The sequence below is a fragment of the Columba livia genome, chromosome 6 (genome assembly GCF_036013475.1).
Source record: "Columba livia isolate bColLiv1 breed racing homer chromosome 6, bColLiv1.pat.W.v2, whole genome shotgun sequence".
NCBI lineage: Eukaryota > Metazoa > Chordata > Aves > Columbiformes > Columbidae > Columba > Columba livia.
Window position 1 is genome coordinate 7,188,142 of NC_088607.1, and position 72,089 is coordinate 7,260,230.

A 72,089-nucleotide genomic window follows, 5' to 3' on the forward strand; every position below is an offset into this window, starting at 1 on the left:
ACCTGCTCTTAAATAACGAAATACCTAACACCTGGAAACATGTAATGCTGTCGAGAAGGAAGATCTAACACCTAGTGCTGCCTGGAATATCAGGCATCAGAGTTTCTCATTTGTAAACAATATTTTTCTTACAGGGCTTGCAGGTCTTAGGAAATCTCTGTCTCAAAGCTGCTGCAGGAAATGTTCAGACCTTCAGTGTGTGGGTGCACTCTGACTGGTGGCTCACTAACACAAATTACCTCCCTGTGTTAGAAATTTAGGCCTTGAAAAGCCATAGGCAGCATGGTTGGAAATGGCCCTTGCAGAAGCACGGTGTGAAAGATTGCATAAAGTATTCTCATGGGAATGAAGAGATGTGATATTTCAAATTTCATACAATAAAAATTGAGTTCAGTGTCTGATCTCTTTTTTTCTTAGCTGGCTATATTTGCTATCTAACTTGCTGTGTGGAAAAGATGACACTTTTCTTCTCCCCAATGATCTCATCTCTCTTCATTTATTTTTTTCTTGCAAACATCCCGCTGTAGTATTTACCTATTTAAAAATCTAGGCAGAATGCCAGTGCATGGCTGCATTTAAAAAGCAGCATTAAAAATAAAGCTTAATGATTTATTAAGCAGAAGGGAGGTGGATTTTCCTCTCTTCTAGTTCCTCAAATGTATGACAAATTGTAACACACACTTATAGAACAATTAAGACATCATTATTGAGAAGTGGAAGTCTAGCAGTAAAACTTCTTTGAATTTTGCATTTTAAATACACAGAGTTGAATCCTGAAAATCCTTTCTTTAGTAGAAATACTTGTGTGATAAAAGACTGTTCAATAAATGTCCCTTTATCGAAATGCATTTCCTAGATGATAGGGCAGATAAAATGATCAAGCCCATAAGTGTTTTATTTGCAAGAATAAAGTGAGTGTTGAATGAGGGTGGGTTTCCACAGCTGTACTAGCCAACAACTGCAGCCGGTCCTGACTAGGGGGGTGAAACTTGAAGCCAGAATATTCCAGCACGCAGGAGCTGGGTGCAGATAACGGGGGACACATTCCTTTTGGTTATGCCCCAATGCTCCTGCAGGCATCGTCAACCTCTGTAGGACTCGTTCTCCCATTTCTGCAATGAGATTAGTGTACATCACAGACAAAACTCAGGACCAAGACTCTAGTGACACCTTCTCTCTGTTTTTCACCCAGCTGGATTAGCAGGATAACAGTGGGGTTTTGGTACCTACCCTAAGAAGGTTTGGCATTTGACGCAGCTGTGGAAGCTCTTCTGGATTCCTGAAGCATAGTTGTCACATGGCAGTGAAGCACTGCTGTCATGCACTGCTTATTCTGGAGCGATGCAACTAAGTCTTGATAAGGAACCTCAAGTGTTGTCTTAAAATCAAGGTACAGTAACATATAAGTTTTTACTTGTCAAAGTCTGCTTACAATACTAAATGCTAGGGACCATGCCCTTCCCTTCAAATCACAAGCACCTTTTTTGTTGTGCTGCTCCTTTGGCTAAAGATATGTGTTTCAACCCTGTTTGTATATTATTTAAATCAGTAAGAAATTCTTATTCAGCCTCACAGATGAGGATCAGGGCATTATTGCTTAATAACTCACACAACTGAGAACATTGGCCCTAAGCGCTGAAGTGACGCAACTGGATGGTTGTTTTGCACAATCCCAGTATGTGCTTGCAGATGGCTTTGTGCAACAGTAGCTGTCCTAGGATGATAGACATGATATGTGTCTTATATAGCTATAAACATATGAGCAGAAGAAGGTATTAATGATCATAACCCATAATTATTAGCAAACTGCTAGATGCTCAGTCCTTTGGTTACAGTAAAGAACCTCTTAGAAAGGTGTAAAGCACAAGCATTATCACTGTTGCATAATGAAATAATTATGTAATGAATATGTAATTATGTAATGCATAAATCATGTTAATGATGCTGCCAAATGTTAACTGTATTAATCACTAGAGGGCAGATTATAATCCCTGCTGGGTACTTTCCTGCTCGCTGCCTGTGTCACGAGGAGGCAACACCTCCCGGTGCTTGTGGGCAGGTGGGGAGCTCAGCCCTTCCCACGGCACCAGCAGGGCGAGAGGGAGGACAGAGAAAGGCAGTCCGAGTTCAGCGAGTCTGGTGGAGGTTGCATCCTGCTGTTGAAACAAAGGGGAGCTGTGGACCACACTGACTTCCAGTAGGAATCTGGTTTATTGCTATTTCTGGAATAATACAAATGTGATTTTTTTTTTTTACCTTGTTTCAAGTTTATGGCAGAGTCAAAGCTGCAATCCAATAATAAGAGCATTTTTGATAGCATAGCTAATTGTATGCAAAAACGTTTGCAGGATTATGATTATTTTATAAACTCACTGGTATTTAATACCCATCATATCTCCCCCACTCCCTTTTTCTGTCTTTTCAGAGTTTATGCAAACATGTATATTCCTGTAAACTTTTCACGGTAGCAATTTATCAGAATCTGTATTTTAAGCTTACCCAGAGTCCGTACCCCACTTTCAAAACACTCAGGCTCAGTTTTGGTGTTAACATGAAGCCATCCTACCTATCTACATCCAGGACAATCATGGGGGATCTGCTGTGTGCTATTTACCTTAAACCAAAGGAGTTGAATGAATTTTGAGATCAAGACAGCTCTTGTCTTTTCCTCCAAACCACAGCATGCTGATAAAATCAATAGTGTTTCAATCCTTTGGATTTTTAAAGTAGGGAGAGACTAAATATAGACATGGAGGCCTCTCGCTCAACCTGCTGACCCTGAACCAAGTGACTGTAGGTTGCACTGACAAGAGCCCCATTGTCCTTTTCATTAATCAAACCCACCGAGCCAGGTAAATCTTTAAACAAGATGAATGGGCAGCATTTTTAAAAAGTAAAATAATTCACTAGGCTTTGGATGTGTTTCTCTTTAATTAGTTTGATGAGCACAAAGTCTGAAGCCTTGTCAGACACCCAGTATTAACTTCGGATGCTGACCTAGAAAAGAAGCATTGCAGAGGTAAGAGAATGGGTAGGTAAAACTGACTGAATAGGAGATCTTTTCTGTTAAAGCCTTTTGCCAGATGAAAAGAATCATTACCACAACGATACTTCTAATTACAGTGTCATTAGAGTACTACTGGAGGTTCCTATGGTGCATGAAGATCTCCCACTTTAAACAACTTGATCCAAAAGGGTAAAATACAGGTATTAACCCTTTCATGGGAAATAAAGCTGAATATTTAGGCAGGCTGAAATAATAGAGTTTGTTTTAAAGTCATGATATTTTTGAGGTTTCTGGAAAATTCTGGAGGGCTTTTTCTTTATTGTTTTTAAATTTGAGTAGCAAACAATACTGACCTGGCCACTGTGCATTCTTGCCAGAGGCCAAAGATGGAGAAATGATTGTGTGTGTCTCAAGATAGCCAAAAGGGAAAGAAAACGTGCTTTATTGTCTGTCTAATTGTTGTCTGACTGGAAAATGTGAGGTGAAGTTTCTGGCACTAACTTGTTGTCCAAACCACTGAAAACGATCCAAGAGCAGATAACGCACTGGGCTGCAGACATCAGCGTTGCTTGAGGTCACTTTCAACTCATGAAGTGTTGTTTAATCTATGAAGTGAAAAATACTTCCTTTTTTTTTGTTGTTTAATAATTTACAAGCTGCAGATGATGCTGTAGCATAACCACAAGGTGTTCTCTTTAGTTTGGAGGCCTGGACCATTCAACTCCTGGATCCGAAAGGGTCTAAAAATCACGGGCAGATCAGAGTGACAGATACCACAACAGCCAAATACCTAAAGGCAAAAGGAGAAAGGGCAGTTAGGAAGAAAGAGATAAACTTCCACAAAGGGAGAAAAAAATAATGGTATTCATATACCTCTGTATTTTGAAGGAATGTGTTTTTTTTGATGCTCAGCAGAATGCAGCATCACAATACAGCTCATGACAGTTTAAAGTGAGGATGTGGCTATAGAGGTTTTGTGAATCCCAGAAGCTTCTCTTTGATGACTAAGTAGTTATTAGCTCTTTTGAGACCGGGTGCCATTTGGATAATTGGTGAGTGGACTGTGACCTGAAGTACTGATAAACTGGAGGGAAATAATTCAAAATTCTTTTCAGTTTTACTCCGTACTGCTTTTGTTTCATGTTCACACAACTCCATCTAAAACATGAATCATTATTTTCATAAGAGAAATCATAATTGGCATAATTTGGAGGAAAAAAGCACTAACACTTGTTTAATATGGGTAGAATTCAATTAATAAAACACCAAACCACATACTGTGGCTGATTTGTTTCTAAAATATCCTCTCTTCTACTTTATTAGGCAAATGTATTGTCTGTTGTGGTCAGTATTTTTAAAAAAGCCAGCAGGGTTTATCCCTTCTGCCCTATTTTTTTTTTAATTTTTGCTGTTATCCACAATTTGAAAACAAAGGGCCCAGCCCTTTAGGCCTGAAACCAGCAGGAGTTCTGTCTAAAATCAGAAGTGGCTTCGTGTTTGGTCAGAGAGTTGTGCTGGTTTAAGTGACATTGCAACAGCGCCTGGCGTGTGCAGAAAAGAGGCATTTTCATAGAACATTAAAAGGAAAAAAAGCCTGGGAAATTTACTCCAGGCTCTAATGCGATGATGAAGAACATGTCCAGTTAGCAAAGGCAGCAGCGAGACTTGTCACCGCCATTGCTGAGAAGCTTTTCCAAGCATGCAGAGCTAACAGGACCCGTGTCTCATCTTGATAACGCGCTCGTGTTCTTGGTGGATTTCCCACGCATCATTTGCAACCCCACGAGCCTGGGTCTTCATATGGATGATCCCCATGCTCATTTTAGAGTAAACAACTGTATTGGTAAAGACGAAGGGCTTACAGAAGTCCCGCTAGCTCACCTCCTTTAGACTCGCACGAGAAGCTGAGCACACAAACCCAAAAGAGCAGTGATGACCATCAGGTCCCTGAGCAGCAGGAGGCTGTGCAGCTGCAAGAGAAGATGTTGCAATCAAAAATATCTAGGTGCAGCAAAAAACCCCCTGTGTTTTCACCATGAGAGACAGTGTCCAATACAACCCTACATTGCATAGCCCTGGGAACAGAGAGAACAGCTGGTTAGCGTGTGGAGTACTCTCTGAATTGGAAAGTCAGCCTGGGTCTAGCTTAGCTTCTGCCCTCCACTGCACCAAGACCTTGGGGATATATACATATTTTCAGCTGAGCCTCATGGTCCAACATACACCTTTGTAAAGGACCATAAGGTGAGAGGCTCAGGCCACATCACTTACATTGCACAGTAATGCACAGTATCAGACAATAGTTTAAGACCTTTTAGAATCAGTTTTTCTTTTTAAACTTGCAGTGGTGTCAAATTATTTTAAAGTACTTGAAAAGATTTTCATTTACCAACCACTCTGCCCTTTGAAAGCAGAGTAAATGGCTGTGGGCAGCCCTGGAAATACAGAATTCGTTTATCCCTATCTGATCCCTGCGCAGAATCCTGCTTGGCCCCCTCTGCTCCCCTCCCCTCCGTTCTCAGCTGATGGATGTTGATCCTGCCCTGGAATAAAACCACTGTCCTGGTGACTTAACGAGGTGCTGCTGCCCTTGGAAAAGGACGGGAAACCATAGGTGAGTACTTTAAGAAAAAAGCCTGATGAGCAGCACCCCGAGATAGCCTGAGCTGGCCTGGCCTGTTGTTGGCTTTACTTCTATATTTGTAAAGTACAATCACATTAAGGCATAAATTCACAGTTTATTTTAAAGATATTGTCCCTGGAAGAGTGCCTCGCCCTTAACTGCAGGCATAATAAAATGGCTTAGTTAATATCTCTTGAAAAATCTCTTTTTATCCATCTTTTAAAATCACTTAGAGCTGCAAATAATTTGTTCTGATATTTTTCTTATGCTCTCACCTGTGCTAGCCTTTAGTAAGCTGATTTCCAAGTACAGGAATTGTAACACTGCATTCTTCTTGAACCGCAAAATTACTTCAGTTATTACCTGTCCAGTCATTTGCTCATGTTTAGTTAGCAAGTGGAAAATATCTTACAACTTTCCTCAGATAATGTTCCTCTTATTCAACATATATGGGGCCCCTGTTGTATATAATCTTTCCACAAGATAAGAGTTTAATAAAGAACACTCATATTTTTTTCAATTTCTGTATGTTTATAACACCTATTTTGCGGATGCTTATAGATTTTTAGGTGATTTTACTTTAATTTTTAAATAAAAAAGGAGATACGAAACTTATTTCTGATATAATTAGAACTCAAAAATGTAAGTTTACTCACTGAAAACTTTATCTTGGAGTTCTTTTGCAATACAAGTTAATTAACTGGATTTAGATATTTGCAAGATGATATATTTAATGGGATTACTGCTCATATAATGTTCTCAGTGACTGATTTGGAATCTAAGCTTAGGGAACAGAATACTGAATTTCCAGCTCTTTGAGAGTTAATGTTGTGTTAAAGGAAAGTACAATTTGAACCTCATTGTTCATGAATAGCCAAGTTATTCTGGTGAAATGGAGCTGGTCCCTACAAGGGCCACACGAGGCAGATGCCCGGGCAGGAGCGCGCGGAGCCCGACATTCCTGCGACCGCTCGGGGGACAGATACACCCACACCTGAACTCCTGGCAAGTTCAAGGCAATTGCTTATCTCATCAAAACATAATGGCCCTTTATTCAGACCCTGTCTCCCAAGTGGGATCAATTAGATGCTTCGGTCTGCGGGCTTAAAAATAAACACTCATGTTTTCATTTATATTTGGAATGAAAATGAAGACATATGACCACCTCTTATTCTGCCTGCTCCTGTCATGCTTTGAAACTACTGTTAATTTATTCTTTCAAAATATTGATTGTCTTTCTAATAGAAAAAGGGGGAAAGTTAAATGATAACTTGCTCTGGAGAAAAATACAGTAGCCCTGACAAAGAATATTTCTGTGTGCCAATATATCCCACATTAGCGTCTATCTTCTTTTTAAGGCAAATATATTTCTGTGTGTCAATTTGGTTCGCTACAATGTTAGAGCTTCACTCCTAACACAGGATTTCTCTAATGAATATGATAATTTAAATCTTATGATCAGAGTACTACTTTTAAAAGAAATTTGAACATTTTTTGTTTAAATGCTATTAAGTGTTTCAATATTAGCTCAGTCAAATAACTATTAGATTGGAGAATTTATATTCTTACTTTAGCAGATGGCTGTGTAATTCTACAGTTCTTCTGTATTGTAATATTTTTTAAAAGTACTTTATAAGTAAAATGATAATTCGTGTTTAACCAGCAGAGATTTTAAAATTTAACCAGTGTTCAAAAGCTCCAGTAAGTTCAAATGTCTTAACATTTTTATTTGTGAGAGTAATTTTAATTTTAAGCTTTTCTAAAATGAAGTAAAAAATAATTAACTGGATAAGATAATTCAGCTCACAGTGGTTCACCAGTACACAGGCTGGAATGCAGATTAAAGTCCCATGAGGAGAAGGAGATACATACCCCCATGCATCTTCCCAAAATCAGAGCTAAAATACCAATTGAAAATACGCTGTTCTTGTTTTATAGAATATGTTTTGCTATTAACATAAGAACTTTGGTTTTGGATGCAATGATATACTCTGCTCAGAGGATTTATTGACATGAATGAGAAAGAGTGAATTTACATGTATGTGCAAAGTCAACAAAAAGTGAGCTGATAATCATGCCAAGGCAACCTTGAAGCATCGTGTTTTACATTATTGCTACATTACAAGTATTTAATTCTAAGTATTTTGGTATTTGAATAAACTGCTCTTATTAAGCTAAATTTAGATCTGCTCTGTTTATGAATGTATAAAAATATGCCTCTCTGTTTTTCATGATTTGTCTGTAGTCAAGACAACTGTGAAATGTGCCCTATAATATGAGGCAATCACTAAATGGACCACAATAGATTAATAGTTTACAGAAACCTCTTAAAATATTCTCAGCTTATGTGTTTGTGAAGAGTTTGTGATCTTAAAGTATGATATTCTGTGATTTACCAGTAAAGGAATTTGAATTGTGCCTTTATGTTCCTGCCCTGTAGCATGATGTTCTTATTTCTGGCCGGGGCTTTCACTGATGCAAACCCAGATACAGTTTTTCCTGGACCGAACATCAATGCCACTGTACGAGGGGGAATTCCAGAACTGAGAAAGAGATTTTTCTTGGTTCATCAGTTTATCCCATGCATTTTATCACTGCATGCATCATACAAAAAAAAAAGATTATGTAACAATTTTCTTCCAAGCGTCATAGTGACCTTGCGAGTTTACAAAGCCAGTTTTTTGTAACATAGGGATTTCATCTTCAGGTCTTTTCAAAGCAAAGCCTGTTGTGGAAATAACAAGCAGACATGTATGAGTGCACAGCAATATTGCATGTCAAGGAATGGAGTTTGCAGGGTCAGTGTGAAAGTAAACGGAAGATTTCGGGTAGGCTGGATTCAATGAATTAACTGCATTTGCCCAGGACTCCAGAACAAGCAGTTGTGGGGCCTTTTTTTTTTGCTCTCAATATGTGGAATTAGTGTTCTCTGGGATGAAGTTACAGCCATAGGCACAGATAGCAGGGAGATAACGAGCTAATGCTCGGATAAAGAAGGAGATTTGATGAAGGTATGTGAGTGAACTAGGCCAAGGATCGTACTTGTGATTTAATGGTGTTGATGCTGGTTGTGCTCAGGGAGTTTCTGTTGGCTGTGACTGAAGACAGTGGCTCGAGCGAAGTTATAATAGCAGAGGAAAACACATTACAAATAAGTCCCATTAATTTGAATAGTCTATTTTTAAAAATAAATATAAAATGACATTAGGCTGGAGGAACTTTGAAGAGACTGTGTACAAGATACACTCTATCAGAACACATAATTTGTCAGAATTGAAACACTTTGCAAAGTCAGGTGTTGCCAGAACCTCTGAAAATGTTTTGACAGTATCAAAATGCATCTTTCGGAATTAACTGATGATGTGGTTTTGGCTTTTCAATCCAACTTAATTTTTTTTTTCAGTTTTTTGTTCCATTGAAAGAGGGTTAGTTGAACTGAAGCCAAGTGTAACGAAACATCTGTGCCTAAATTAGTGTAATTTTTTTCCAGTTACAGAAAGAACAGTAGTTACAAGCTTATCTTGACAGATGTATTTTACAGCTATCTTCTATCTTATGTCTTCTATCCACAGATAAGTGGGAAAAATGTGTAGAGTTGTGCTATTGAAAAGGCAATATCTGAAAGCACCAAAAATATGTGTTGCTGTATTAATCAAAGAGTAATTTAATTCTATACTAATAACTACTTAGAAAACACAAAATGAAGCTAGAACATTTGTGAAATTATCATCCATTACAAATATTAATTGACAATCCACTCCAGGAATTAATTGATATGAGCATGGGACCTGGTAGCTATGGCAAATAGCGATGCTTTTCTCTGAGAAGAGGGATCATGCAGTGCTAGCGCAAGACAACAGCATTCTCAGGCTCCTCAGTGAGCGGTATGAATTGTTTTTCAAACGCATCATTTACCCTTGCAAAGAGCCCTTGGAGATCCTTGGATTGGCCCTGAGAGCAGTCAGGTATTCGCTGTCTCAATTTCAGCCCAAATATAATATGCAAATGGAGGAGAACATTGGGAATGCATTTGGCAGCCCTGGGCAACCAGCTTTTCCCAAAATGAGAGCCTGTGGAAAGCTGTTTTCATCTTACCGAGCCACCGGCCTTATGGACTTCAGCGCAAATAAGTTTCCGAATAATGAATCTGCAGTTCAGTTTCTGGCCAAGGTGAATGAGCACACGTTAACTCATTCAGAAAGGAGATGAAAAGCTCACATTCAGGATGCATTAATCTGAAAACAAGTGTACTTTTGTGTCTGGGGAGTATTATTTTCATTGCCGTCAATTTAGAACATAGATAGACTGTGATTCTAGCTTCACTATCAGGTTGCCCCGCAGTCTGAGACCCCTCCCCAGGCCACTCTATTTAATTTAGACTAATCTAAAGCTAAGCGAAACTTTGTATCCTCTCTGATTTCTCCCTATGATGGGGAACACTCTGATTTCCCCTTCCCCAGTGACCTGCTCGCAACGTCTGGGGAAACAGGGGAGGGAGGAAAGTGACCCCCAGGTAAGGGGAATTGGTATTTGTGTCAGCTGACAACCTATTAAGGGATGGAAAAAGTGTTCAACCACTTCTTCCCTGGCAGTTGTTCTCTTAGTTTGAATTTTCCTTCGTTTTTACACTTATTTTGAAAAAAGTCTTTGGTACATGAATTTTTCAACGCATTGCATATACCAACAGAGATAAATCTCCTGTGGAGTAGAATGAAATCTGGTTCTTAGCGCTACTCTTAGTTCTTGTGTTCCTACATTTGCAGTGAAATTTGATGTGGTAGGAATTGGGCCCTGGTTGTTTTTTTGTGTTTTGGTTTTATCTTGTTTTTCATGAAACAAATCAGTAGGCTGAAGGAAGGAATGGACAAAGCAGGTGTCTGATTCCCATAGGCAGATGCACAAAGGGCAATATCCATCCCTTGTTCTCAACCTTCCTTTGCAAGAATGTAAACCTGAGGGGGGAGAAGGGATGGATGTGTGTGTGTGGTATCTTGTGGACATGCACAGTACATGTGAGCCTTCGTGTTCACTGATAGTTTAGTGGAACGTTCAGTGAGCAGAGAATGGATGTGTCTTCTAGTTGTTGCAATGAGTTTGATGATGATAATGAATTTTTCCACATTTGCAATCTTTTTTCTTTAAAATTTTGCATTTACTACAGCTGTGCAGGTCCTTGTGAGATTTAGTGACATCGATATCAATGTAAGAATCTGTTTTGGGCAGCATCTGATGTCAAGAAGACTTTGGCAGCTTTGGTACATCTTCCTGCTCATATTTTGAAATGTACAGATTCATTCATACATGAGACCTCACAGAAGTCCCTCTGATAGACTCTTGCTATCATTTCTGATAATTTGGGTTAGTTTGCCTTTTTTTTAAATTATCTCTCTCTCTTTTTCCCCCCCACCCCCTAAACTGCCGTGATTACTTTCTATGGTTAACCTAAGTGGAGAAATAACTTTCTGCCCAGTGATAGTCTTCAACTGGCAAGTACTCAACAAGCCAGTCAACAGGTTCCCACACATAAACAAATTAAGTTGCCTTATTATTGAAAGAAGTAGTGAGATGCAACTGCCAGTGACTCTTAATCTTTTACACAGCAAAATGTAGGGTCTCTGCTCATAGATAAGAAGAAAAAAGGTCTGCAGTAGTACTAAGTTTAAATGTGTCAATCAGTAAATTTGAATCACTCTGTGAACAAACAATGACTAAACAAAAGTGGACAAGAAATGACAGCTAATCTGAGCAGTGCTTGGAAAATATCTTAAAACGCTAGTTAAAATGGACCAATTGGGAAATATTTATCAGGTCTTAAAAGGTACTGCTAAAGTATCAAAAATTTCCTGAAGTCTTTGACTTCACTGTTTCCATGAAAAAGGTGTTAGATGTGATGAAATTATTAAACTTATTAGTTCTAATTGACCTTGAATTTCCATTACCATACTCCCTCATAGTTGCAGCTGGAGTAGGTCAGAGTGATCATTTCAAATTGAACAGGTTTCATCAGATTAAACAGACCTAATGAGCACCAGATCACATCTGGAGGATGGAGGGTTCTGGTTTTTGGCAGTGCAAGGGGGATGTATATTAAGGGAAGAGGGGTCTTAAATTTGCCTCCTGAGCAATACTGGGCTCCAGGTGTTGTTGACCATTGTTTCATAGCAAGAGAAGTACCTGGGGTGCAAATATCTCGAGGCAGCTCAGATGCGAGTGGCACGTCGCTGCAGTCATCTTCTTCTGTCCCTTGTTCAGACGCATTACCGGAACACGGCAGAAACATAAGTATAACCTTCACATCGGGAATTTTCTTCTTCCCTTTGTCAGTTAGAGGACAAGTATAAATTTTATTGTCATGTCTAAAGTTACTGTGGGTCAGTCAGCAAACTGTCTTCATAGATGATTAATTCACCTGTATTCTCTATTGCATCTTGATCTAATGACAGAGATCATGGACAGACAATTAGGAAGAACCATGCTGCTAATCAAAATGAAAAGGACCTGATTATGTTTCTCATAAACAATTGTGTTTTAGGGATATAATGCAAAAAAGTCAGAAAAAACCAAAACAAACTAATTTTTGTCTTGTGGCTCACAAAACTTGCATGAAAAAGACTTTTATGTGTGTGAAACTGCCAAACTGGAGCCAGGGTCGGAACTCTCCAGGGGATGAATATTGAGCAGAAGAGAGAAATGAAACAGCCAAGCTACTACACTGAGAGACATATGTGCTGTACTTACACATTTACCATGTTCAAAAGACTTTCTGGTATATAGCTGCTCTCTTGAAAATTATCTACATGGTTGTCTGGAGTTATAACATATCTGCAGGATTCATTTTAGCCTGCCAGGTAAATTATATAGCATTGCAAAGAAGTTTATAAATTAGTATTTATCCTTTAGATGGAAACCACTTTGGAGGAGCTCTACTAGCCTAATGGGTAAATGACAAGCTGTTCAAAATCTGTTTGTATGTATATGCCCAGGACAGCAAAGCAGCCTTTCTGAAGTAAGGTGTATATTTTTTTAATCATTCATATTTCTTTTAATTAAAAAAAACCCAAGTCAAACTAAACCAATAAATTATCTTGAAACATCATCACATATAAAGCCAAGAAATTTGAAGTTATGACTGCCACTGATCCTAATCCATGCAGCCAGCAGACATTAGCCTAATCAACCACCTCACTGCTACCATCTCAATTATCTGAAATCTTTTATTTCAGTGAGTAACATGTGCTTGAGTTAATCAGGCATGCCACACTGGCAAATCCTCCTGCCTGTCCTCTCCACTCCTGTAGAAGTCGGCAGACAGACATCAAGCAATGCTCCTGGGGAAAGATTGGCTTCTTTGTGGCAGAAACTGTAAATAGTTCCTCCAACTTCAAAAGAATTAGCTGTGTTTCATAGCAGTATTTTTGCAGAGATTTTGGTCTTTTATCTTAGAATGGAGAGTTATGCATTTTGGTAAGAAATAACTAGGACTATTTAACTCTTCTCCCATTTCATTTTCCCAGGTGTATCTGTTTGATCCGTTTTTCATATTTAAGTATGTAGTGTGTGTTTTATGTTGAGGCAGAACTACATTATTAAAGGATGTTAGGATAAAACTAGCATCAGAAACGAAGGAGACAAATATACTTTAATTATCCTGTAAAGGGTATGAAGGGAATATCTACAAATACATGCAGGAATAAGGCTGTCTAAAAAGTGCATTAAGGTTTGATGATAACATTGCTGATATCAAAGGAAATTGCTCAAGTTTATGTTGGTGAACGCTGTATTTGATGCTTGTTTTGCAGACTCCAAAAGATGTCAGGATAGAGCTCTTGCACCTTGGTGCCTGTGGGAAACCCTCCAGACCCTGCAGATTCGGCAGCAGGTGCAAGCGGTGAGGACACCAGCTCCAGTCAGTGACCTCCCTCTTCATCCCTCCTGCTGTCCCCAGTGCTGTTCCATCAGGATTCTCCAGCTTGGCTTGAAAACTCTGTGAAATCCATCGTGTAACAGGCAAGGCTCTGGAGCAACTTCTGCAGAGTCCTACTGCTCTGAGTCCTCGCAACGTCTATGGGGCTCTCCTGGTTTGGAGCAGGGGTGGTTGGCCAGAACCAAGGTTCATCCTTCTGGTAAGTGCTCCAAAGAGAAGCAAATGAGGCTTCCACTTTTTTGCACCTCCACGCTGTTTCCCTGTTCCCTCCTCTTCCACTGACTTTTTCTGAGGGTCAAGATGACACCTGAACCTTCTCTAGTCATGGTCTAACTCGTTCCAAATGGACAGTTACGTGTTGACTCTGTATTCTTCCTATCCACCCTTTCTACTTTTCTTTCAGGTAGCTCTATTTGTTGCTATCACACTTTTTTTTCCCATAAATATTCTCTTTCAGCTCTTGATACCTCTTTTTGTTACCAGAGTCATACGTTCTGCCCCTTCTCACAGTAATCTCATGACCTTCAGGTAATATACAGTACTAAAAGAGATGAGGTCCTTTCTCTTTCTTTGGCCAGCACCTAGTTTCCAGCCCTGCTAACATTGTATGCCTGGGGTCGAGTTAAGATGAGTTCCACAGAAAAGATATTTCTTTCTCTTTGGTAATTTAAGATTGAGATTGAAAGCCAAGGGTACAATACTTCAAGAATAGCTCTCCATGTAACAAATCCAGTTTGACTGTCAAGAGCACACAGTAACCTTCTAGCATTTTGTCAGAGATTCAAAAAGTATACTGAAACGGTGAAAACGATGCTTCTACAATCAGTCTTAAAATACAGGCAGTAGACTTGGTTTTTTTCTTTCCTTTTCTGTAATTCACTGTCTGTGTGATGTGCAGGGGTGCAAATAAATAAAATATTAAGCTTGACAGCTGAGTAGTATGACACTACTCACTTTTAATACTATTGAAATTAAAACCCAGAGACAAAGTGAAAGAGAAAGGTTTGAAGCTCACCATCTCATGTCTACAAACATCAGAGCTCCCTTCAGGATGGAATTTTCATCACGTGAGAAATCCTGAAGTTTCAAAACTCAGTCACATCATTGAAATTCTGGTGCCTGGTGGAAACAATCTCCGTTCCAGTCCCTCCGTTAAAAATCTCTGGGTTGTCAGTGCTAACTCTTTCTCTTATATACACTTGTCAGGTCCTTTAATCTAGATCAACAGGTGTGTAAGGTGACTGAGTGAGAGCAGTATCTGTGATTTATAAATCGATAGTATCTAATTTACCTATATGTAAAAATAAAAAAGCCCCACCTTTTAAAGGATAACCCATAGAGAAAAAAATGCTCTCTTCACCATGACATGCAACAGCTTAAAAAGCTTGACAGTATACTTGGTTCCCCACCGTTTTACAACCTAAATGTGTGGTTATACCTGCTTTCGGCCAAACTTTGTGTCCAAAGTAATTTTCTTTCACCATGAAACAAAAATTATGCTCCATACAAACGAAAGGACTTTTGCCAGTTATACCACTAGCAGATCAGGTTCCCATATATCTACATCTGCTTTACCATTTAAAATTATTATTTAAAGTAATCCAGAAGTTTAGATCTATCCAAGGGAAAACTTTATTTAAAAGTGTGAGAACAGCCTTAAGACTTTTCTACCTGAATAGAAGCATATGGATTTTGCTTTTGCTTCGCTCTCTTATCCATCAAGCTGTTCCTATAGTGCCAGCCACTGCTGTGATGATGGCTCCAAGTGGAAGATGCACCAATGTGTCACAACTGGTGCTGTGTTTGTAAATACCATATGCATGTTATTTTCAATTTCCTAAGAAGGTCTAAGGGGAAGGAAAGTATTTGATGGAAGTGATGTTTAGTCCTGAACTTAGCTTCACATTGTGGAAGAATGAAAATTAAAGCTGACCTAAACATACAAGGAAATGCAGCCAATCACAGCTGAAGGATTAGTATAAAGTGTTAAAAATATTATATGAAAGTTTTAATTACACAGAAAAATTATAAAATGCCCAGTAATTACAGTATATTGATTCCAATTTTTTTTCTTGAAATGCTAAAACTATTTCAACACACACAGAATCAATAAACATAATTAAAATATGAGCTCATCAAAACAGTAATTAAATGTACTTAACAGCTTTTGTGGCTTTTCTCCATATGGTTACTGTGGGAGTGTGAATCTGGCTTGCTAGATAAATGTAACAAAATAAAGAGAAAGCCTGGGAAAAGATTACTGTGGTATCATAAGCAAATACAATAAAGTCTAGCTCTATAAGAAGTTCCAATAAATCAAAAAGTTGACAAAGGAAGCAGTGTTTACAATTATTAGAGAGAAATTCTGAATGTTTTATATTTTTATGGGATTAACACTATCATGGACTTAATATAGAAGCCAAATCAAATCTTTCTTCCATCATTAAAGCTGTTCTACTAGAAAGGTTTTTGGGAACGTTACGAGCTTGCTGGTGTTGGTGACAAATCACTTGACAGCTGTCACTCAGGGGGCAATTCAGCTCAAGAACCTAATAGAGCTTCTTTGAGTTGCCCTTTGGAGCAGCAAATCTCTATTCAGTGATTAGATAAAGCAGCATGACTGCCAAGCAGAAATTAGGTGCTTAAAGCGGGGTGTGTGAATATCTCTTCTCCACCCTTCTCCCGTCCTCCTCCCTGGGTGCATGTGCAGTGCCTTAAATAATATGGAAAAATCAGTGCACAGTGCTTTTAAAAATAAAGAGAGAGAGAACAAGAAAAAGATGCACATCTCTAGAACTGATTTCTTCAGAAAACACCACAGACACCTACCTATAGGCTACGCAGCTCCTCCTCTGCTGCCTGTTTTGGAGCCCTCACCATCTCTCTCTGCCATGTCTCCTGAGACCCTTGGGAAGTCAGGCATTTAAATACCATTTTTGCGTCACTGCCACAATAGGCACATGCAGATCACACGCAGTGCATGTAACTTGGGTGTTTCCTGGACAGAAAAACGTTTGCATCAATGTTAAGGGAAACCCTGTCCACCCTGTACTCCTGTGATCGAACTGATGTCATCACTGATTCCATAAGATGTGAAAGTAATCAGGGTAGATATTGTGTAGTAAAAAAGAAGTGTGAAGATGCAGTAACACAGCACAACTGGTATTAAAAAACATGAGCTAGATGTATTTTTCTAGTGCCCCATGCACAGCCAGTATTGGCTGTACAAATAAAGTTACTACTACCTCTTGTTTGCCCTGACCATCTCTTGGCCTGCAAAAACAAGCACATTTCAAAATGTGAAGCACAGCAGTGTGTTGCAGTGATAGTCACAATTTTCTCAAATAGCTTATGGCCACCAACATACCTCACACCATAGTGTTTTAAAAATTTGAACATTCATTTTAAAAGCTTTTTTAAAAATCCATGCCCAAATCCTTAAAGCCAACTGAACCCAGAGAAAGGAACAGGACAATACATTGCAATTTCTTACATATCTTTCCAAAAATATTCACTAGAGCTTTTCCTCACCCATATCAGGCCTCATCCTACAATGTACGTACTTTTCTGTCACCCTATAGGCTGAGGAAAAAAAAATGTTTTAAGGTCATGAAGCAGAACAAAAAGGTAAATAACTCCTTGAAGTCAGTAACTCCTTTAAGGAACAGCAAGATTTGGTAGCTATATAGGTTTTGTTAAGGAGGGAATCCTACTGCAGTTGTAAATACCCTGTCTCCCCCTTCCTCCTAGAATAAGGCAGAGAGAACGGGAACCCGCGACACAGCAGATCTGAATCCCCATCACGTTTTTAACTGCTAGTGCACTTTAGGAGTGCTGGAAGATATCACCGCTTGCTTCTGCCAGTCCTTTCTCACTCACCAGCTCCCTTTCCATCTTTGTCAGTATTTACAGCTGTTAAAAATATATATATATGTATATATTTCTTTTTTCCCCTGAAATGATTAATCAGTTTTTCCCTTGTTCTTGAAAGCATGTAATCTTTCTATAATAGAACCTGGACCTGAACTCCTGAAGTTCCAGTTCCACTGACCTTTTTAAAGCTTTACGTAAGACTCAGACTTTGGGTATAGAGTTAGTGTCATCCTCTAATGACAGAATTACATTGTATTAAATTCCTTTACTGTTATCACGTGAACTAATGAAAAGGCCACTTTTTTCCAATGGTAGCTAGTTGCTCTAAAGATGCAGCTAGAATTATACCCACCGCAGAAGTATTTACACAAACCCCAAATCCTTCAAAAGCCTATTACCTTTATAAGAGTAAAACACTAAGTCTCTTGACTACTGTTTGAAAATTAGTCAATACATTTCTGTCTTTAGCCACTTGCAGAAAATTTGAGCTACCACTTTTACACCTGAAGAACGGGGTACGATAATCTGTTTCTGGGCTTTGATATAAGTTGTTTCCTGCGTTTAACTGAATATAGCATCTTATTGCCTCTTCTGGATGGTGCTACGAATTTATTAGAGTCTGCATCCAGTTTCCTCATCTTGTATTATGTTGCCAAGTAGGAGACAAAATGTCTAGTAATTAAGGCCGCCTTTAAAGTTGAAGATGGCCTTTTAAAAGGCCAAGATTAAAATGGAAGATTGAAGACAAAAATATCTTGAACGAAAATAATCAAAAGGAAAAAAAATAAAAGGTTTATTTTAGACTTGGCCTGAATATTGAATTACAGTGGATTTAAAATATTCAGCAGGCAATAATAGCTAGGAAACAAATATCTGGCAAATTAGGCACTGCAATCTGTACCAGGGAGCCTCATCATCCTTAGAAATAAGTTGGGCAGGTGCATTGATTTTTTTTCTCCTGGATTAGCCAGTTAGATTTAAGACTACATCTCATAAATATATACTGCCATAGGAAAATCTGTTCAGTGGCCTGTGCTGTCTGTGTCTGAACAAACAGTAAGTTTCAGTGTAGGAAGTAAATAGTAAATTTAAAAACCAAAACAAACCAAACTCCACACACAAACTTGCAGTTTATTGCTGCACTGTGAGACAGACGCAGTATGAGAGGGTCAATCCACCACTGTTAGCCATTCATAATCCTGTTTAATTTTGTATAACCTGCTATGAGACAGGCTGTGGATGATTCCCTGTTTGTAGGAGATGGCATCTATCACAACATCTATCAGTATTTTTTCACAACAAACAGAAAGCAAATATTTAGGTTCCGTAATGCCGCAGTGGTTTTTTTGGTTAGAAATGCCAAAGTGAAGTTTTTGATGCTTCCTAATTAGGAGGTTTTACACCTTTTCCATTAAATAGTTTGTTAAATATTACACATTGTATTTCATCATTTGCGACAAATTGGAGGTTAACTTTGTTGTCTTTCATAGGACAACAGTTTTTAGTTCATTAATTCTATCTGTCTCTCAGTGGATCTAGTGACTGGCATAAACCTTGAAGCAGAAGGTTTAAATACAGATTAAGTTTTCGCAGAGATTTTATATAAGGTAGAAATGGTAAAAAGCAGTAACTGGCACCGGGAGGCAAAAGATGCAGATGTAGAAAAAATTGTGAGTTTTTCTGGGAAATAATGAAAGTTGCTACAGTACACCACTGTTTTTTATGCCTATTTCCTATTTCTGACAGTCTGAAGAGAATGTAGTTAGGCATTTCCAAACCCTGTGCTTTATAGTCAAATATGCATTCTGTGTTTTTGAAACAGCAATTTGTTTTATTTTCTCTGAAAAACTGAAACCTGACTCTTTTTAAATCTGGCACATAGGTAAGAAAAAAATGAAGAACAGCTGCCCATTTTAAGGGGGAAAAAATAATAACATAGCAATAAAGGTCTGATATTTGGAAAACGTGTATTGAGCATGTATAGTACGTTAATGTCTTATGAATTTGATCACACACACGTAGCTAAACACAAGCCCAAGTTTTGAACCTGGACCTCTTGCAGCAGAACCCGTTCTCTCCAACATCCATACAAAACCACGCTCCTCCATGCATGGCTGGTCCCATTGCCTTCAAAGACACTACTCATGGGAGTAAAGTTACTCATGCATTTAAGTGCCTGCTGGATTCAGGCCAAGAGCTTAATCTTTTCCATTTAATACCCTTTTCCTAAACTGATAACAGTCTTCAAGTTTTCAGTATCATGTGCAGCAGTTTAAATAATGTAGAACCAAAGAGAAAAAAAGTGAAATAACAGTATTGTAATTTAAGGAGTTTTGTGAGATAAACCGCATAGCACAGGCAGAGTTTTATTAGTAGTAAGTAGTTATCTGCAAGGCTGCCGTGTGTTACTGGTCTGAAAGCACTTTGTGTCTCAGTTTCTGAAAAGCAAGGCAGGGAGGACGAGCAGCTCTGAAAGGCAGGTACAGTGTAAAGCAAAGTGTAAAAGAACATATTTTATCTGAATTGACAGAGAGTAAACAAAACTTGTACTGCACTTGAAGCTCAATACAATGGGGCAAAAATTGCACTGAAAGTGTATAGAATTTTGACAACAAAACCATAAATGAGCTTTTGATTGTTTTTTTTTTAATTGTTTTTATTTTCCATCAGTGGTGTAAGCTTCCAGTCTGTTCCAATTTTTGCACTAGTTTCCCTATGATCTTACCTTGCTTTTTATTGTAGATGAGCTCTTATTGGCATTGTGGACCTCTGTTAGAGGTGTTTCATTCTTTCTCCTATTAGGTCTTAAAACTGATATTGTATATGCAAGATGATGTTCCGTTTTCTAGAAGGTATTTGGTTGGGTATTATTATTTACATAAACGCTGTTCACATGTGTGCTAGAGTAAGCAAAATCAAATAAATATTCTTTATACCTGGAATGGAAAAGATGTAGGGTTTATATGACATTAATTTATTTTGTCTGGACTAGTTCTTCGCAAGACGATGTGGAGGGAGCTGCAGTATGGGTGAGGTTTGATGAGGAGTTGAAAAGTTCCCCTGTCCTTAAGGAGTGGGAGCATAGATAACCATTGATAACCTCGTCTTGCAGCTTCCAAAGATCTTTCAGAACACACCAGACTTTTTCTACACACCTTCCTACAGAGAAAGACCATGAATTTTACTAGATATTTTCTTTGAGAGGAGTCTAGACAAGGAGAGAGTTGATGGGCTTAGAGAAACCTATCCGCAGTAATAGTCGGAGATGGAGTTTCATAAGGACTGATGGCTTTTTGCCCAGAAATGCTTCACTGATGTAGCCCAGACAGGGACTTTTCCCAAGGGAAAAAGAGCAGGAGCAAACAGAGAGGGAGGAGATGGAGAAGAAAATGAAAAAGAAAAAATCTAATCCTGTTTGATATGTTTTGAGAATTGAATTGTATGTCTCTGTTTTTTTTTTCTCAAGGAGCAAAGTGATAAAGTAAGAAACAAAAGTCAGATGCTAGCTGAAATAATTATAAAAGCCATTTTGCAATGTTAGCATAATTACTTATCAACATTAACAATACTGATACATCTTTGGGGGGAAAGAACTTGAGTAGGTATAATCTGAACATGTGTGAGCTGTATGAAAATACTCAGGTCCATAAAGTACAATATTGATATCTCATCTTTTAAGAATATATTTATGTTATTGTTCTGCATAGTTTTCCAGTCAGATTAACTGATTTATTCTTGCATAGTCACATCCTGAAATATCATGTTAAAGAAGCTGTGGCTGAGCAGCTTCTCTCTGAACAAACACGGATCTAATGGAGTCTGAGGTGGGTAGTACAAGCAGCTATGTGAGGAAAAAGATTGTTAAAAGACACCATGGAGGTGGGAATTTTCACTGTCACTGTGAAAGGAATGGAGGAAAATTGTAGCAAATCAGGCGTGGTGGAAAAAGTCTCTGGGGACAAATTCTAACATATAAATATGCCATGTTACTGCACAAGCCAAAGTGAACTTAAGTCAACAATATTTCTACTAAATTTGGTATCAGACCTGTCTGTGTAAGGGAGAAGAGTGCTGAGATCCCGTGATATCCCAAAGGTGTTAGAAAAGGGAAACAACTGGTATAAATATAGAAATTCAACCCCAGAAACAAAATACTGACCTAATCAGTGAAATGAGCATCAAAATCAGTCTTCATGCTAAAGCTTTAAGGGTCTGGCATATCAAATAGAGCATGAATATCTTCAGGAATATGCCAGAAGCTAATTGGTTTAAGAAATCTGGCTGTATATAGAGACCATTACTCATTGATATCACGTTTTTCTGTTGCACAAATTATCCACAGTGCTCATGGTGTCTGATCAAGGAAAAGTTTATTTTAATTCAGTCTTTTCTTCCCCCCCTGACCTCAAAGGACTAATTAATAAAGTATTAGCATGTTTCGAAAATATGACTGAATCCATCTTCTTAAGAAAATGTACTGAAGAATGTACCCTATTATTAGAAATGACAGGATGTATATAGGGCCATATGTTTTCAAAGGGTTTTCTGTCAGTGTTAATCAAAATGTTGGAGGACTTATGAACATACTGAGCAGCACGTCAACCATATGGATAATATCTTCTCTTTAATAGTGAGAATTTGAATTAATAATAAACACTGGAAAGTAACCTAAAATGAGACAAAACCAATAGTACTAAGAGCAGCAAAAGCATAATATCACATCAGGCTGAAGACTCCTGGGTATTTTAAAAAAATCCTATTGTGTGTTAAATCCTGGTCATGGAACTACATTCATTAATTTTTCTTAGTTTAGCTTGGAAAGACAATTCTCTAAAGATGCAGTTTATTTTTATTGAGTTTTGTACTGGATAGAGTTTGGCTCTTAGAGCACGCTATAGCATGCACCAGTATCATGTGCTTGTTTGACTGGTAGATGTGCATTTATTATCACAGTCTGTGTGTTATTGAAAAGGCTTTGGAATATTTGGTGACACATACGTGCACAGATCTTTTCATGGACTATGCAAACAGCTGCAGGAAGAAAAATGAGTCTGTTTCTAAGTTTACTAACTCAGAAAATGAATTGAGACTAAATTTTCTTGAAGAAACCTCCACGGGCTCAACTTCAGAAAGTTACCTGCTTTTACAGATGGTGAACTCTCTGAACTAAAAATCGAGAAATCTGCTTGAGAGAAAATTAATGTTTTCAGTGCAGTTATATGATTATACATCACTTAGAGGAACACATAAGAGATTAATCTATCAAAAGTGAAAAAAAATAGTCATTAAGAAGTTCTGTCTGTGCTCACAGTTGCCTGCAAGTGCACAAACACACATATTAGTAAAGGAGGTGGAGGAGAGACCATACCACTCTCTAGAGCCTCCTGAAAGGAGGGTGTTGGTCTCTTCTCCCAGGTGACAAGTGATATGACAAGAGGAAATGGCCAGGGGAGGTTTAGATTGGATATTAGGAAAAAATTCTTCCCAGAAAGGGTTGTTGGGCATTGGAACAGGCTGCCCAGGGCAGTGGTGGAGTCACCATCCCTGGAGGTGTTTAGAAGGTGCTTGGAGACATGGTTTAGAGGTGAACTTGACATTGTTGGTTATTAATGGTTGGACTCGATCTTAAAGGTCTTTTCCAACCAAAATTATTCTATGATTCTGTGATTACAACTGTCTTTCAAAATCAAGCCGTTTTGACCAAAGGCAGCTCTCCAGCCGGTGGTGGAGCTGTGACCAGGACAGGGCTCAGTTCCCTGCTCCGCTGTGTGGAAATTCTCTCTCTTCTATATGCGAACTGAGTTCTTGCTGCTTGGCATTGCTCGGAGTTGCTAGGTGCCACTGAACACAATGCAACAAACACAGGGAACTAATTACATCCGTGGAAGACATCAGGAGGGTTTAAGCCTGTTACCCCACCATCTCCAGATCCCCAGCCTTGTTCCCTGGTCCCCTGCTGCCTCAGCTGGCGACAGGATCATGGTCTTTCTCACTGCCTGATCTCAACTGGAAAGGTTTTATTTTCACTGATACCAGTCCTGGTTTATTTTCTCCTTAGTTAAAAATAAAGTTTTAGGCACTTGAGTGCTCGCACTGAGACGTGATGCCTTGAGCTGCTGATAAGCACAGTCCAGCTTCAGCAGGGTGTAAACTTGAGTCTTCTAACAGAGATAGAGAGCAGAGGAAATACAACTTTAAGTCTTTGAAGCTATAAATTGCGATGTCTCTATTACATAGTGATGGGGTTTATTGGTAACAACCCACCTGCTGCAGTTCCCAGCTTAGGAGTGTTTTCCTTGGACATTTCTTTTTCATTTTCCCCTTGAATTCACTCCTGCTTTCTAACTTTTCTGATGCTGGTTGGAAAGCACATTATTATGGATAGCACCTTCTGACTGGTAGATATTCTTCCACCTGCTTTTAGCTTTGTGTTTGCAGTAGCCACAGAGGGCCCTGTGACAAGAAGCAGAGTTCATCCCTCCCCTCTGTGCTGTTCCATCAGCTCCTGCAATTTTTCTGCCAGCATTCGTTCTGCTACTTAATAGCCTGCGACTCTCCTGCAGATCTCAGGGGAGTTTCTCCTGCACTTGGGAATAAGCATCCACCTGCAATTTACTGGTAGAAAATATGTATCTCAGCTTTAATTTTTTTCCCTGTTTCAGATGAAGTACCAGGACCCCTACACATAGTGTACCAGAAGTCTGCATTTCACCATGAAACCTCCTTTGCCAACCACTGAGAGGTGGAGAAAATGCCACCTCTAATCAACCAGCTGAGGACACCAAACCTATGGGATGAAGCTGCTGTAGTGACCTCTACTTTAAAGCTGGTTTTCAGGTCACCCCCCACTATGCTGTGATCCAGCCACCTGTCTGGCTCTTGAAGGCCTCCTGCAGGAACACTGTTCTCCTCATAACCAAAGATTTTAGCTTCCCAGGCTCTTTTTGTTCCCAGCTTCTTCCTTTTTCTTATTCACTTCTCTTCTGCCAAAGTTCATGGACTACAACCTCTCTCTTTCCAGAGGAGCAACATTTTCGTCCTCCAGATATTCCGTTTCTGTGAAACAGTCTCTACACTGAAGTTTTAATTGCTAGGCATGAATTTCAAAGGCCTTTCTTATATCTTTAGAAGACACCTGTCTGGTTCTTCTGTGTCTGAAGAGTGCGAGCTGCCCTGAGGACAGGCCAGCATCCCTGCTTGGCATCAGCCTTTGGGTGGTCTCACCAGGCTGCACCAGCATTGGTGGAGATTCTGTACAGACAGCTTGTGCATCTTCACAGGTCCCTGTTCTCCGCTGTGTCCCACGAGTCCCTAAGTACTTTAAATGCTTTACTTCTGCCACACAAACTACAAGAAAGAGTCCCCAAACTGGCATGTAGCACCCATCAGCCTTCTGTCAAGCAGATGTTCCACTATAGGAGTGTTGCACGAGGCATTGTAGTGATACTTAAACCGGTTCCTTTTGCCAGCAAATCACAAGAGGAGGTGTTAAAACCTAAATAAATAAATAAACTATAAGCACTAGTCAAAAGAGAGAAGGGGTGGAGGGAGGTAATATACTTGTTAAAAGTTCCAGGAATCCTGGCAATTAGTCTCCTGATGAGCTTTCACATTTCCTGTTGCATTTGGTACATAGTGCTTGTGAGCATTTTACTCCATCTGCTTCTATGCAATCTCTATCAGCTGAAGGAGGATATCACTAAATGCTGATGATCTGTGTTACTTGTGGTAGGTATCTGTTATGTTAACTGTTTCTTCTCCTCCTCACACTTGAAGGTAATGCTTTTTCCCCAACTAGCACTCAGGCATTTGCTAATAATAAAATTACTGCTCTTTTATCAAGATGTTGACACCAGCATGACTTGCTGGTTCAGTAAAATATGTTGGTTACTCTTCAGTGCAATTTGCTTGAATGGAATAAACTTTTTTTTTTCCTGCCACGATACTCAAAATCTTAAATATGAAGCATTCTTCTGGGACTTACTGAGCAACTATCCCTTGTTAGAAGGTATATCTCTTGTTTTCAGACAAAATCTACTCTATTCTTCTAAAAGGAAATAATATTATTTCATTTTCCTTAAAGCTAGTTAGTAATAGATGTAAGTGGATAAATGTATTTGACATTCTTTGCTTTTCTGTTTCTCTTTTGACAGCAATACCAAACAGACTGTGAAAAAGAGAATTAATTCATTAGCCCAAGATATTTATGAAGTTCTCTAAGCTTCCAATTCTTGGACTGCAGGTAATTAGCAATCATTAATTTTTAAAGCTACGGATGATGTCCTCTGAAAGAGAGAGATATTATAGGAAACAAACAGATCTGTTGATGTGGTAGTAGGATGAAGTTTGGGAAGATGTAAGTGTATGGAAAAGCAGAATTTTAGCTCTGCAAAGATCTTTAATGTAAAGTGAGGCAGCACTTGACTTTAGGCAGCTGTAATACTGCGTGGCATAACACAGGGTATGAGGATTATCATTGTCCGCTCTAAAGACAGGCAAGATGGTCTTCTTCATCCTTCCACTTCTGCACTCCAAGCAGCCACAAAGTAATAGTTACCTTTTGTACAGCTTTTGTGCAGTCACATCATGGCCAGAGAGAGCCTACACCTGCCTGCAAGAGGCCTTGCAGACACATACATACATTGCCTGAAATCCTTTTTATATCTGAGTGTAGAACATGTTGTGGTTTCCCTTTTTCCTTCCTAACAAATACACACATCGCTCTCCATTTAAGAGCTAAACATGCCTGGACTACCCCAATAACGACTTTCCTTTTGATGTTTCCATATAATGATTAACCCACATTAATATGCAGTGCTCCCAACCTGAGAAAAGACAGGAGAGCTCAGGATTGTTTGCATGCCAACTAGGATATCTGTGTTAATAGTCAAACCATATGTCCTCTTAGAAGTATGATGTTATTGCGACCTCAGAAAAAATCAGGCCTGCTTATGGCAAATATATGGAATTGATTAAATGAATAAATAACCCTATTATTTAGTTTTGCATAAAAATATGTGGGACCCAGGTCAAAGATAATCCCTAATTTTTCTATGCATAATAGATTCCAAAGTGTAAACATTACCAGTAGCATGAACCAGACTAGATGCTTTAAGTCAACAGTCAAAGGTGCGAGTGTAAACTCAGAAATATTGATAATGTTTGTGAATAACTTCAGACTAAATTATACTGGAGTTCCCAAGCTGATATGAGTGTCTCTCTTGTTTTAATACTCCAGTGTCTGTTATATGCATGAGTTCAAAGACTGACCACAGTTTTGCCTTGGACATTTCTTTGTAATATTTGGCATCTTTGCTTAATTTTAGAGCTTCAGCTGATGTGCCAGAACAGCATAATTTATTGAGGAACTGAAGTAATATTTTCCTTCAGCACCTACCCAGGCACTCTGTGTTTTCTGATCATGATCCATTCTGTCCTTTATGGTTTAGCTGTGATGCAGAGGTTCTGGACCACAAAGATTAGAGTGTGCAGATCTGATCTTTCTGCCTCTGTACAGCTCCGTGTGGGACAGCATGTGGAGAGGAAGATCCTGATCATAAGAGCTCATAAAGCAGGACTGGAGGGCAGCAGGGGTACAGGAGGTTAAAGCACCTTCCTAAAAATAGGAGTACAAATGACTGTCTTGTCTGAAAACACAAGCCAGGCACAGTGACACGCTGCCAGTTGTGGGTTGCGTTGCATTTGCTTGTATTTTGCTCCATATGTCACAGGCTGAATTACGAATAAAACATGAAGCGTTCATTTGGCTATTAAGCCACTAAGAGATCTTCAGTTAAATTCTCCACTTCTCACATTAACTATGAACATAATAGGCGTAAGACTAGCAGAGTACCCACAAATTATCCTGCTTGGAAGAATTTTGTTGCCAAGCTTTGCATGCTTCAAATGGCCTTCACCCTCAGACCTTGAATCTGAGACACAAATACAAACCTCCCAGCTGCTTCCTATATGTATAATGTTCTCAGAGTCAACCCTCGCACTTCAGTGTTGTGTTTGATGAAGTTCAGGTTTGAAGGGAGCAGCTCTTCGCAGTTGGATCTTTTATCTGCTGAGCGCACAGGGATGAAAAGAGAGCAGTGCATCTGGCAACGCACAGAAAGCAGACCTTATCTAATAACATACAGGCACGCGATTCGCATGTGTATGGAACACAACCCAATGCGCCTGTGACGTGGGAGGGATCCAAAGCCCATGGAAACCACCAGGAGCCTCTCCGTTGGCTTTGACTGCTTTCTATACCAGCTCCATAATACACAGGACTATCTCTGAGCATGAAGGCAGAATATAGGAGCTGAAAGAGGTCAAGAGCATCACTCACTTATTTATAATAGAATTAAGACCAACTGATTGGCACAACGCGATGTAAAACGATGCCTAACTGGGTAGAGAAGGGAATAGGAGCAGCTCCACCCATCAATTAAATTTGAATTTTAAAAATGCCAGGAAGTTGCTGCATCTTAAACATTCTTCCTAGCAAATGACAGTGAGCATTAGAATTAAGGTTCAAGAATTTGAATTGGCTAATGAATAGCTATTTTGGTTATTTAGCAGATTATTTAAATTCAATGATTGAATATGATTTAATTTCTGTCTCCTTCCAGCACAACTTCAGGCAAAATTTTTGAACTTTCATTTAATACACAACAATATAATAATTATTTTCAGTAGACATTTGGATTGGTTTATTTTATGCAATTCTCCAGTTAGCATAGTTGTCCTGTATTTTGTCGGTATTCGTGGTTCAGTTTTTGCAACATCTCCTAGCAAACTATGGCACGGTGTTTAGTCTGAAAAAATGTATGATTTTGATTATGTTTTTACAATTCCCCAAAATGTGCACTGTGTGCTTCACAAAAACAAACAAAAAAACCCCAAACCAACCAAACAAAAAAAGAATCCACCATAATAGCTGAGAAATTCTTTTTGCTATCAGGAAAAATAAGCACTGCTTTGATAAATTAATTCAGCCACTCCTCCACCAAAGACAGGACGTATGCTTACATGGTATCTACATAAATACAGTTTGTGGGTGTGAAATAATACAACTCAACGTGTTTGTGACATGGACCAGATCCAAAACCCGCTGAAGGTAATGAGAGAATCTAATACACCGTATTTTGTGCAAACAACTGTGGAAATAAGTGTTGTGTAGGTATAACAGGTGTGGGAGTGTACGCAGCAGCACAAGTCCCACCTGTGCACACATGCACAGCTACACTATATCTTGCATTTTTGTGTGTCTGTGGTTTGTACACAGGGCTGGCACGATGTCATTTAAGATACTTAAGCTTTGTTTGACTTGAACCCACTACCTGATCAACTAGAGCCTGTTTGTCATGATCCTGGTGCAAAGAGAAAAATGTGGCAGTTATCGGTTTGGTGTTAAGTGGTTTGTGCTCTGGTGGGGAGAGGGGATCGGTGATCCCAAGTGGGACCAGGGAAGGGGACACAGCGGGAGGTCACCACCTTGTTTGTTTTCCTTTTCAACAAGCCTGAAGGAGTCACATCGCCTTGAAGCCACCGCACGGTCATGAAAAGCAGCTGAAAACATAACTCGGCTTCCTCAGAGAGCACCTGGCTGTGGGACAAGCTGCAGTCTTTCCCTCACCCCGAGGAGACTACAAAGAGCCTGGTAAGTGACCTTTTCAGCAAAGATTTGCATTGGCTTCTCCTCTCCCCCCGTATCGCTTACACCACGTACATACTGCTGTCCCCAGCACCTCCTGCCTGTGTCATTGCACCTGCCTTCTGACCTCATGCTTTAATTCTGCAAAGGCTTTCACAGGTAAGTTGACATGCCAAGATGGTGTGAGTTTACAGCATGTTGGCTATTTTGTGCTAATTCCCCACGTGTACACTTTCTGTGCATATTAAAGGAGCTTCTGTCAGCAGCAGTTTCGAAGTTGGGTAGGATGCCTTGCATGTCAGTGGGCACCCAAGGGTTTGGTGTAGAGACATTAGTCTGCACCCTAGAAAGGTAATTAGCTTTCTGTACAGAAGACAAGCCCTCAATAACATCACCTCAGTTAGTTACATGGAATTTCTAACCCTGCTTCGCCTGCTTTTTAAAGCAGAAAGCCTAGAAAACAGGGACACGGATGAGTGCAGGTTTCTTTATCACCAGTGAGTCCTTGCTTTAAACAAATTTTGGCTACCTGGTTCCATGGCATACTTAGGAGCTATCTGGGAGCTGCCCACATGTAACTTAACTGTTGTTCTCACCCCCAATGAATATATTTAAAATGCAGCTAAGCATATGCATCAGAAGAACTCCTAAAATCATATGAGTCTGGAAAACTCTGTTGCTTCCAGTTATTTATTTTTTTGGTGATGACCCCTAACTTGAGAGGTAAATTACTGGCATAATAGCTGTGGTACAAAGAGATAGTTTCTCTAAATGAATTTGCTATGAGACAGTAAAAAGCTCTTGTTACAATTAGGCTTTTCTAGGTGGGGTGATGTAATATCCAGTTTAAGGTACTAAGAGTAAAACACCATTGATTGCATTCTTTGTTGTGTTATCCTGCATATAAATCACCAGTGCTACAAATACAATGCATTAGAAGTTAAGAAGAGATCTAATCAATAATCTACTACATTACCGATGGGTTTTGTAGTGCAGACTTAATCCTTTGAGGTAATGTCATTAAGACATTTGATCAACACATGTAGTAACAACCCGTCTGCACAGAGGATAAAAACCCACTGCTGTAACTTTCATATCCTTTGCTCAAGTGCCAGACAACTCTTCTTGGAGGTGTTTAAAAGATATATAGATGAGGCTCTTAGGGACAAGGTTTAGTGCTAGATTTAGGTTATGGTTGGACTCGGTGATCTTAAGGGTCTCTTCCAACTGAAGTGATTCTATGGTTGTATGATTCTTAGAGACCACTGGAACTTCTGGAGGTGATGAATGTGAGGAACAGCCCCCAGCTCCCCCTCTGAGCACCCTGAGCCCTGCTGAACACCTGCACGTTTTCTGTAGCATTTAAGCCCTTGCCTCAGAGAAGCATAAACATCCAAGCTACCCCTCCGTAGGAATGTATTCGTTGCAAGGTGAATGGGACCTTAATATAACATGCAGAGTTGTCGCTTTGCAGGTGTCTGGAGGAGGGAACACGCTTGGCACTGTGTAGGAAGCTGTAGTTTGTTTCACTGAGCTCCCATTGTAGCGGGGGGGTAGAAGGTGAAGGCACCAGCCACCACTGCCTCAGAGCTGCACTGTTTTCAATATGCAATTATACCATCCCTAAAGGTAAATAGAAGGTTTGTGTGTGAGAAATATTTCTGTAAAATAGTTTGCAGCTGAAAAGATAACACTATTCCCTGCCTCCTACTTGGCTGTATGATTTTAATTATGTCAGGGAATCTCTCCTATTTTATATTCCATATATATTTATGGAATAAGCTGTTGGCAAATAGGACTTTATTTCAAATAATTTAATGTATTTATTAAAAGAGATTACAAATCTATCGAGGCTACAGTCATTGCACTTAGGGCAACTATTATGGCTATATTATTGTTCCATTTATTTCAAAATGTCTTTGGCAAGGACTGCTCCTCCATGAACAGTGTAAGAAAAAGAATCTCTGATGATCTGCCCTTCTGTGTGGCAGAGGGCTCTGCCATCCCCTCTTCCCTCCCAGCCCTGTCCAGATAACCACACACTGTGATTCAGGGTAGGGTCAGGGCAGGAGGGGAAGAGCCTGATACACCCTGGCTTGGTTATTTTATTAGTGCTACTTGACTTTAGCCCATAGCAGAACAGGGATGCAGACACAGCCCCCAAGACGCAGCCAGTGAGAAGCTGCAGAGCTGCTGAGGGACACGGGGGTCCTTGTGCATCCCTGGAGATGTGATGTAGAAACCCAAGGATGCCAAAACTGGTCCCTTCAGCAGTGCCAGTTTTCTTGCCCTCACTCAACCAGGGCACAATCCACCCCAAACATGACTGACTATGGTGAGAAACCAGCTGGATTTTTCACAGCGTGATGGTGGCTGCAGATGTCACACATTTACCTGCTTGTACTCAGATCCTTTTCCTTAGACGTGGGGGTCCTTGAACTCCCTTTGAATGGCCAGGGAAAGATGGTGAAAAAAGACCAGACTTGTCAGTGGGTTTAATTTCAGAGAAAGAGTCCAAATCTTAATCTGAAAAAGTCTGCCAGTGCTGCCACTGCTGCTTGTTTGACATAACATAACCCATAACACATTTTATCAGTTTCCAGCCTTTGAGCACAATGAATTAGAAAGGATGTTGATTATGCATAAGATGGAAAGTTTTATGTAAATATAAACCAAATGTAATGCAGTATTTACATACAGCCTGTACTTACCCTAAATAACTTGTAGAGAAATCTTCGCCATCATGAACAGCTCGCACCTCGTTTCTGTATCTTAGTCCAGAAAAGAGCAGAGGATTCTGGCTACCTTAAATTGCTGCTAATATTTTCTAGAGTACAGCATATTTCCATAAGATCATAACTCAACATAACACAGATGGACAACAAATCGGATAAATCTCTATCGTTTATTACATTTGCCTAACGATCAAAGGTGTCTAACTGGACATTTTTCCTCATTGGTTGTTTGCATTAGATATGCAAATCTTCTTTCTTGCAGAGCCATTTCCGAATATATTTGCAAGGCTATTGATGTCCATTACTTCACTTAAATATAGATCAGAAATACTGACAAATATTTTCATTCAAAGAGTTTGATCATTTTCAGATTACTCTCCATGCTAGTAATTAACCTCAGTCAACACCCTTCCACAGCACTTTCAAACACAGTTCCTAGCAAACATAAAGTTTCATAAATATGTACTAAATAACCTTAAAGCCCTTTATGAATAATTATGAGTTTTTAAGTTTTTGTGAATCTGCATATTAATTCCATTCCATAAATAATACATGAAGCAAAAATCCAGCTTGTTTGGTGTCTGGGGACAGAGGAAGAAAAGGAGGGGATAATTATCAGTTTAATGTGGGAAAATACTTAACCTAAACGATTATCTTCAAAACTGATGACTCCATAGGTTTGTATATACGTGTGTATAAATACACATATAGAAAAAATATATATATATAAAGATGTGTGTATCTGCAGAAAGAGCTGAGATGTGCATCCACTCTGAAAGAATGCTTTCATTTGAAGCATGTTACGCTTCTGTCTCTGCTGTGCCATGCTGAGCTCTTTAAGTGAAAAGCAATGTGATGAGCTTAGCCTCCATATAGTCCCACTTTCTATAAATGTACATTCCCCCAAAGGTAGAAAATTAATGACAGGCTGGCGACTAAAATTACTACATTTTGCCTTCTGCAGGACATTATGGATTTAAAAGATAAGAGAGAGTGCAGCAAGCCCAAAAACAATTTCATTTCATTAATCCCTTAAGTGCCTCGGGATGAGCAGCCCGTGTCCAGCAAAGGTGATTTTACACCATCCTTTGCATTCCTACCACATGTCATCCGAGCACAGCACCTCAGCACCCCATGTGCTCTGCTTCTCATCCCTGGATGGAAGGCTTCCAGTAGAGAGATGGAGTGGGAAGGATATCTGGCTGGATGGTCTTAGACTGACGCTTCCTGGATGCACACTGACAATAATAGGAAACGTAAGGGGTTTGCAGAGCCAGCTCTGTGCTGATGCAGTGCTTGGGTTTTTCACAGAGTTTACGGTGAAGAAAAGGTGTTTTCTGGCCAACAGTGTTTTTGCACCTTAAAAAAAAAGTGCATATTATTATTTTTAAAAACAGGCCCCAAGAAGATATTAAATATTTGCCTTTGTCACAGGACTGTAACTGTGTATATGTGGTAGAAGTGTATTGATTTTGCATCTTGTATAGTCATGATTGTTAAAGAATATAAGCACAGCAAGATTTGTCAGATAAAGTACAGCAGTTGATGGAAAATGCACGTGGATTTTGGGCACTTGAAACAGAAATTGGGTGTCTGAAACCCTGTCTCTATCCCACTGCCATTTATAGTTTGTAGAGTCTTTTGAGAGAAAATTATTACATTCAAATTTTATATTTTTAAATAAATAGTTCCTTTTTTTTTTTTTTACATATTAATCCATTTACAAAATGAAAATAGATTTTACTTTTAATTTCAAGTCTTTTAGATATATTTCATTTCATGGCCCTGTTCAGCAGCTGGTTTGAAGCATGAAAGGCGGCATTTAAATGTTTTAATAGAAACAAGCAACTAAATAGCAAGCCCATCTCTTGGATTTGAAACAAACAGAAATGAAAAAGGGAAAACTAAACTTACACAAGAATTTTGAGAGATGCAAGTGCTCCATTGTTGCTATCAGCATTTTGTAGCACTGCAGCATCTCTAGAGGAACACCTCATTTTGCAGCACGGGTGTCAGAGAAACTGGCCAGGAAGGTGTGATGGGAGCACATAGCTATCCCAGTCCATGGATGAGTCCTCCTGTAAATCTCTGCATCTCTTTTCCCAAGCACGAGACTCCTTTTGGCAGCATCAGAAGAGCTTTTGGCCTCTGGGTGACCATGCTCGCTGAAACGGAGCAGTGTGGATGCTTTCTACCTCTTGCTCAAAGTGACCTGTGGTAGCAAAGTTCTGCTGTTTAACCTGTTTAAACCTATTTAACCAGCTTGACTCACACAGTCAGTAATAAAAGCGATTAGGTGAGTGGCTGCACCACCTTATCAAAAAGGTTGATAGCCTCTGGCTGGAGAGTGGTGAGAAACAGGAGAATTTAGCCCACCCTACAGACACAGCAGGATGTGTACACACAGAGGAAATCACCATATTTCACTCTTGCATCAACCCCTGCTTTTGTGTGTACGTGGAAGCAAATTAAAAAGGACCCCACAGAAGTGGTCGAATCAAAAGCTTGATCTGGAGCTGCTCTAAAAGTTTCTGGGAGTGAGGGAGGGACCTGTGGAAGTTCTGGTAGTATGGTGTCTCTTCACCGAAAGCCTGTTAATTTATCATAAAGACTCAGCTGGAAAGAGTTTCTGGAAAAAAAATATGGAACACCCCAAATTTGTTTTCTATTAGAAATGAGACACAGAATTATTCAAGAAACTGTCTCCTTTGTAAATTGAGAGGTCATTAGGAATTTGTAAGTTAACTATTTTTATTGCACAAAAAAATCCAAGCCATAAAATATTTAATTGTTGCTGTTTATTATGGCAGGCAAGACTTCTTGCCTCTGAAATGCTTGATGTGGATACAAACCTGTTGATGAGGGGTTTAAGCTAATTCTTATGTGTGCTGGACTTATAAATTCGTAGACTTCGGCATGAACTCAGCTGCAGCCCATGTTATTGGTTAAATTGTTTTCATCTCAAACCCACTCTGAATCCCCAACAAAAATAGTAGGCCAGATGCCCAGACTGCAGCTAGAGACCCTCATTAGGCATCATTTGCATCCTATTAACCACTGAGCTGTGGGTCATTCGCTGCCTGTCAACCATTCAAGTCATTCCTTTTGTGTTAATTAGTAGAGAAATAAGGAGTTAATGAAGATCTTATGATCTGTGATGATTCATCTTTGTTGTTTCAAATGAATCCCTGCTCTCTGAACACTCCAATGTGCTCCTACACACCGAATAATAGAGAAATAGTCAGAGGGAGCTTACCGCGGCCTTTGGAGTGTTGTTCTCCAGGGACCTTTTGCATGGTGGGCTTTGTTAGCTAAAGATTAGAAGGAGTTAATTGCTTCAAGATTGCTGGCAGATTAGGTTACAGGGTGTGTTGTATCTATGTAAGCATATGTCAGGTCTAGTTAAAAGATAGAAGATGCTTATTTTAATAAAATTATGAAAGAAAAAATTAATTTGTCATTATAGCGAATATCTTATTTCTACTCTTAATTTGAGCACTTGCAGATAAACGCGGTGTTGACTTTGCTCTTGATTCCCTCAGACTTTCCATCCCTGTTTGAGGAGGGTAGAGCAAGGCTGGGCTGCCTGGGGGGCTGCAGCTACACATCTCCTGTGCCTCCTCTTCCTCTTGCTCGGAGGGGATGAGGGCTCATGGGCCGACTCAGTGGTTTGTCAACCCTTCTCCTTGGAAAGGACCTGCACATCCAAACACCTGGGACCTAAAACCTCACCCGCCTCACGAGGACGGCGATATCACTTCCATGGGGTAAGATTTGCTTCAGCAAAGAGAAGCAGCTCCTACAACCCGAGGTGCACACAGTCAGGTTTGCTATTTCTTTTGTGCCCACTGATCCCTGTCACCGCAGGGAGCTCCCATTGATAGACCTTTCCCAGGCAGCACCAGCCAGCAGATGCCACTGGTCCTAGAGATGCTTGGAAACTATTTTTTCAGACTCTTAATTTCAAAAATAACAAACCAACAAACAAATAAAAATCCTATAGTCCCCTTCCCCAAATTGGTTTCCTCAAAGCTTAAAGAAATTGTTCCTACACTAGCTCTGATATTCAGGTGTGTTTATTTTTACAACAGGCAAATTGAGTGGAAAGCTTTATTTCTGTACTTCCTATTTGCTTCCTCTGGAGCAGAGACACTGGCTCAGGAACAAGGCTGGCATGGCTGGAAAGGTTAATGCCCCTTCTCCCCCAACACCTTGCTTCCAACAGCAGAACACTGGAACACGTACAGACCTTCAGCATTTATGGCCTGGATATATACTAAAATAACCCCCAAATTTAATATTCTGGGCTGTAAACCAAAATAGGTCAATAAAGAAGAGCTTCTTGATGTAGAGGATAGTTGCTGCTCTTCTTGCCCCAGGGGCAATAATTTCTGGAGAGAAGATGAGGTGCTCCACAAATTGGCCCAATTATGCAGAGGTTCTGCTGAACTCAGCAGCTTTCTGAGCTTCCGTGTTGGGGGACATGGACCAAAGGCTTGGAGCTGCTTCAGGACAACAGATAATTGCTCCTCCTCTTCCTCCTTGCTGGATTTTTGAATGATACTTCAGTTCTTTTAGAAAACTAGTGTCTTGTTTCTATTAAAAAAGAGCCCAGAACTGAAATTAATTATTTAGGTTTGCCAAATATTATGAAAGTTTTTATTTAGACCTTTTTTCCCCCTATATGTCTATCAGGTGGAAAATAAAATTAATTATTTGTTCAATGATATATTAAAGCATCTCTGAATGCTGAGGTGCATTTTAGCAATTAACAAGACCTTAAAATGCTCAGAATCTGTCTGAAAATCATGCCGCTCTTCTCTGTTTTAGCTCTCACAAATAGAAATGGCTGTTTTCTTGTTTATGAAGAAACACTGCGCAAATTGCAAAGATATATCTGGTGAAAACTTTTTTTACCTCCTGTTGCAAAAAATGTGTACAATTCATGTCTTCCTGGCTGAAAAAAAAAAAAAAGCCGAGTCAGATGTTTGGCTCCTCATAAATAATTAACTAGTATTTTCTTCATTTCACAGGTAAAGGCATGGGGATAGGCTTTGGCACAGTGGGTCGGAGGGTGAACGCAGGACCCAGCACCTTGTGAGCTGCTTGAACCGATCCGTGATGCTCATGGCACCGGGGAGAAGGAGACATCCTGCGATGCTTTGCCCGGGCTCGGGCTGAGGTGAAGCACTGGTGAGCCCAGTGACTGCTGCACACGTTAGCAAGTAACTCCCTGGCTGGTTCATTATGTCAGAGTCCCTCTCAACTTTAACTGCTCTAAATGAAGAGAGGTTTTGCGCCACTTAGATGTTAAAGGGAAGGAACTCTATCCTGCCCCTACACACGCAAGCACAAGAGGAAAAAAGGAAGGTAAATGATAAGGGAAAGGCAACCTTGACTCTGGTGTGACTTCAGAGAGCTGGAGGAGATGGGAATATATTATAATTGGAGGTGGATCAGGCACCGGAGGAATCACAGGGAGTGGGAAGGGGATGGGGTGGGAGTGGGGACTCACAGCCCAGCTTCTCTTCAAATAACCAAAGCTAAAGCCCAGCAAGTGCGGGGCCACTCCTTAAGCATCCCCTTAAGCCTGGCCCAGGTTTCACTGCCTGCAGTAGCAGAGTGGCAGCTATAGATATTTCTTTTTCTTCTCCTGCGACATCAATCAGAACGAGCCGGCTTTTGCATGGGGACGGGAAGGGGGAAGAGGCAGAGAGAGAGAAGAGGGGAAAAAAAATAAGCAGAAGTAATTTATTCGGGATCTTTGAGAGGATAATAGCCAATTATTTGTTTATAACACTGGTTAAATTTTCATTAGGCAGATTAATGGAATATCATGTACTGTCAACATTGGACTGAGGGGTGGTCTGTAAGAGATAAACGGGCAAACAGTCGATGTGTCTCCCTGAGTAAATTAGTTTTTGCTTTCCTGTTTTTCATATGAAAATGGAAAGGTGGACAAGGTGGTGCATTTTAAAACAGGTCTCAAGATGGGCCAAATCAGTTAAATATGAAAGCAATTCCGGTAATAAATACATTATAATAACTTAGCATCGTGCCTATCATTTTGATTTCATGAAAGTCTGGGATAATGTAGATTTTTAACCTGCTCTCTTAATACACATTTCCTCTTCCTGAACTTCAGCGTTCCTTGCTGTGAGGTGAAAGCATATTACTTTTTTTTGCCTGATTTTTCTGTGTAATCTGTTCAGTATTACAGCTGGTAAGTGCTAGAGGCTCACAGCTCTTTCTTGTGAATTCTGGTATTATCATACTGGATAGCATGAGCAGTCCCCTCTAAGTACTGTATTATCAGCATCAGAACCCCTGAGTGGTTATGGTTGCATATCCTCCTCTTTTGAAGTCAGAATATTTCTTAATGTATTAGCCTGGGATTCTCAGACAAGACACGCAGAGGCAGACACCCAAATTTCAGTGGGAGTCAGGCCCATAAGTCCACTTAACGTCTTTGAGAATCTCAAGACATTGCATAGACGAGCAAAGCTGTGCAGGGGGTCTCATCAGCCTCATCACCTAAATTGGCCTTCACGGATCTGCTGCTCTCAGTGCTGCGCGGGCAGGTGGAGAAGAGAGGTCTTCTCCAATTTAAATCTTGCCTACTTCCATGAAGAAGCTTATAATTACACCAATATCTAAGTGGTGTAAATGAGATTAGAACAGATCCCTGACAGCAATGCCCTGTGCACTACACCAAGTGCTGCCATGAAGTATATTTTCTAATTTCCTTTCTATTTTTGACTGAAAGTTGTTCCTGTGATGCAGGATCTGTGTTGGCATCTTTAAGGAGTTAAAATGTCTGCCAGCGAAGTTATGGACATCTATAATGAATAGGGTTTTCTGTAGTACTCACCAGTGCAGAAAGAATAGCACTAATAATGCAAGTAAATTCACATCTTGCAAATGTATTTCTATTTCATCTTGGAAGTGACTCTGTTCGCTCATCAATCTTGCTTTGGTTTAAAAAAAAAAAAATAATAATAATTAATATTCTAGCAAGTCCTCTCCATGGAATGTTATTAATCATTTTCAATGTAAACTCAATGTTGTAAGAACTGATAGGCTCTATTTTTCTTGCATGAATTTAAGAGATGTGAATTTTGGAGGGAAAGAACAGAAAGAATTAGTATGTACTTGACTTAAAATGCTGTGAAGTCTGAAGTCCATACTGGAAACAATTTCTAAGAGGCATGGTAGCAACTAGCAAAGGTGTTACTCCAAAATTGCCACCAGCAGTTTTGTTATAGTTCCACTGAAGAAAAATATTCACTAAGAAAGGAATTAGTTATCTTCCTGTATCCATCCAGATATTCTCCATTTGTGTGAGTGGAAGATACAAGTGTGTGTATATGGAGGCATCTTTTTTTCCCAACAAATAGTCCATATGATAAGCTCATAAGGGTTTTGTGGAATATTTGTATCTCCCTTGCTTGCTGTGAGCCAGATACCTCTCACAAGGGATATAATTAGGAAAAAGCATCAAAGTAGACATATTTTTAGCGAGTGTCTTTCTTTCCCACAGCATTCTTCCAAAACCTTCTATTTGAAAAAGAAATATGAAAAAAATCCCACCCATAAAGATGAGGCAAAATGTGAGATTCAATTTGTGCACACAGATATCTGCCATTTCAGAAGACAGCAAGTTTCCACTCCCCTAAACGAACAGGCCTGCTTTCACTGAACAACTAATGAAGCTGACCCTCTGTTAACTATAAAAGGAGCCTCAGTTTAGTTGTGTTTTTTAATCATGTTAATGCAATTTATCTACCGCATAGGGAGACTAATCTCCACATTTCAATACATTAGTTAAAATGAGGAGGTTTCTATACCATTTTGGGATTAGTGAATCTACGAGAGACTTGCCTTTTTCCTGGGATGTAATTTTTTCTTTTCAGACCATCATCATTAGTGCTCCTTACCTGCAGTACTCAAAATAACCAGCAACAAACCGAGGCTTTTAAAGTAGACTAAATCAGTTAGGCTCCCAAATCCCATCAAAGGACAGTCATGCTTGGTCCCTCATCAATCTTAAATCCCTTTGGAAAACCCAACATTAATTCATCCTAAAGGGTCAAATATGTCCTATAAAGCAAGGGGTTCAGTGGCTGCTCTGTTAGCAGAACAGAAAGAATAAAGTCACTCTCCGGTGACTCCCAAAAATACCTTCCTTTGGAAATGGCCTCATGAGATCTCCTGGTGTGCTATCATACATTAGTTTCATTTAAAACAACTGATAATATCATGAGACTCACAGATATGATCTCTGCTTCCAGTTATACTCGAGCCTCTGATGGCAAAATTTGGCCAAGTCAGTTTAAAATACAACACCTAGGATGTTAACAAAATATGTTTCACGTGGCTGGTAAAGTGGCTGCTTTTTATTTCAAAGCCGTTGACTTCAAAGGCTGCTTGGATTGTGCGTGTGTGTGTGTTTTCTTTTAAAAATCTTCATACTGTTTCTGTCTTTTTTTCTCACTATCAAATAGATCATTACATTTTCAACACTTAAGGACAAAAATTCTTCTCTCAGATCTGCACGGCAGATCTTGACAGTAATATTCAGCTCTTCCCCCATGCAGGGAACTCCTGTTGACATCAAGGAGAGAAACGGAGACACGTGCAGGTGGGTCTAAGGAGAATTACAGCACCGTGATCCCCTCGCCGAGCTCTGGTGAGAAACCTGAGCCCCATTTTCCAAATACCCCAGGGCCTTGTGATTTTGGTGCCCAGTTTCCCCCCACATTTTCGGCAGCTGATCTTGAGGACCCATTGAACACCCATTTTCAGATACCATCTGCACTGAGAAATTCAGCTACCATGTTGTCAGCCCCTCACATTCACCTGCCCTTTATTCCCTTGCTGCCAGGGTTATTTCTGAGAAGTGGCAGATTTGGTTGCCCCTGTCACCCCAGTTACATTTAGGAACAACCTGCCATTTTTCCTTGTCTTTATTAGCACTAAAAACTGTGCTGTGTGTTCACCATGAACCTTGGCTTTGGGAAGTTAATGTTTGGAGTTGTGTTTATTCCTATCCCACAAACTTTTTAATAACATGAACTCCATAGCAAGTGTCAGTTAATGACCACGGGAGGGGATTTTTGTTTATTGGTTTTGTTTGGGCTTTTGTGGGAGGTTTCACTTCATCTTTGTTAATATTAAACAAAGTATTTGTGAAATAGAAGAAGATTGGACAGACAGCTTCTTATCACAGTTCAAAATGCCAGGAGGTTGGTGCTGCTCTCCACTAACATGTGAGGCTTGGTTTCATTTCTCTTTTGACTTTTACCATGAATATATTCTCAGAACTTTTCTAAGCATCTTCTTTCCCCATCTCTTCAAACAAATCCAATGCCAAAAAAGAGGCCAAGTATGAAAAGGAATAGCTCGGCCATGTTAAAATGTCTTCCCCAAAAACCCAGCTACCATGGAAAAGGATTAGCCATTAAAATGGGCACATTAAAAAAATATAAAGAAAAAAAGCCATTAGGATAGATTTATTCCTTCACTTCTCATTTCGGTCCTCTTTTGTATTTGCTTAATGAACAGTACAAGGAGGGTGAATAAGTTAAATAAGGCAAATAAGGCCATGGTTAACTTCACTAGTTACATGATTTATTCTTTGCTCCAGCTATTTTACTCATATGGGCATGTTCATGTGTGTTTTGAAATGTATATTCAAAATCAGTGGTTCAGTTATTTAAAGTTGTAAGATTTTTATTTATATAAATATACTTCTGTTGTCAAATAAAATAGCTTAGAGGGAATCTTACTGTGAACAGAATTCAGAACAAGATCCAGAATGTTGGAGAATCAGTCCTTAAATAACCAGAGGCTTTCATAGTGCTAGTGCAAACATTTCTCAGGCATACCCTAACTGACCTTTGTAAAGGACTTTTGCAGAGACTAACTGTGCAGAACGTTGCCTTCGGTACCATCATCTCTCTGCTGCAGCCATCCCCTCCTGACTGGTTTGTCTATGTTCTCCTCTGCATGTTGAAGGGAGAACAGAGCAGAGTACAGTAATGACAAAGTTCATCAAAAGCTGTCCTCCAATGAACACAAAGCCCTCTCTGAAGCTTTGCAAGAACCACACGGGAGCCCTTGTCCCATCAGTAGATGTGTAAATCACAGAGTATGGGCTTCCACTGCTCAGAGGACACGTGAAGCCAAACATGTTATTGTGCTTCCAATACGTGTGTGTGCAGCCCCCCAAGCCCACAACCAAACCAGAAGGGCATGAAGGCGACTTGAGACATGGCCAATGCTGACTTATCCCCTCTGTGTTCAATCTCAGAGTTGAAGTTGCTGTGTTCGATGTTTAATTGCACTGGTTTCTACGTACAGTCAGCTACAGGCACATAGGGAAGACGATTTTGAGCTTCAGCCCACCAGAGAGTGATTCAGTTGCTAATCCTTCCACTGGCTATGAAGAATCCCTGGACAATTTTACTGCTAGTTCAGAATACCACATTCTAAAGGGAAATGAATCTAAGCCATGCTGAAGAGGTACAGCCTTTGATAATCAAGAGGAAATATAGACGGGACTGAGCGCATGGGGTAGGCAGCGATCCTTTAGGAGACAGAATCATGGAATCATTTCATTTGGAAGAGACCCTCAGGATCATCGAGTCCAACCGTAACCTAAATCTAGCACTAACCCATGTCCCTAAGAACCTCATCTAAGTGCCTTTTGAACCCCTCCAGGGATAGGGATGCTTGAAATGTCGTTTCACTCTCCTTTGCCATTCTCTGCCCTTTCAAAACCCAGCCAAGATGCCCTCTGCACAGGTTCAAATACAGAAACTGAATGGACACCGGCTATAATGAACTCATGCGAGTCATTTCAATCTTTCCCTTAGCAGACAGCCAAGTGATAGGAACAGGATTCAGTCTGTTAAACTGCTTTTGGCCCAGCTTGGGGAAAGAAAATTTACCACATTCTGCCAAATCCTTATATTAATATTTGTGTAAACAGAGGAAGGAAACTCATGATGTATAATTCAACCGCATAAGATGAAGGTGTTTTTCTGCCCTCTTGCTGGATCATAGGAATATTTGTGATAACCTCTGACCTTCCAAAAGTGTCTGAAGGGCATATCCAACCCTCAACAAAGAAACATTTTCCCAAACTTGCCAAACTATGCATACAAAAAGAAATATATTCCTGTGCTGTAAATCAGTGTATGAGTTTCAACAGAGACTAGTTTGAATTCCAAATTTTTAACAACGCCTGATGATCTACTTACACAGAAACTTTCAAAACACTAGTAGTAAAAAAATCCTGACCAATGGGTTTTTCTTCTTAATTAGGAGAATTCTTGGAATTGTACATCTGTCTTCACCCATATCCTCTGTTTTCTTTGCATGCTCATGAGAAGTTAACAAAGAAGATTGACATTTCCTTATTTTTAGAGCTGACATGAAAAGTTATCCAAACTTTGCATCCTTAACCTTCAGAATAACATCAGGAACAAAGAATGATGTCCGATAACACTCTTACTGTTGGACAAATGCTGCTGACCTGTGCTGACACTCACTGGCATTCATGCCCAGCTTGCACCAGCTACAGGGGTACCACTGATGCTTGGGGGATATTTTGGGGACATTGAAATGCCTGTGGATTTAAGGCTGCCCTGCACAACTGTGAGGGAAAGGGCTGTCACAGAGCTGGGGCTGCTTTGGGACGTGCTGCCTGGGGGTGCAGCTGCTGTCTGCAATGGGCATCACATGGGGAGATGGGATTTTGGACCAGGGCTCCCTTCATTGTCACATCCAGCTGCCTTTGGAGTGTCCCTTCCCAACAGTACAAAGGTGGGCTCTGCATGGAAGAAGGAGCTACATCTCCAACAGGCTGTGGATCTCCACTCCCAGGGAGGGCATATGGAACTCACAACCTCTGAGGTTATAGTTTTTATTTTAATGTTGGAATTTGGGTGTATTTTTTATTGTTACAGTTGCCTGTCACAATTTTTCAGAAATGCACATACACGCCAGAGCTTTAGGATCAAATGGAAAACTGAATAAATCAACATATTATTGATGATGGATTAAAACTATTTCCAGCAGAGTAATCTCCTCTCACGATGCATCTGTTGAGGGTGACTCTGTTATCCTTTTGGGCATCTTTTAGGTGCATTAATTAGTACCTGCTGTAACTGGTACCAGCTGTAACTGCTTCAACATTTGTGCAGCCCCTTGGGGTGAATGTGCTCTTCCCGATGGGCATTAGGGATGCTGGAGGAGGACACGTGCTGGGATGATCAAACACTCCATGTGACTGCAAGCTGGGTGTGTGAGGTGAGATGTGGCCATAACCCCTTTCATGACATAGATGCTATCATACTGTATTAAAGTGCACATTACCACTAAACAAAAGTAACACAATTTTCCATGTTAGTGTTTCATGCGTTTCATTTATAATTTAAGACTACTATGAACTAGACTGACAATCAGTCAGAATTCTTGAATTGTTCTTGACTTGTTGCAAAAATAAAATATCACAGGCCTATTTCAACTTGGTCAGATACTATCTTCCTTCCTACAGCTGGTACTGCCTTTTCATTCTGTAGAAAAGCATCTGAGGTCAGGGAGGGCCTTCCTCTTTGTCTGGTCTCTATTAAGCCTCTCTGGAAAAAGTTGTCCTCTAACAGATTTTTTCCCCCAGCATGCCTTTTTGGGACTGATCCTTTAAATTTCATAGAAACAAGCTGCTATAGCTTTCAAATGAACTTGCTGCTATTTGCTCTCGCCCTCTCCCTTTTCCAGCTGCTAAGTGTTAACTCACATTGCCTTTCCTCGCAGGTTTTCATTTCTTATTCATGGGAAGTACATTTTCACATAGGGAAAAAAATTAAAATCCCATAAGTCATAGCAAACCCATTTAAACACAGATGTAGCCATTTTATGGTTGTTGCTATGACGGTTTGGCAAAGGTTATGCATACTGTGAAACCTGTCTTCCGAGGAGGGAGAGATCCATGTATGAGCAGAGATGGAAGGTGGAATCCAGCCTCATCCATGCTGTTTGTTTGGTAGGAAAAGGAAAAATATGGAAGGAAACTCTGCCCATGGTGACAGCTCTGCCATTGTGCCTGCCAGCATGGAAACAGAGCTCAGGGTCAGTGAACTAATAGAAGCAAAAGGCTGGACATGATGAAGAAATTTTTGACACTGAGGGTGGTGAGAGCCTGTCCCAGGTTGGCCAGAGAGGTGGTAGATGAACCATCCCTGGAGACATCCCAGGCCAGGCTGAATGGGGCTCTGAGCAACCTGAGCTGGTGAAGATGTCCCTGCTCATGGCAGGGGTGGCACTGGGTGAGCTTTGAAGGTCCCTTCAACCCAAACTGTTCTACTACTCTGATTCTATTATTAGTCATGGGAATGGGAAGGTGAAACAGAGATACTTTTCTTTTTCTAGTTATTCAAGCAGAATTTAGTCCAGGCAAGTATAGAAGAGGGACAAGTCTACCAGAGAACATCTGTCTGAAAGTAATATGGTTTAACTGAGTAGTGCTTCACATGGTTCAGCTTCTAATGGAGATAAGGATATGGCATACTTAAAAATAGTTTTTGTACCTCATAACACTGCAAACAAACTTTATCCCTTAAAATTAAAGCCATAGTTCATTTACTGTGAGGTAACCCCTGCTTGTTAATTCATCTAATATGATGTATTTCTCAGTGTAAAGCCCAAGAGTAGTCAAAGGTTCCTTTTGGAATTCCTAGGGAAGTGTCATCAATACCCTAAGAAATCTTCACTGCAAATCTGAAAGTGATATGCACAACAAAAAATGCTATAAGAGTCATGAAAGTAGGGTAGATGTTCTTCAAGCTCATTGCAATAAATGCATCTACTGCAATTGCTTTTCTTCCTAAGTAACAAGTCTGTTAATTTTTTACTCTTAAAATGGATTAAAATGTTAAATCTCATCTTGACATAAATTCTAAATTTTAGCTAAAAGCTGAATAAATGTAAGCCAAATAACAACTAAAATATGAGTTGCAATCAGATTAAATATTTGGTTAATTTTTAAGGTAACTTAGACAATTGTGACTGGATATAAATTTATCTGAGTGTTATTTACAATATAGAAAATATATCAATACAGAGGATAAATTTGTGCTCCTTGTTTAAACTCAGATATTCCAAGGGTGAATCTAGCCCAGCAGGGTTTAAGCTATTCTTAATACAATCCGAATATCAGCAGTCTTTTTTTAGCAGTATTTGCCTCATAAATGGACAGTTTTGATACTGTAAGATTCATAATTACTTTGCACATTTCATACATACAGCACAAAAGATCCAAATGCAGCATTTCCTTTGATAGCCTATTATGCCTGACATGAATTCCCTATCACATCTTGTTAGGGAAATTTATCTTATGTGGGCGATTTTCAAATTCCATTTGCAAAATATACAAACACCAAATGAGTTGGTAGCTTAAAAATAGAGATAAAATAAGGAATATGCATTTAAAGACAATTAAAATTATTTTGAACATTATGTGACAGTATTTCAGGATATTTAGTCTGGAATTAATCCTTTCCCTGTGAGGGTGGCATTGCTTTGCCCCAGTGCAAAAGATTTAGCTCCCTGCACTGAGGAGCACAGCACAGCCCTGAGTAATACAATGGATGCAGTGATGGTGTTTTAAAGTGTATTTAAAGTGGCATGAAAAATTGTGGGGAGAGGGAGGGACAACATCACCTTTACAGCTGTCCCCCCATGGTCACAAATTTCTCATGGTCCTTCTGGTCTCTGCACCCACCCGGGTCTCTGTGCATTCTCCAGCATCCCAGGACTCGGGTGGACAGTCCGGGGTAACAGGACGTCTTTCTCCTTCTGCCTGGGAGGGACATTTTCAGCACTTCAAACCCCCCACCATCCCTTCACTCCCTTCCCCACCCAGATGTGTTGAGAAATGGGAAGGAACAGAGGAATCACCTGATTGATGACAGGTGAAGGGATGAAGGTGCCCAACCTTAGTGGCACAAATGCCCATATTCCTCCAAAAGCTCATTCAGGATGCTTCTCTCTGCTATGAATTTCACCCTGTGAAGAGCAGAGAACAGAGCGAGGTGGTATGGGAAGCGGTGGTGGTACCTGCCGCACAGGTGTAGCCCTGCATCTCTGCCCGTCCCCCTCCCTGCGCCGCCAGCACTATCAGTCGTTTCAAAGGCAGCGTAGCTCCAGGCAAATCTGCTCTGCAGATTGTTTCCATCCTGTGTTCCCCATGGTTCTGGCTCTGTCTGTGCCTTGTAGATAGAGTAACTTTGCAGCTTGTAAAGATTTGTCTGCTCTCCCACCCCCTCCCCCAACTCCGTCCTTAAATCAGTGACTGGGAGAAGTCCCTTCATGTTATAGGTATCGGATAACACAGTTATGCACCAAAGGCTTTGGTGTGCCAGGTCCTGCAGCAAAGACTGAGTATGAGACCCCATCATTCTGATGGTGAGCTCCAGCAGCCAGTCCTTACAAAGGACCAGCGCACAGGGGGTCACAGGGAAATCCAGGCACCCAAAGGTTGCATGTTCCTGACATTCAGCCCTTGAAAGGCCCAGTTGAGACAAAGAGTGATGGAGAAACAGCCTGGCTGGCACCTCCAGACATTACCATTGCATAAATGTTTACTAACAGTAAATAGTAATAATGAGATTTTATTACTTCCTGACTCCTAGTCTTACCTACAGTCCCCCAAGAATAAAGCCATGTGGCTTGGAAGAGCTCCAGTGGGAAACGCAGCCCAGCTGCTGAGCAGAGGGTCCCTTGGAGCCCATTACCTGCTGTACCAGCCTCCACTGTGGCTTGTGCTAAGCACAGGCTCCAGCTTAATGCATCCATTTTCCAACTTCTCACGCTCCAGCTGTCTGAAAAGAAGCTAAAAAAACCCCAAAAATCCCCTCGCCCACCACACACTTGCACAGCAGCTGTATTTCCCTCTGGTCCCCCTGCTTGGAGAACACGTTGCGGCAGAACCGGACCTACAGTCTGAAACAGTTTTGTGAGAGACCAGGCTGCTCCCCCCACTGTCAGCTCTCTGCAAAACTAATTTCTTTCTTCAGTTTTTCCTGCTTGATTTCTCCCACTTTTTTTTCCTTCAAACACACAGTCTTGCAAAATGTGCATTTCTGTGTTACTGCAAGCAATTTCTCACTTGGCTCTTGAAGGAATGAACACCAAAGGGTGGGTTTGAGGTTGGTTTTTAGACAAATGCCTCACACATACATCTCCTGATATCCAACTCCACACCCAGTTCTCCTCATTACCCTTCACCGGGACTTCTGCAGGCAGATAGAGAGTTCGAACTAGACTTTGCCCCATCATATCATTGTCAGATCCCCTACGCGAGTCTACGTTGGCTTTGCAGAATGAATTTCAGCAAACATCGACAAGCAAGCAAACAAACCCTTTCCTCCTGCAGCAGAATGTGAAAGCTCAAGGGCTGCAGCTCTCTGGCTAATACCTTGTTATGCCAAGTTGGAGCACAGAGTAAATTTCTTACAGCCGAGTTATAAACCCCCTGAAAATAGGTTTTATTATGGAAATGCAAACACAACCATGGCTGTAGCAACATGAAAGGCTCTGCTATAATAACACTTAGATCCAACTCTCAGTGCACAATTGGCATAGAAAAGTATTTGATTTTTGTCGGGTTTTTGCTGGTACATGTCAGTGTCACTTCACAGTTGGTCTCAGTTTATAACCAAATGCATAAAAATTGTTAATAATCCTCATTTATAGCTAGGGACTGAGAAGCACCATCTCAGACACTACCTATCAAACTTGGCTTAAACAGCTATTGACATTTGGAACAGTTATTCCTAGAAAGAGAGATGTGATGTTCACAGTTAACTAAGCAGAGCGTCTATTGCGTTGAGTGTCTCTCGCACACTGTAGAGCATGAGGCTCACTGAGTCAGCTCTGATAATCGGTTTGTTTCAGACAAAAAGGGAATAAATAGGCGGGGGGGGGGGGGGGGGAATCAAGAAGAACTTCAGTCTAAGATACTGTCTCTTGCTGTAAGTTCAAATGCTCTGCATATTTTCAGAATCCAGAGATTTCCCTAAAGATATCCTCACGTTTATATTTCTGGATTTTAGTTAAAAAGAAGAATAATTAAAAAAAAAAAAAAAAATAGAGGGATTTCATTGTACTCCAACAGTTTCCACCATATAAAGAAAGTTGGGCTCTTAGGGAAAGCTGTGTTCTGTTCTGATCCATTCGGTGGAGGGGACAAACCAAGTTGTAATAAGGAAATGTGTTGCAAATCAGAGGAAAAACCCTGCTGTCCTCCAATTTTTTAGCACATTACATTGAATCACCCTGCTTTAAAATCCTCAAATGTAACAATTGCATTTCCATGGATAGAATGTGCCTTTAAAGGGCCATGTTTTGCTTGAATTACTCAAATGAGTAGCTCTGGTCAGTCCAGTACATTGAGCCCTCTTGTGAAAGTAAGGCTATCACTTGCTTTTCCCATTAAAGCAATCCCTTACCTGTGCCTATTTTCCTAAAGTGTTTTTTATGATCAGAAGCACAAATCTCTAATTCCCAGAGTCAGACACATCCCTGGCACTCAGCCATCCTTCCCCACATTTCTCTGTAGTAACTTTAGCAAATTTGCCGTGGTCCTGGTACTTTAATGTGCTAAGCATCAGCATTCCTAGAAGGTTAAAATAACAGAATGCTTAAAGACCAGTTTTGTTTGTTTGTTCTTAATCTGAATATCCCATCTTCTCAATAGTTTAATTAATGATTCTAAGTAAACCAAATAACTTTAGGTGGAAGTTTACAGATGAGGTAGTTTGGCATGGCACAGCATATTCTGAAGTATTTAAACAGATGTGAAAATGTACCCTTTTAAGATTTCTCAGATCTACTTTTTACTTCCCCCCCCATACACCTCAGGGTGTATCTCTAGCTGGAGAAAGCCAGGCAAGTGCCATGTGTTTGTAATATACATATAACTGTATTGGCTCTTCTGCTGCTATTGTGGTGATCTTGGAGATACTCTACATAACACGTAAGCCTCTGTAGAGGAACATAAAGTTTAAATGTAAACTTTGTGGTGAGATTGTATTGCTCAGGCAAATTTAGATTACCTTTCATTTTGATGCTCTGCTTCCATAAGAGCTCTCTAGGAATTACTACTAATTTGTATCCGTTTTTCAAAACGTCACATCATATTTTCAGAAATACTACCTTTGCATACATGCTGGTTGGACCAAGAGGTATTATTTCTTAGTCTCGTGATCGGAGGGAAAAAAAACTAAGGTCTCACATTTTCAGAAGGGAATAATCTTTTCTGGGTATAAAATACACAGCTACAGCAATATTGAAAAATAAGATTTGCCTCTGGCTTTCAACCAGCCTCACTCGGAGCTATTTACAGAGGCTTAGAGGAATTTCCAGCAGTCTTTTCACACATAGATAGTTTGTAATAGTTTGTTGTTTGAGATCCTGGCTTGTGTATTCATCAGTTTCCAATGATTTGTCGTGACAGTACTTAAAGGACTCATGAGTGATACTCTCCAGGCAACTAAATGAATAGCATATTGCTATGAGCAAAGGTATTTTTACTGTTCTTTTACTGATTTTTATGTTTACAAGTGTGTTATTTAATATGCAGATTCTTTCTCTTATTATTTTTTTTAATTGGAATAACCGCTTATGTCAATTGTTGAACTGTAACAAAGGAAGGTGATAATGTGGAGCCTGAGTGGGAATGGTGCTTTATTTGGTGTTGCAAGTTTTGTCTGCTTGGGATCTACAGGGATTTTCCTATTGCGGACTTTTTCTTTTGTTTTCCTCACTTTGCATTATTTGACTCATTTCAGTGGTGAAGCAATTAATTTGTGCCTGAACACTTTCCATCGGAATTATCCCTTTTTTCATTCCTAACATTTTCGAGACACTCAGCCAGTCTGCTTCCTGATTTTTATAGTCTATTGCCATTTGCCTAAGAATCTGTCATTTTTTTTCCTGATGCTTACTGCTTGTTGATGATTTTTTATTTATTGCGACTTCCTTGGGTTTTTTCCATCATATTTGTCAACGTAGTTATGGCTGGAGTTATATGTGCACACTCAGTAACGTAGTTAGGGAATAATTTGTCCTTTGGCTAACAAAAGAAAGTCCCTTCAAATAATAAATAGATGAAATGTAAAAAGCGTAGCATTTCAAAGTTGCCAAAACTTGTGGAATATTTTACATTTCAGTGGAGTCATCTGTTTAACAGCCCCTGTTTTGTTTTGTGTATTACTCTCCCATACATATGCTTTTGGTTTTGAATCTTTATTGGTTTTGTCCTTTATTTCCACTCTTTCCTTAGTACAGACACATAGGAAATCATAACTGAAATAATATTCATAGTTTGGTGGACGGTGTGAATAGAAGCGAATACTCTGTTTCCATCTGAAAAGCAGACTAGGACAAAAAAACTTAATAAATTTGTATCAGCCCTGGTACAATGATGCTTAAAATGGAAGCAGGATCAAGTCTATCATTTTTAATAAAAGAAACAGGTTAGGCCTGGGAAGAAAAAACAAATACAACTAGCTGAAATATTCTTGTTGTGAATTACTATCAAACTCTTGAGGCTGTTTAGTCCATTACATTTTCAGGTAAAGCTCCCCAAGGGATTTGAAAGTGTATTTATTTGTTTTGTTATTATGAAATATATTTGGAAGTTTGAAAGTGTGGATCAAATTCTGGTTTACGCAGAGTATTGAATTTATACTGTTGGAGCTGGAAGTAAAATAGGGTCCATGGTTTGAGACCCTAAAATATTTTTGGCACTTTGGGAGGAAGCAAAGAATGACTGTTTAAAACCTATTTCCTTTTAGCCTCATCACTATATGTCATCTGTAAGCAAATATCCACTAGCTCTATTAATAGCTAAGGGAAATATATACTTTAAAACTTTGTTTGTTGGAAGATGGAAATCCACAAAAAACAGTGATTTCAGAGCTGATGCAAACTGTAATTAGTGGTTCTGGGTTTTTTAATCCTATATGAAGGTAAAAAAATTATATTCATGTAAAAATATAAGAATATGCATAAGAATTAATTGCATCACCTGTATAGCAAGATGTCACATGTCAGTGTACTGATATGGGCAACATCTTTCACTGAACTATGAAACTACTTAATTAGCTTTAAAACTAGCAAATAAAATTTGCACTCCGTGAAGTAATGAATGCTCATGGTGTCAACAGATGTCAAGAAGAACAGAGCAGTACCTGAGCAGTGAGATACTGGCTGAACTCCTCATCTCAGCAAGACTTATAGGCCCATTTGTAATTTTAAACATAAAAGTGAGGACCAGGAGGGGGACACTTAGATGCTTAGCACACATCTGCTAAGACGCTTTGCTGTCTCAGGACCTTAAAACTTCCTTCTTCTGCTGCTTAAATCCTGGGGCATATTTTAATTGATGGCAGGAGTTCTACTGGCTGCCAGAGACAGAGTGGGATGCAAGTGAATCATTTATACCAAGGAAAATAAAATCCACAGTCAACACTGTCTTGTTTGGGAACAGTGACCAGGGCTCAGAGGGAAAGGAGGAAAAGAGAAAGAGAAGATTGCCTCATCCATATTCTCAGAGCAACTTTATCACTCATTAGCTAAGGGAGGGAACTCTTGCTTGGCTCTTGATAACTTTAATCACAGTGTTTCACAGGTGTTTTTCTTGAATATGTAGCCCCTGGAGTCATGTGATTATGGGAGACTTCCCAGGTTTATTGAAGTTTAACTTTGCACCCAGCAGAGCTAGACTTTCCATAGAATCATTTCAGTGGAAGAGACCCTCAGGATCATTGAGTCAAACCATAACCTAACTCTAGGACTAAACTACGTCCCTAACTGCCCCATATAAATGCCTCTTAAATCCCTCCAGGGATGGTGACTCCACCACTGCCCTGGGCAGCCTGTTCCAATGCCTGACAACAATTTTGGATATTAAAAGCCTCGAACATAGAAAAACAGAATAAAATATTCCTAAATTTGTTATTAAAAAAAAAAAAAAAAGGGCCTGACTCGTAATGTTCATAGTCCAAAGGAGAAGACTCTTTAAACACATTATGCTCATATTCACCCAACTCAAGAGAGCACATTCAAAGCCCAAGTACGTGATCTGCAGTGGCCACCAAATGCCAACTGCAAAAGCATGAAACCCACCTTCAAAATGTCTTCTCTCCCTTGGTCACCTGTCCTGCTGCCTCTTGTCCTGCTCGGCACTGGCTGAACATCTCCGCACCATGGCAACCAAGTTCCTCCTGCCATCCTGCAAGGCAAGATACGAAGAGCAAGATGGATCCTTGGTTCATTTAATATGACCATGGAGAAATAATAAAGTTATCCAGAATTGATGCCTTGCTCCTTCACCTCTCAGTATCTAACTAAGCATTTTCCTTTGGTGAGATGAGCAACAGCTTTCTGCCACGCAACCTAAAGCACATCGAATGATCTGTCATATTATCATGATGCTTCTCTTCCCCATAACTCCTGTCTTCATCTTAAATTGCAAACCCCTAAATGCAAGTGCTTTCTGCATGTGAGAGAAGCGCCACGCGCTTTACAGGCTTGGTACTAGAAATAAATTTAAACATGGTGAAAGGAAGAAAGCTTAGTTAAGGTGAGGCTTTTCACGCGTATAGGTTTTGTTGCCAAAAACATATACAGGTTGCCTGTGCCTTTTTACAAAAAAGAAAACGACAACAACCACCACGAAATAGAACAACCAACAACCACAAAACAAACACCTAAACTAGACACACAGAGAAAAGAAACAAACAAAAGAAAAAAGTGGGAAAAAAAGGAAAATAAAAACCAAATAATCCCAAAAACCCAAACAATCAAAACCCACCCACTCTAAACACAGGATCTTATATCAGCCAGTCTCAGAGCTCTGAATGAAACAGGACGGAGCCTGAACTTTTCAGTATTTGACAGCAGGTGTGCATATTTCTGGCTGGCATTTTGGGTTTGCCCCTTTCTAGAAGAGAAAAAAACAAAACCAAAACAAACTATTAAATCCTTTTAAACATTTCAAAGCAGCTGGGTACGTTTGACCATCTTTCTCCAACTCCCTGCTTTTATTTAAAAAAAGAAAAAAAAAGCCTAACACACCAACCTGAACTCTCCCAAGCTCCCCAAGGAAATTAACTACAAAAAACTATGCTAATGGAACATTAAAGTTGTAATGTAAAACCATAAAAGTCAGGAAATTCAGAGTTAGGGCTCCCATGGTACCTCTAAGTCTGTCACCTCATGCACATGCACTATGATAGGACCCTCAAAAATGAACGACCGGGGTACATGCAAATATCCTGCTATCTGCTTAGGTATTTTATTTCTTTTTCAGGTTGCTTTGTTGCTGGTAACCTCGCTCGGGCACTGCACGATGACCAAGTGCTCACAGAACAGCATCACAGCACAGGCCGCCAGTGATTCGAGGTGCTTGTCTAAACTTAAAAGCAGCAGAGATGCATAGATTTGTGTTTACGTGTAACTTCAGCATAAGGTTAGTTAATCTCGAGCAGCAACCGTACAAGAGCTGCAGTTTTGCTCAGGCAGGAGATCAAGTTCTTCGTAGAATGATTTTAGGAGAAAAAAATTATAAAGAGAAGAAAAAAGAGGAGGGGGAATTGGGGCAGCTGTGCATGAGCGATGGCAGATACTTTATTCTGTGATTCTGTAAAAATAATATTGTAGCGATAGCATTTATGAGGGGGATTTATAGGACAATTTTGCAGCCCACATGTGTATAAGAGTCACCAAAGCAATTCATATCGAGGAAAGAGGGCAACGCATTTCAGCAAAGCAATTTTTAACAAATATCCTTCCTGATATGCAATATATATATATATTTATATAATCAAAGGTCTGTGCACAATAAACCCAGCAGATTGGTATCTTCCCCAAGTTTTACCTTTTGACGCCCTCCTCAGCCCTGAGCACGAGCAATGAGCCACAACTCAATAAGCACAACTGACCAGAAGAATCAAAACAATTTTTTTTTGGAAAAAAAAAATTAAAAAAAAAAAAAAAAAAAAATAGGTTATCATTCATTAGCTCTCTATCATTTGGCCACCAGTAGGCTGCAGGATATGAAGGCCATTTAATTAGGCCCTGCACTACTCTCTGGTGTGAAAAAGGCTCTCAAAAGCTTTGATTCCCCACAGCTTCACAGCAGGAAGTTGTTGGTGATAATTGACACAGGATTTCCTTGTTAACCAGCAGCAGACATGCTGGATTAAAGCGACAGAGATCTAGAGAAGAAAGTGAAAAGAGATAAGAAGCTGGGAAAGACTTCTGCTTATTTTGCACTTGAGGATGATGAGCAAATAGCAATAACAAACTGGAGTGCTGCTCCCTGTGAGTAAGGCCTCCACTTATCAGACCCATTTCAGCTTGACTGATCAAAGATTGACTTCCCTTAAAATAACATAGGCCTGGGGTTTGTTAGTTTATTAAGCTGCAGGTTTTATGAATTATCACAGTTTTAAAGATGGATTGCAGTTTATGTGAAGGAGTAGAGGATTATCAGGTTTTCATCTAAACAATTATAAAATATCACAGCTGAAAGCTTGCTTGCAAATGACATAATTTTCTCCCGCAAACTAAACAGGTCATTGTATGCCTTCGTGTAAGCGTTTCCAGCAAGTGCACAAATACAGTAAAATTAACTCTGCAGCTGAGATGATAGCCTGGTAAAATATGTATTTTAACTTCCAAAGCATATGCAAACCCCACAATCCCTTATGCCGTTCCAAAGGTAATTGTATTTAATTTTTGACCAGGACCTTTTAGGTCTAGTTATGTTAAAGAAAGGAAAGAGAGAAATGGCCTCTTGAAATGTTTCTTAAAATGTGGTCATGATAAATGGTATTGAAACAGATCCACATGAGTATAGTTAAATGAAACGTCCACTTTAGAACACAGACAATTATTGGATATCACTTAATAACTTAACCTTACAACAGCACATGTGGCATTAATAAAGAACTGAGAGTAATAAAAGCTACTACTACTACTATGCTCGGTGCATGCAGGCAGACGTGTGTATGTGTGGGTAGGAGCCAGGGGAAAACCAGGGCACTCAGGGGGCAGAAGAAGGAGGGGAAGGGCAGAGGACCAAGGCAGGAGATAATACACCATTGGTGGTGGTGGTTGAGGTGGGGAGAGGCAGGTGCAGGTGGGGACAGGATGCTGCCAGGCAGGGTCTGGACCAGATATTCTAAGCTATGTCTACAACTTCTGTCTCCTGGGTACCTGCAAACTCCTTCATCCCACTGGATCCCCGTCTCCCTTTCCCTCAAAGCATTCTGGCAGGGAACCACATGGTCTTGGGCCATCAGTGGGGCTACTGCAAAAAGCAAATTAATTCCCAGGGTGTATTCCCTCTTCTGGGAAGGCGAAGAGGTTGTGTGAGTTCTGCTGCATCCAGAATTCTGCAGATAAACTGTGCAATCTCTACAGGGTGAAGAGATCCAGGAAAAACCTGTCTGTGTGGGTACATGCCACATTAAAACATCCAGAGCCTCAGAAAGTTTTGGCTGAGAAGCAGTTCAACTATGTGAAAAATTGTAGATATTAGTAATTGTTTTTATTCCAGTGCAGAAACTGCTGTTAACAATTTTCTAAAACAATAGGAAAACACTTCCATTCTCCCACCTCTGTTTTTAAGGTCTTGAATAACTCATTTTGACCATTTTAATAGGTTCTGAGCCCAGAAAATTCTCTCCTTGCATCTGAAGCCAGGAGAACAGGAAAACAGACATAAAAACAATCTCAACAATGTGGGGTTTTTAAATCCTAAAAGGAAGTCAGTAATGTTCTCTGCAATGGATGTAGCACATGAACCATGCAGAACTGCTGTGACTCATGGCAGTCCCAGCACCACTGTTTTGGTTCCATCATTGACTTCAATGCATCTGAGTAATGTCACCATCCCAAATTCACACCAGGAAATTATCTTGGAAGCCCCATCATGATTGACTAGGGACTTTCATACACAATCTCATAGTCTAATAGTTTTCTTAGGAGTGTTAGCTATGAATTATCATTTACCATACAGCAGCTTCTCCTAGCATGACAAAATTGGCAAATTACTTTTGTGATTGCATCTTCTCCTTCCAGAAGTTGCCATTCTGCTCAAAGAAGCGATACAAAGCCCAGGCAGCAAGCCGAGCACACTGGACACTGGTGAGGCTGCCCAGACTACGATCAACCTCGGTGTCTTTTTAGTCTTAGCATTCTTTTTCCACAATAATGAATGATGTTTTGCAAAGAGGAGGGCTGTTATGATATAAACTGAGGAACTAATGACTGGTTGTGCTATACTGAGGTGAGTATTCACTGGAGATGAACTGGAACGAAAGTTCTGGTTATCAACAACCCTCTTTTTCAGTGGGAGAGGCCGAAACCCAGACCCACACTTCTCATCTGCTTAAAATCTCTGTCTGGAAGTCTATTAAAATTTAAGGTTAGAACACCTTAGACTAGACTGAAAGGTCTCCTCCCTTACATTCTGTGTATTGTAGCCCTTTGATAGATGAAGTTATAAATCTGTATCTTTATTATGTGGTTTGCCATGTCCTTCTTGTTACTTCCTTTCTGACGTGGTTTGTAATTCCCCCTATTATGCCTACCTCTCTTTATTTTAAAATGGTTGCATATGAATTAATTATCATGTTCTTCTCTGTACTCACAATATCCTTTTCAGCAAAGACAGTGAGAATTTCTTTTCGCTGGCAGATATGAGGTCTCATATTTAGTCCTGCAGTTCCTTTGCATTTCTACTAAGATAGCTAACACACACATGCAATACTTATTATTACAGGAACAAAATAAAGGATATTTCTTCTCATTTAACATCATTTCTAGCTTACAACAAAACCATTGTCTTAAGCTGCTTCCTAAGAGCCTGATACAGATCTCACTACAACCATTGACAGATTTCCATCTTATTATGGATTCTTAAGAATGCCATCTTATTTCCAAAAAAAAGCACATTTTGAAGAGAGAAATATGAATTAGTGAGTTTCTTTCTATTTTTAATACTTATTGTTGTTGATAGCTCTTGTAGTTTTTAATGGTAAAGAACAGAACTAAAATACAACTAAGCTTCTTTGAGTTCCTTTAGTTTCAATGTTCAATGTATTTATTTTCAAAGCTAGGATTACTTCAGTGGACATATAGACAGAATGAAAACCAATTCTTTTTTATGTAATGTAAACAAAGACTCTATTCTATTTTAGTTTTGACACAGCAAATCAAGATTTGTGGTCAGCTAGTAACCAGCTTCACAGACTAATCTATCTTAATGCTAGCAAAAGAGTTTGTTAATTTTCCTGGGAAATAAGGTTTCTTTAATTCACATATCTACATATGGTAGATATGATTCTTTTGTTTGATAAAATCCTACTTTTATAAATGATGCATCTGCTTTTAATGTCTTAAATCCCATGATTGAATAGACAAATCTTCCCCCTTGTCTAGTTTTGGGTTTTTGGTTTTTTTTTGGGTTTTTTTTAATATTTAAAAGGCCTTGCTGCCTTAAAACATACATCAGGCAACATTGTAATAGAGAAATACACTTTTAAGACAAAGTGACAGATTTACATATCTGTGTGATGTGACTCTCTTGACAACCAATAAATGTATTATATTGATGAAGTGAATATGTCCTCTATCTGGTCATTTTCAACTGGAAACTAATAACCAGCATCACGGTATCAGGCATGCAATAACCTGGGTTAAAACTAGGTTCATCAAATAAATCACTCAGGAATTTTTCTATTTCTTTCCCAAGACACGTTGCACATCTGCTTAGTGAAAGGAGGAAAGAAGCAATATTTCTTTGATCAAAGTCTTTTTTAATATCCTTGTATCTGTCCTTTGGGAATGCTATCTCTGGACTTAGGCCTGGGAGAGACACTCAGCATCTCCTGAAAGGTGCTAAGCACCTTTTTATTGCCACTGACTGCAGTAAGAATATTCTGTTCCTTGCAGGATAGGGCTCATTTGGAACAGTTTCTGATGCTACATCACTTTCTAATGATCCAGGGAATGACATAAATACAAGATTTCTAAAAACAAAACACAAGGTGTTTTTAATGAGTCCCAGTTTATATCAACAGCTTTCAGGAGGAAAAAAAAATGCTTAGGCAGTATACTGCATTAAATTTACCCCAAGCCTCTATCTCATAGACATGAAACACCTATGCATATGTAGAGATCTCCGAGAAACACTTTGAAAAGCTACGTTGTGCTTTTAACTTTTTATAAAGTCTTATTAATATCATTTAGAGTTGCCATGTGGCTGGCTTCCTGCCTGGCCTCTTTTACTATGGACTTGGCAGTTGTTATCCCGAGCACCACACATGTGCGGCCGAAGCCGAGCGTGGGTAGAGCCATTTGTCTGAGGCGGCTGGGTTTTGTCATATTTCAAACTGGCAACCCTAATGCCTGTTCTTACGGGATACAAATCTGGTATGAAATTCCCCGAGGCGAGTCAAGGCCTGGCCTGGCACACACGAATCGTTTTTTTCACGTGAGGATGGCTGCAGGAGCGTACAGACGACGGGGGAGTTTTTCATCTTCTTCCACGTCTGCCAGAGCCTTGGTGGAGCCACTGAGAGTTGGGGCAGGACTTGAGGATTTGCAGGATCAAACTGTTAAAATGCACCCCCTTCCCACACTTCTAGCTGTCATTATGGGGCTCTTCTTTGGTTAGGAGGTAACAGACATAAACATGACATCCGTAGACCTGGTTTCAGGCCAGAAGCATTCTGAAAAGGTGGTGATAACTCAGAGAAAAAAAAGTGGCAGCTACATCGCTTTTCTTTATCCTGGAGTTTGCTGGCTGGTAAATGTGGTAGGGAAGGACATGGCAGTGGCTCAGAGAGCAGCCTCTCAGCATCCTGATGAACCCTGGAGCCCCCCCAGAAGCCTGGACCCCCTCAACCCCTCTATGCTGCCACAGAAGGGGCAAACCCCAGCACAGGTCAAGTCTGGTGGAGGTTGCTGGGCTCCTACAATCTATTTTCCACTTTATGGTAGGGCAGAACAATACAAACACAAACCAAAACTATGTGGATAGGAGTTGGTTTCACATGCTTGGGTCCAAATATTCAAATAATTTTTAGATTAGACAGTATGGGCTTGGTGTCACTTTTCTTGCCTGTTCCCTAGGTGGTACCCAAGAATCAGGTCTCTCAAGCAAACTACCGTGAGATGCGTTATAGGCCCATCGCTGTAGTTCTAGGTGGGGTCTGTGACCCTAAATTCACCCCGCACTTTTCCTTATAAAGCACCATGTCCATCAACTGCATGGGCAGGCTTTTTCCCATGTTGGCTTAACTGGACTTGGATTTTTGCATAAGACTACAGGAGAAAATATTAAACAGAAATTTATTTCTGCAGTAAGGGATGTGCCACCTGCAATCTTGTGTAAACCCATGTCCATTCAGCCTTGTCATAGCTGTAAACCTCTTTGCTCTTGCTCACCAGACTCTTGTTAGAACTTCAATTTGCACAAACAATGCTCCCTTTCTGTATAGCATCTCACTTGCAGCTGGACCGTGTTATGAAATAAGGAGAGTACCATAAGGAGAAGGGGCGATGTTAAGGGAGAGAGGCAGACAGATCTTTAACCATCTTTCTGCTAGATCTGGCCTTTGTATGTAGGAAAAAAACTGCAGATCTACTCTGCTGGCAACAAATAGGTGGGAAACCCACCTGCTGGTGTCTCAGCCCTCTCTAAAGGCTGCACCACAGTTGGGATAACAATCTACTAGTGCTATCTATTGTTCTAGTTACAGAATAGACAAACATGTAATCTAAAATAAAAATAAATCCCCTCAGTTTGTATAGCAATAATAATATATATATAGGATACAAATAATACACAAGAAACTATACAGTTACCAAAAAATCTCTGTAATCTGTGTCTCACTTAAACAGTACTCAAACGGGAGTATTTCAAAGAAAGCACAATTCCCCAAATAAACTGGTAGATAACATATCCAAGGCAAAGCAGACGTGTGCTTCTGTAAATGTGTGTATGACCATGACTTTTTTTCTCTTGCATTTGCATGTGTGTTTCGTGCCTATTCGCCAGAATATGCATCACTTAATGCGCAAATACCCAAGGGTAAGGTGTTTGGATGAGCTGATTGGAATAATCTGTGATACCAGTTTTACTACCACAAAATGAAATGCAGTTTGGTGCTCATTAGAAGATTTCCACTCCATCTAAGATCTGAAGTTAAATCCCAGTGCCAGTGATTCCACAGGACTTCTGTCTTTGCTGGGAGATAAGTGGGATTGAAAAGCTCCTGACAACTTGACATGGGCCCAGCAGACTTGGATTAATTTCACTCCAAGATTTTCCTTAACTGGATATCATACAACTTTTGAGAAGTCATTTGCTACCAAAAAAGTGTACAGGATTGCTGAACCAACATGGCATTCAAAAGAAGAGGAGAAGAACGTACTTATTCTGACAAGGAAGGAAAAGCTGGTTGTTTTGGCATCATGGTGAAAATACCTGCATGCATCTGTGCAAGCGAGAGGATTGTCTACTCAGAGCTGTCTTTGAAGATAATGCACCTGCCTACTATTAGTCTAATCTGGTATTTCTTTCCACTACATTGCAGGTATATCTCCCTTTCTTCAGAGCAGGAGCGGTGGGAGGAAAGTTGAATGTGGTGGATCCCAGCTCAAGGTCCCGTCCCTCTAAACTTCCTCCAGTAGCAAGGAAGGAAAAGCAATGGTTGGAAGACATCTCTGAGGAGCAGTGGCTCCAAAGGCAATGAGGCAGAGGGACAGTGTGCAGTTTACATGTCACCCCATGTCAGAGCCACACCTGAAATTACGAATATCGTCTTACATGCTGAAACACTGCATTTGGAAATGCGGTTATGTGAGGAGTGAAAAAATGTTTGCCTATCTTTTGATAGCAATATCTCATGACAGAGGCAGCTTTCGTCAGTGCTCTGAGCTTCTGTTGTCTTCATTAAAAACTAGTAGTTGTACTAGTAGCTTGCTTTGTTTTTTAACTCCTAAACTTGAAAAGCAAATGTGAATCAGCCACTTTAAATTAAATATGAGAAACAATTACATTTTGACAGTTTAATTGCATTCTTCCTCCAACATGGCATTCTAAACAAGATACCACATGTATTTAGCATGCTGATTATATTTTTAGATTGTTTTGCAATTAAGAAAGTATCCCTAAAAGAGATAAAATAATTGGTTGACTAAATCACAATTTCTTGAGGGAACAATATTGAGAAATGAATGTTGAATGGCTATATCCATAATAATTAGCTTTTAAATCACTGCTTAAAGGTTTTAGGTTTTTAGCCTTCAAAATTGTATCTGTCATTCAATTTGCTGCATATTATTCAAATTTACTTATATTAAAAAAAAACCCACAACCACTGCCAACAAAACAGACTTGAGTGTAACTGACAGGATCTCATGACTTTCAATAGTGAAACTAAAAGGGGCGCCCAAAATGTCTTTCATTGAGACAATCCTAGTCCACACCTCTGAAGGGCATTGTGCTATTGATATTGCAGATAGAGAAAAAGGTACTAACTTGTTTTAGAATCACTGAGTATCCAAGCACAGTGCAGCTTCCCAGGAGTGCTGGATGACATTCACATTTCTTTTATTATTTTGCACAAAGCTGTTTCTTACTTTTCTTGAGACACAAATAAATATTAAATAACAAAAGGTTTCATTAGTTTTTGTTATCTTCCTCAACAGTTCATTGAAATGGGGTGGTGGGATGAGTTTGCAAAAGATCACACCAATTGCCCAGGTTAAAGCCACCATTGGATGACAATCTTCTGAAACTGTATTTTAAAAATAAAAGAATCTATTTGAAATATAGAAGTTGAAATCAAACTTTCAATTCTGTTGAAAAAAACCTGTGGTTTTAATTATAATTTCAATCCACAGACATCTCCCAAATGTATTTTTTTTTATTTTGACAAAATATTTTCATTTGACTTTTCATACCAACAGTAAACTAAAAAACATCTCAACTTCTTCCAGTGAAGTCAATGCAAGTATTTTTTCTGATCATTTTCTATGTAAATTTGTGCAAAGCCAAGCCAGTATTCAGAGAAGAGACACCGTAGAGTTATGATTCACAATAAGACCAGATGGAATTTCCTGGAACTTGTTTTTAGGATACCAAATAAAAACATGTTTAGAAGGAAGAAAGTGAGAGGCAGAACTCCAGCTGAGTCTGAAGCAAGATTGTTAAAGACTTTTCATTAGGAATATAAAGTTCGACCTGCTTGCTATGCTCTTTAAGGTACATTGATTTTATACATTTCCTATTGCGGTGCATAGAAAAATATGTGGGTTAAGATGCCAGTAGTTCACAGTGGAATGATTTGTAAGGGGAAAGGAAGGTTATCCCAAGCATATGAGACAAAGTGAAGAAGACATGATGGTGAGAACCAGCATACAACAACGCTGAATGTTCTAATCAGCTGAAAATATTCCCAAGCCCCAGCAGCAGTACAGGCAGAAAGGGCCTGTTTTAGAACATTCAGTAACAGGACCAGATAGGTAGGGAGAGAGAACTGGGAATGACCAGTAGAGACAGCTGTAATAAGCACAAAGACTTTTCAACATGCAAGTTCACAGCTTCACATTTTGCCTATTCTTCTATAAAAGGCCTGAGAATGCATCATCCACACTGGTTGTTGAAATAAACACCTTTTAATGTTTGTAGTGCAGTGTACTTTTATAACAGTAATTGCCAAACTTGAAATACAAGATGATAAGTGACCTTTATTTCATCCACAGTCCCAAGTAAAAGGTCCCTAAGAAACAGGATAACAAGATGTACGCCATCATGTGCAGAAGATGATTTCAGAAAGGCTTCCAAACCGGGGTTTGGAAAGAAAGAAGTGGTGGCAAGGTATAGCGACAAACTCTTTCCACCCAGCATTCCTGAACTGTGAAGACTGGGAAGAAAGTCATGATAGAAACCTGCAGAAAGGCTGCATGCCTCGTAGATGTTGCTGTTTTTTCTACAGTAACTGTACCAGGAGAGGATGGTGCTTCCCCACAGACCTTGCCATGCTCGAGATGGTGCTTCCATGTTTTACAGGCTGAGAGCTGACCCATCTCCCTTTGAAGTCCGTGGCTATCTCCTGATTGTATGCTGTTGAAAACAGCACCAACATCACAGTGACTGGAGCTGGAATATTTACACCCAAAGGAGCCTTTAGCTAACAGGATTTTATAGCAGCTTATCAATAGCCGACAGCTGGTGTATTGATAGAAAGGAGCTGAGCAAAGATAGCTTCTCACACACCAGCTGCTAGGGGACAGAACAGACATCTAATTCACATGAAGCTATATGTCCAGCAAAGCCCAGAGTCATCTCCTTCAGCAGGGGCTTAGGTGTGTCTGCCAGTGAAGTAGCCAATGTCTCAGTTCACCGTCACTGAAAAGGGAAGTCCCATCTCTACTCCACCTGCTCCTGGCTCCAAGCTCCTCTGTGTACCTTGTACTGCTCCAGCCTTGCGAGTCTTTCTGCCAGGTCAGCAGGTTGCATGGGGACAGCAAAGACCTGAAAAAACTCAGTGTAGGGATGGGGAGATTCATCAGGCTGAGAGTGCAATGGAAGACAGAAGAGTAGGGAAAAGAGGAGAAGAGCAAAAATTCACCATTTCAGCAACAGCAAAGTGTTAGATGAGCTCGGCAACCCCTACTTCATCCTGCAGAAATTGCATCCACTGCATCACAGTCTCTAAATCAGAAGGTTGGGTTTTTTTTTTTCTATTAAAAGATAGCAATATAGATAGGAGAGCAGTAGATTCAATTTCTGTCAGTTGCTGAAGAGATTCCTATACCATTTTTTAATATGAAGAACCATTAGTGCCACTTGCACATTTTTTGTAAAGACATAGTGGTTGCTCTTAGCACGTCACTTGCTAATGGCATGTCCCTACTGAAAGCAGTAAAGTTGGCCCAATTATTTGTGAACATATTTAACTGAGTTTGGCAGAGAGAGGGAGATCAAGCATTTGTCACAAACGTACTCGTGTACATGATAACTGCTGTGAGTGAGTCTTGTTCTCCTGAGAGCCTGCTAACCATCTCCAGACAGCAGAGTATCAGACAAAACATTCAGCATGGTTCAGGTGAGCTAGTTATGCCAAATGTGTAGATGCAGTGATGTGCAGAACTGCTTAAAAGCCAAGTTCCAACTGTTTCTGGATTACTCAGTCTGACAGATTGACTGATGGACAAATTTATTTCTTATGACAAACAGTCGAGGTTCATAAACCAGATCCCAGCATCTCAAGAGCCCGATCACCAAGCTCCCTCTACGGAGACAGAGAGGCAGCCCAGGCAATATTTCTATCTGTGTGCAATATCTACAGGAATCAGGCTACCGCCTTCTTAGCACAGGTGCTAAAGTTGAGGGTCAAAAGCCAGGAGGAATGAGTCTGGGCGCCAGCGGTCACTCAGAGATGCTGGAACAGCAGTCTGATGCCTTCATAGTCCTGTTCCTTCCAACTGCAGTAGTAAAACTGAGTAAATTTATGGATCTGTAGTGTGTTGCTGAGATTCCTTCCCCAGCTGTCTTAGTTCAACAGATCTGATCCAACTTAGTACACTGAGGATACCGTCTAAGAAAAAGACATGGGGAACCTCTGGTTCAGAGTTAGGCTTTGGACTTAAATGGCAGCCAGTTTTTGGCACAGGGCATAGACTTTAAATGAGCATAAATTGGTGAGATACAGATTTAGAAAGGAGGAAAATTATTTAGATTCAGGCCAGACATTTAGGGGGAAATAGACCAAAAGTAATATCTATTCTAAGGAGAAATACTGATAGGCTGTGGAATTACAGGCCAGCTCTTTCTTCTTTTTCCTTACAGTCTGGAGTATGCCTTATAGCTCATCATATTTTTGGCTTCTGGCACATATTTTATTAACTTCCATTATATATAGAAACAAAACAGACCACTATTTAAAAAAATGCTGTGAGTAAAAAAAGAAATGTAATGGCATATTCAAAGAGTAATTAAAGACTCTCTTATGAAAGTTAAAAGCCAAGAAGAGTTTGAGAGACTTTCACACACAAAATATTGTACAAATATTACATGAACCCATTTGCATCCACATTTGTGAGCCATGTGACTCCCCCTGAGATTTAGTTTGGCTTCTCTGTTTAAAGCATTACAGATACTGAAAACTGAGGACTAAAAATTTGGCTTGCTATCAAACCCAAGCTTCAGTTTAGATCATGCAGGAGAAACCAACAGAATTGGACCTCACTTAACTCATTCCAGTCTGCTCAGTTGCTGTCACCATTAGAAATTGCTTCATATACGAAACTCTTTAAACCAAATGGAGCCTGATAAGGATGCCTGCAAAGCTAAGAAACTGTAAAACTATCAGCATACTGCAAATAGGTTGAATGCCATAAAGGACAAAAGGTACCAAGGAACCCAGGTTTCTTTTCCTTTTCTGTTCTTGCTGTTCCAGAGATCTGGTGTTATCTCATATACTTGTAAGTATCATGTAGATTGCAAAAACATTAGCATGAAATATGCTATCAACTGCCTTGATCACAGTGGTAGACTACAAGCAAGGTAAAGCCTGACAGCTGTTGGTGTTGCTACTCCTGTTATTCTTTCATAGTAAGCATTTTGTTGCATACAACAAATCCTATCTGCTGCTCAGTTTAGGTGTCATATACATATAGAATATCCTGGAGAATATGCAAAAGAGCCCCCAGTAATTTTAGCCATGTGCTGTGGAAGAAATTTGCCCAAGGAAAAAGGTCTATTTTTAGACTGCCACTGTTTCATGGAGATCAATGAAAAAGATGGAGAGGCTGCACAGGATTTTCCTCACTCCCCCTGTGCACTGCAGAAATGGGTATCACGGCAGATCCAAAGATGACTTCTCTGCTGCAACAGCTGTAGACTGACAGGAAAAAGCTGCAGCTGGAAGAAAATGGTCTACAGAAATTACAGGTAGATATTTTTGTAACCATCACAAAAGCACCCTAAACTAGTGAGGCAGTGGAGAATGCATGCAGGCTAAATGGTTATTGAGTTGAGTTTTCCCAAAAATCAGTTTATAATTACACCTGAATGAAACTTGCTGTGAAACCTGCAACACTGAACTCAGTAACTGATTTCACAATGTGCTGAGGTTCAGTTTCCAGGCCAAATTGTCAGCTAAGGTAAAAAGATGTCACTTCCATGAAGTAAATGGGTCTCTGGCCACTCATCCCTGCAAAAGCTTTGTTAAAATTTTCCAAGTCTACAGGTCTTTTGAAAAATAATGCACCCTGTCCCTAACCAAGTCTGACAGGTCTATAACGCTGCTGTAAACTCGCTGAAAGCCTACCCTTTTTCACGTGGTGCTCACCTGAAAAGTTTTTTACTTTCCAGAATTTTTTTGATAGAGACTTACGGCTCATTTGAACTTAAGAATCAAACTGGAAGCATAAAAATGCAGGTAGAACCAGGTGTGAATCCAGATCATCACCTCAGACCAGCAGCTGGTGACATGTCGGGAGGATCCTGAGCCTGCACCAGCAGCAGGACCTGCAGCACCCGAGTCCCTCTGCCTTTGCATCGCTGGCAGGTCTTGGGTGTATTCTCTAACCTACTTATTTTTGAAAGATCTTCTCACATATTTGTCCTCTACCTCGTAACTCTGGGCTGCTGAGAAGTTATTAAATAGCATGCCACAAGACTATCTGGATGATATGGCGAGAGGGAGACTGGTTTCGCTCCTGCCCCTCCCCAGTTCGTCCCAGTGCACAAGATAAAGGAGGACCAGACTCAAACCTGAAAGCATATTACATAAATAAAGCCACAATATAATACCTCATAGAAATAAATTATCTTTTCATATAAAAATCTTCTAAAGCCCATTTCCAGAAGAGTAATAGAGCTGCCAGTCCAACACCTGCAGGGTTGGAAATAATTTACTTAGCCTCGCTGACTTTTAGGCAGGTTCTTCGCTTGACGAATGGCCCAATTAAACATCTGTTAATCACGACGTTATCTCATCTTGAGGCGGAATACCTACTTCTCCTGCACTGTCTTTCTGGGAGATAACATCAGACGGCCCCGGATCCGCGAGGCGAGATGTCTCTTGGGGCCCAAAGGAGCTGGCCGGGGTGCGGGGCTCATGGCCGCCCGCCCCGGGGAAGTGGCTGGGAGGCCTGTGCCTTGCGCGGCCCTCCCTCCCCCTCGCACAACCTCCCCGTAACCTCGGGCTCCTGAACCCTCGTGTACGTTTTAGGCCTTGATAATAAAGCAACATCTGCAAACTTACAAGTGCTTTACTCGAGTTAATTGAGTAAATTGAAGCAAGATGCGGTGCAGGGGTGATCTATGATCCCAGGTTGCGGGCCGAGAAGGGAGACAACAGATTTACTGCAAAGACAGTGGGCGGCCTTTTGTTCAGGCCCTGGTTCACGGGAAGTTTGAGGTCACGAGGGATTAAAATATCTTCAGAAACAAATGGAATAATTTGGCTGAAATATAAGGCACGCAGTGCCAGCTCATGCCAGGAAACCAGGGGTGATTTATGTACCTTCAATCCAACACATTTTTCTGATATCTGCCCCATTAGGTTGAATTTATAGATTATTGGGAGAATATGTATCCTCGTCTCTCCTTTTCTGACATGTTTGTACTCTAGGGAGCAGTTCCAAGCATTGCAAAATAAATAAAACAGCACATTACCTTGTGTTCACAAGGGCGAAGACCTACTCCATTTAAATCTCATGGGTTAAAAAAAGAAAAAGAACAAACCAAAACAAAACCCCAGCCTCCCATTTACTATACTTGTTTGGGAATTACTTATTAAAAAAGACATTAAACAGGTAATGCTCTTTCTCCTATAATCTGTACAAGTCATTAAGTTTAAGCACAATTCGCCACCTTGAAGCAATTGGATACATTGTAATTTGTTTTATGGTCTCGCAGATGCAAGGTATTTGCCGAGCTATAAATACATAAAAGTGGTTTATACGAGCAGCCCGTACCCGCATGAGTTAGGAAAGGAGAACCTCTCCTGGTTTCCCTCTTCTCATGCACACACACACATACGAGCACGCTCGTGCACTATATCTGTTTATATTATTTTTTTAAAGCCTGGCTCACTTTTAGTGGGATATATTGTCCCTTTTGTAGTTTCTCTGCTGCTTTATTAAATCCCAAATTCCTTACAAAACTGTACAATTTTAATAACACAAATCCATGCAGGTCATAAAGCTGTCGAAATGTACATAGCACCAGCCGTGATCAGCTGCAATGATATCATCAACCCTGATTAGCTAGAGCCGGTCACACGACAAGGTTTTATTACAAGTGTCATTTACATTTTTGACAGTTTTACAAGGCTTAATGGCTTTGTATTAAATACATTGTGTTTCAAGGAAACTGACAGTTCAGCGTACCTTGTAAATACAATGCTATGGCATTTCCTCAGAAGCAATACTTGGGAAAATGAAACATCTAGTATTCCTATTGTAAACAGGGACATTTCACCAAAAAAAAAAAAGCACCCAAGTCAAAGTTTAAGTCCAAGAATCAAAAAAGCTAAGAAATATTTTCTTTTGGCAAGATGTATTTATCTCAAGCTACATATGTCTTGTAACACACTAAAACTTTTTTGTAGCAGAAGCATTAGCAACCACTGAAAAAAAAAAAAGAGGCATGTTCCCCACAATATCAATGGGAAAATGCTCTTTGAAAAAGTTTTCTATGAAAACAAGTTCTATTGTTTAGTTTTCTTACACACAAGCACTGCCTGGGGGCATTAAAGTATTTCTGAACTCCTTCGCCAGGTTGGTATCTATTTTTAGTCTCATGAAGAAACTTTGCCTAAACTGATCATTTCTCACATGATTTTAATCAGAAATGAGGATGAAATAGGCAACATCGCCTCTGTTTCTATTTGGACTTTGGATTCATTTGGGCTTAAGACAGAGGTGTTCAGAAGGAAACCTCCTGTACTTTGAATAGCAGTAAGTCAAAATCCAAATAGAAATCTGTGCTTTTTGATATAGGCCGGTTATTTCAGAAATTAAAATGAATTCCTCAATCTGAAAACCACCATGACCTGAAACTCATAGGCGTTTTCACAACAAAATCCAGAGCAGCCTGACCATTTAAGTCCCGTGCATCAAATCTGTTTCCCCCCAACAGAGTATCTACTTACGCATGTAATATTTCTCCAACTGATTAAATTTGTGCAACCTATTATTTACTGTATGAATTAGGTTTTTATTCCCAGATGTATTTCATTCACTGCTGTTCCCGTGCCAATTTCTCAACAGCATGGCACTAATATCCCTTATCATTTACACACACAGGTTTTATTATTTTGATTATATCAGCATAATAAAAATGGTACAGCCTCTTTATATTACAGCCTTTTTTTCCTTTATATGGTGACCAGTATGTATTTACTCACACCAGTAAAAGTTTTACCATTACCAGTGGAAGGCAGACTTTTGCTGATATGGCTGAAGATACATGATTGTGCTAAAAAAGAACAGTGCAAAAATGTGTTCCCAAATGAAATTGCAACACCAACAGAAAAAAATGTTTTACCCTGGGCCTTAAATATTAAAAGACTGATGTTGCTTCTTCCTCCAGCTTGGTCTGAGTAAATTATTAGAGCTAGTCTAATGCTTTTTGAGTGTATGGTTCCTTAAAGTCTTTATTCATTAAGAAAAAATAATTCAGTCTATGATAACTTACCATCTTTGCTGACATCAAGGAGTGGTAAGGGAGCTGATGTCTTGTTTTGCCACATACACACACCTTAGTTTAAAATTTAGATTTTTTTCTAGAGATTATTCTGGTACGTCCCTGCATTTATTATCATGGACTTCTCAACCACTGGAGTTATTACTTAAAAGAGACTCAGCCATTTGATTCACCTATTTCTGCGTATGTTATTTCAGGGGTATCTGTACCCATATGTAGGTGACCTACTGAACAGACAGTTGCCAATGCAAAAGTGCTACAGCATCCATAGAAATTATCACCAAATGCTGTAAAAGTACAAGAGTGAGACAGGTGTTTGGGCTAAATCATGGTAGAGTACTTTTAGTAAAGTAAATCTGTCATTGCTTGCCCAGTGGAGCTTATAGGCTGTTTTGTCTCCTGTTCCTTTCTCCCAAACAGTGCTTTCTCCTAGAAGTAATCACAGAAAGACTGAGTGTAGTTTCTGTTATTCTAAAAGGCTCCCTCCTTGTGTCTTACTCTCCATGGAACCCTCTACCTCTCATCCCCTTCCCAAGGCATCTGTTCCCTAGATGATGTCTGGCCAGTGACCAGACAGCTAAGGGACATTCACCCTTCCAGTCTGTCACTGAATTCTTTGTTGGCGCCTGTAAGAAAGTCACTTTGACCTAATACAAGTGATTTTCTCAATGGAGACCCACATGCCGTAGAGAAGGTTACTGGCATAGGCTCTTCCAGCTCAATGCCTGTGGTAGCTCCATCACTTTTAGATTAGAGAGAGACCAAAACCCCCTTGGGTGGCATGTGGGTTGTAGAGGAACCATTTGCAGGAACATATTGCTCTTCTCCCCACTCCTACCCACTCATGTTGCCATTGTGGCTGAGGGATCCCTCTCGTGGGTTGCCCCTCCAAGCAGAACATCCTTCCTCCTGCCCTTGGCTGCACAGCCCAGAACCAGTGTCCGTGGCCTCCGCTGCCTCCGCAGCAGGTTGTGGATGGGCTGTTCTGTATTAGAGTTTGGAAATGAAAGTGAAAGCACATGTGAGACCTGCTGAACAGAACAGCAGAACCGGAGACTTAGCTGTATGCCAGAAGCCACAACCAGATAGAAATCACAGGTTAGTCAGGAAATTACTTGCATTTAATTTGGGGCCATGTCTCCAGGGAGGAGGCTGGTCTTTTCCTGTTGTGCAGCGATGTTGCCCCTGGGTATAATTTGCCTTTTTCATAAGCAAGGGTGCTATCTCCTCCTTCCTCAAAGAAACCTTTCAAAGCCAGCTGAGGAGAATCAAATGCGGCACATTAGCAACAGGACAATGGCAAAGTCATTATAAATTGACTTCCTTACTGTGAGCTTCAGTAATCTGGATGTATTACTAGCATGATTCTGCAATAAAACTGAAGCAGCTTGTTCCTCTACTTGAATTAGAAACACCCTCTCCCTACCACTTCAGAGAGGTAAGGCACGCTCCTGTCTTGTGGGGATGA

General features: G+C 40.0%; 2 long non-coding RNA genes across 3 annotated transcripts; one reads left to right on the top strand and one right to left on the bottom strand.

Annotated features, from left to right (window-relative positions):
- The first annotated feature begins 12,070 nt into the window (after nucleotides 1-12,070).
- On the top strand, nucleotides 12,071-39,650 carry LOC110363107 (uncharacterized). The gene is made up of 5 exons (XR_010473415.1): nucleotides 12,071-13,753; nucleotides 25,581-25,669; nucleotides 28,940-29,080; nucleotides 35,352-35,576; nucleotides 36,843-39,650. It is a non-coding gene; the product is annotated as an uncharacterized LOC110363107 (long non-coding RNA).
- Nucleotides 35,648-54,875, bottom strand: LOC135579747 (uncharacterized). 2 transcript variants are annotated; one of them, XR_010473417.1, is made up of 4 exons: nucleotides 54,758-54,875; nucleotides 53,005-53,110; nucleotides 36,727-36,766; nucleotides 35,648-36,405 (listed from the first exon to the last, which is right to left on the bottom strand). It is a non-coding gene; the product is annotated as an uncharacterized LOC135579747 (long non-coding RNA). The 2 variants fall into 2 exon arrangements; XR_010473416.1 differs by lacking the exons at nucleotides 35,648-36,405; nucleotides 36,727-36,766 and adding an exon at nucleotides 46,578-46,878.
- Between the last annotated feature and the right edge of the window lie 17,214 nt (nucleotides 54,876-72,089).